This window comes from Arachis hypogaea, chromosome 5 (genome assembly GCF_003086295.3).
Source record: "Arachis hypogaea cultivar Tifrunner chromosome 5, arahy.Tifrunner.gnm2.J5K5, whole genome shotgun sequence".
Classification (NCBI taxonomy): Eukaryota; Viridiplantae; Streptophyta; class Magnoliopsida; order Fabales; family Fabaceae; genus Arachis; species Arachis hypogaea.
Window position 1 is genome coordinate 35,763,770 of NC_092040.1, and position 72,089 is coordinate 35,835,858.

The window sequence follows — 72,089 nt, forward strand, 5'->3', positions numbered from 1 at the left end:
CAAAATTTAATCATTATGTCAATAATTTAAATTAAATAATGAAATAGAGTAAAAAAAATTTAGTAATTATCTTTTAAAAATCAAACACTAATCCACAATAAAAAAAATAAACAAAAATAAAGATGAGAAGGATGTAATGAGAGTTGAAGAAAATGCAGATCTAACAAAAATAAAAGAAAACAGAAAGAGTTGGAATAGATTTGAAAATTTATGGTGAAAAAATCGTGAGACCGTGGCTGTGAAGCAATGAGACCCATCACCACCATGAGACCCATGACAGCGATGGTAGGGCGACGCGATTTGCAATGCTAGGTTGCAAGAGGTGGATGATGATGGCTCTGCAACAGCACAACGATGCGATGACAGTTTTAATGGTGGGCGATAGATCTTGAGGAGTGGCAACAACGGTGGTGGTAGAGGGAGGAGTGATTGAGGGAAGAGGATATAGTTAGAAGCAGAAGAAGATGGAGGAAGGAAGAGGGGATGAAAGAATGAAAGAGAGGAAGAAATGTTATTAAGGTTCAGATGAACAAATTGGTCCCTATCCTTACCACCAACACGACGCCGTTTAAGGGTATAGCGCACAAAACGCATCGTTGAGGTGGCAGAGTGAAAGTCACCGTTTCTCCCTCTCCCTCCTTCTTCGATAGCAAGCAAAAAAACAAACACACCCGCTCTCTGTTTTCTCTCTGTTTATCTAAGCTAGAGACACCTAAACTCAGAGGAAAGAAAAACCCTCTTTCACCTCAATTCGAGGTTGTGTTCAAATAAATTGGACATGGGAGTAATGGCAATGGAGGAAACTGGAAGCAGTAGCATCGATGATGGCAACGGCACCACCATGACCATGATCGATGAGACCTACGAGTCCTCGACGTTGAGGTTCTTCAATTTCATCAATGGGAAAACCAAAGAGGACGAGCGCAAGAGCTCAGCTATGGTTCGATATTGCCATAGAACTGACCGACCACAATCAAAACCCGTATGAAACCCAACCCATCCTGAGACCCACCAACCTCTTCTTCCCCATCAAATTTGCAGACCAAGACACCATTGTCACCAAAGATGACCTTTAGTCACTCGCTACAAAGAGTCAAGACCAAGCCTCATGCTCCGCGCCCATTACCATCATCAGATGCCATGGTTGCTATCACATGGATGTTGACGCGTATGGACGTTGCCGCGCCTCCGCCGGTAACTTTCATCACCACTGCCAAGCGTGTCACCACTGTTGCCACTACCACTGCCAGACCTTGAACCATCGTCGCCACTGCCCCCTGCCATAGACGTGTTTGCAAGGCATTTGCCTCACCTGCGACCCCTTATCGGCAAACCGCACACTGGTTATGCTCTGATGGTGACATCGGACCGAGTGGCGCTACAAGAAAAACACTGAATACTGTCAGATTTAGCAGCAGATTTACCTTTAGATTTGGAAATAAATTCGTCGAATGGTAAATTCGCTGATATTTGGAGAGAAAAAATCGGCACGATCATTATTGTTGAAATTATCAGTGGATTTATCCGCCAGTAAAACTCAACTAATGGAATACTACGTTTTGGTCACGCGCAATGCATTACGGTCGGATTTATCCGCCAGTAAATCCTATGGTAAATTTGTCCTAAATTAAAATCGTGCGCCATCTCCTCATATTTTGAGAGACCCTCTCTCTCTCTCTCTCTCTCTCTCTCTCTCTCTCTCTCTCTCTCTCTCTCTCTCTCTCTCTCTCTCTCTCTCTCAACCCCAAACCACCTCGACAGCCCCCTCTGGCAGCATTGATGCTATCAACAGTCTCCGAAGACTGCATGGACTCCTTATGTCATGTTGGTCGCTCTGTAGCTGCTATTTTCGTTGTTCCTGTTGTTGCTCCCTATGTCGCGGGACCTCCCTCCTTCCTCCCTCCTTCCTCCCTCCAGGTAGGTTGTCATCCTCTCTTTTCCTATTATTTTTATGCAATTGTTTAAAAAATTCCTAATGCAACTTGCCAGTTGGTCACTGCGGTCGTTACTGTGCTGTACGTGCTGTCATTACACCAGAAAATTTCTCTGTGCCACTACTATTTTTAGGTAACTCACTCATCACTAGTTAGTTTAGAGTAGTTAAATTCTACACCTTAATTTATGGTGTATGTTTCTGTTCTTGTTTTATTTTAATTTTGTTCTATTTTTATTAGATTTTAGAATTTGTTCTGATTTTTTTTATTCTTATTTGGATTTTAGGATTTAATTTGAGTTTATTGTTTTATTTTAATTTTGAAATTTCTGATTTTTGAATTCATTATTTTCTGTACGATTTCAATTCTAGTTTGTTCTTAATTTGTTATGTTCCTCATTTTTGTTATATTTTTAATTTGTTCTTGATTTTTGGTTGAGCTTTTTTTTGCAATTTTTCATTGTTCTCCAATTATTGTTTGCTGTTCTTGATTCTTAATTTTAGTTATGTTTTGTTATTGTTAGAATTCTCTGTTGTAATTTTATTTTTTTTATATTTCTGTTGTTTAAGTGTGAGAATGTTAGTGAAAAGATTTGTATTTTGATAAAATGTTGACGAGACATATATAATTATTTATTTAGTTTTAATATGCCTCTATACAATTACCGACAAGATTTATATCGTTAAATTTATTTTGACAGTAGATTATATTATCAACGAATTTTTTTGGTAAATTCACAGGTAAATCAGACGATATTCAACAAATTTCTTGTAGTGTGACCTGAAATATATCCTAAATCTAATATGAAAATAACACTGAATGAAAATAATAAATTTAAACCTGCTAAAATATATCTTAATTCTAGGTCAAATTTTAGATCGAATCGAATTTTGTGTACCCCTAGCTACTATACAAAATACTAGTTAACAAAAGTATTATTGAAAATTAGAACACGATATCTACTATGAAATGAAAAAGAATATTTAAAGATCTGAAATATTTTTAGATATGCCTTTAATAACTAGTTTTTTTTTACTAGAAAATAAAAAACAACCAAACAAAAAAGAAAAATAAAGTCGTAAGGGATTAAGAAGGTGTAGAATAGTTTGGTTGGATACTATTTTTAAACTTCTTTTATGCCAATGGAAGCTCTGCATGTTAAAAATGATATTTCATTTTCATTTTTGTCATGGTATCTGCCACTATATTTGTATTTCTCAAAATCAAATGAATATCAATGCACCATTTTTAAGTCATGATATTTTATAATAAAATTAAAAGTCTTTAGACAATCCATTTCACAAATACATCTCGTTATCCCAGATCTCGAACTAAAAAAATATCTCTAAATAACAAACAATTTTTTAAAAAATATTATTACTCTCAATTATTCTCAAACCATTTTATTATTAATTTCTATTCCAATCTCGGTTAACATAGATAAAACTAATATCCCCATAACCAAAAACAATTTCTTATTTGTAAGTCGGGTTATTCCTTAAACATCGAAAGTCAGATTTGATATTTGGATTCTATACAAATGATTTCTTTCTTTTTACAAAATTACTGAAACCTATTATTTTATATAAAAGTAGGATGTGATTAAAAAATTTATTATTAAATTAGTTATTATATCTTCGTATAAATACATATAATATTAACTTATTTTAATATATATTTTATATATTATTTTAAATTGATTATATTATTTATATATAAAAAATTAATAATCAAATTAATCATTCTTAAAAATATATATATTAAAATAAAAAATAAATTAAAAAATATGTGTATTTTTATAAAATATAAAATAATTTATTTTTAATATGTATATAATATTTTTTATTTTATAAATTTAATAATTAATATTTTATTTTCACTTAATATAATTATAGAGTAAAGTATCGTTTTTGTCCCCAACGTTTGGGGTAAATCCTATTTGTTTCCCTAACGTTTAAATCGTTATATTTGTATCCCTAACATTTGTAAAAGTGATTCAATGTTATCCTGTCGTTAATTACACATCATAAACGCTTTAGTTTGAGTTTTAAAAATCTCTTCTTGAAGTTAGAATACAAATGTCTAGGATAAAATCGATGATCCATTGCGAAAAATAGCTCATCAAAAGTTGAAACTAATTCCTACAACATTTATATAATTCACTTTTCTAGGGACATAATTGAATCTAAATACAAATAATGAGTATAATATTAAAATCAAACACATTCAAGTGAGACCTAACTGAGAATGAATAGATACAAGTGAGAATAATTAAAAAATATAATCTGATTTGTTAGTATAATTGATAGTAGAATAACATTGAATCACTTTTATAAACGTTAGAGATACAAATATGACAATTTAAACGTTAGGGACACAAATAAAACTTACCTCAAACGTTGAAGATAAAAACGATACTTTACTCTTTTTGGCTCAAACTAATCAAACATCCAATTTAACAAAGGACATAAAAAGACAAGAAAAACGGTGCATATATTATTTACTTTTATATATATAAAGAATTTATTATTTCTATTTTTGATTCTATCCATAATTTTTTTGCATCATATATTTGAATGAAAGTAAAACAATTATGTTAATCAATATCAGTATTTATACATATCAAAATATAAAATATATATTAAAATAAATTTAATTATACATATATTTATATATAAATATATAATAATTAATTTGATAATTAATTTTTAAGATACATATACCATTCTTAATTATACATATTGTTATGTAGGTAACTTAAGATAGGTGGATTGGACTTGTAAAATTGGCCCAAGTGTTGCTGGAGGGGGGTCTCCGACATGGTTCGCGTCCGGGAGCTGCCATTCGAGTTGTGTGTATGAAAGAATGAGGGGATGGTACCTGCAAAGACACTCCGATGCCTAAGTCAGCAAGGAGTTAAGCAGGTTTAGAATATATTGGAATTTAGAGATACCTGGGAGGTGTCAGTATTTTTATAGTGGTGATCCAATAACCACCATTGGAGTAGTTCTACCTTTCAAGGTGGATAACCGTCCCTTTATCTTAGGGTAATTGTGATATGGCTCCTGGAAGTGGGTTGAGAGATTTTAGGGGCAGTTACTTATTTGAATAAGTGTTATCTGTCAGCTATCCTTCGAGCCCGACTTTTTTGAAGTGGAATCTGTGTTGAATCCGACCTCTTCTAATAAAATCGGTGGGTGGCAAAGGTCAATCTTTGGATTGGGATTTTTAGTGTATTTGGACTTGGGCTGATGGTTTCAGTGGCTAAGAGAAGGGGGGTTGAATCTTAGCCCCTTTTTTTCTTGATTACACTTTTTGGTCTTTGAGGAGACTTTTCTGTTTTTGTCTCGTCCCTAGCCACGAGACTTTTTATTTTTGTCTCGCCACTTGGCATGAGATATTTTTTATTTTAGCTCCTATACAACAGAAACAGAAATGGAATAGTAGAGAGAGAAGATTACACCCAGATATATCCTGGTTCAGCTGCTAAGTGCAATGCAGCCTACATCCAGTCTCCATCACAATAATGATGGAATTTCACTATAATCATCCAGATTACAAACTGTAAAGTGCTAACCCAACTTACAAGGGGATTCCCACAGAATCATGAAACACAACATAGATGAACAAAGGAACTCTAAGACATATATGGCTTTTTCTTTTAATTCTGCACTCTCTGCCTTTTTCCGCCCTATGGCTTTTTCATACAAACCTCACTGTTTGCCTTTTTCTATGAGACTCAAGACGTGACAAAATTAAACAGAAAAATACTAAACAGAATACATTGAAAGAGAAGAAAATCTGTAAGCTTAGGTAGCTATGAGACTTCTGTGCCTTGCACTCTCACTTTCTTCCCTTGAATCAAACAGTAACTGTTCACCCTTTTTTATAGAGAGGAGAAGCCTTCACAGTTGAAACCAAAACCAAGCTTAACTTCTTTTCCTTCAAAACAGAACCGGTTTGGCCACAGAGAGAGAAAGGCAACTCATGCAAAACTCAACATGCAAATACCTCTAGTTCTTCCTTGGTCATCACTCTTCATCAATCCGAGCGCTCCATCCTTGGCTTGCTCTCCAAGATGGATTTCTGGCCCTTGATACTTCATGATGATGATGGCTTCATCTGCTCCAATCCCTGCCTCTTCCATCACTTCGCCACTCTAGCTACTTCCTATGGTGGTTGAGCAGAATCAGAGACAAGCCATGCCTCCAAAGTTCTCCTACTTGCTGGCCGAATCTCCTTCTTTCTTTTTGAGTATGAGGGACCTAAGATTACCTCACCAAATCTTGCCACTTTTGGTGATAATCTTAGCCACAGCATACTTTTATTGTGTTATGTTTTCTTGCCATCATCATGATGGTCTTGAGACGTGCTCCATCTCCTTTTCGGTGAGTAGGTGTAGCTCCCATGGCTTCCATTGTTTTCTGGTTAATGACCGAAGAGAAGAAAGAGATGAGAGAGAAGAAACAATCTTGGAAGAAAAGCAATTTAATGAAATAAACAAAATTAATTGAGAAGAGATTGCTTTTACTTCCCTTAGGTGGAGTAGCGTGAAGCATAATGATTTCCATCAAATCAAAGTCATATTCTCTCTCATGTTTCCAATGCTTAGCAAATTAAATTTGAAATCCATCCAAAGAGTGAGATTGAATCCGTTGAAAACATTTGAAGCTTTGTTTTCTTTGCTTCATGGTTTCGGACCATGCATGAGGATAATTTTTGGGCTTGTATCAATAATGGATAAAGCTGGCCCAATTAATAAAAATGATTTCAACCATGAGCAAATGATAACATTTGCTTTCCTGATGAATTTTTGGATCAAGCATTAGATTACTAAACATAGTTGGGCTTTGGAGCAATGAAATTTATTCTGGCCCAATAAGTATCACAACAATTCAGCTACACTTATCATAAGCATTAAACCAAAGCTGAATGTAATTGAACTTTCACCAGAATTTTGTTTTCGACCCAATGTTAAAACCTGTAACAAAATTATTAATTAATATATGTTAAGTGAGAATCAAATTAATAATTTTGTATTTAATTATTTAAATAATGTTTAGTCATCACAAATATTAATTTAGAGTTTTCCAAACTCATCACGGGCCATAGTGTTGGGCCAGGGTATGAACAGTGCCCCTACTCGAATCCGATCTCTTTTACTTATGAGTTGGATTCGAGTATTTGAACTCGGGTTTGTAGCCGACGTGATTTAAATTTCTCAACCGTCGTGTCTAATCAAACATCGCGTCCGTTAGAGTTTTCGTATTTACACGTGGGAGCAGTTACATTGGTAACGGCGCATTTCCTTAATGATTGCATCAATTTACCCTTATTCCCCCTGGCATGTTATAAATACTTTTCCCTCTCTTTTCTCTATTTTCTTTCATCTTCTGAAATTTTCCTGCCTACAATCCTTGTTCTTTCCAAAGACAAACTCTTTAACCTTCCTTCTTGGAGTACTTTGTCGCTGTTGTACCTGCTACTCTTGGCTTTTGCGAACAAAGGTTAGTCCTTTTCTTCTCCTCTTCCGTCATTTATGTTGGCGCTTGCTTTGTATATTTAGATGACGTTTGCGTGTTCTTGGTGATGTTTAGTCCCTTAGCGAGTCTGTTCGTTGGTCTAGTGATTCGGTTCTTCATTTTGTTTTGAAGTGAGGCTGCTTTGGTCTTTTAGAAGTCCTGTTTTTTATGTTTTTTCATTTTTCTTTGTAGGTCTTATCGCTTTTTTACCTACTTCTTTTTATCGGAAAGATGTCTTCTCATATCCTTAAGTCTCTATCGAAGTGGGTAGATGATTCTTGAGGAGGAGCTTTTAGTGGATACCGACTACCTTTCTGAACTTCGTGTTCATCATAGGATTCGTAGCTTACAGGCTGATGAGCCTAAGTATGAGTTGTTGGCCCCGGATCCTGGAGACCGGGTTTGCTGTGGGAGGGTCGCTGATTCTGACCCTCACTTTTTCTTCATGTATGACTACTTTTTCTATCTTTTTCACCTGACCAAGCCGTTTAGCGGATAAAGTAATAAGCAGCAATGGATCTCTTTCCGGGCTATTCAAGGTCGGAAAATTTTTTCTATTTTTGACGATTCTTTCCATGACTTTAAAAACTTCTACTTCAAAGTTCAAGCTGTAGAGGGTCACAATCCCTTTTTTCTTGATGAAAACTCCAACTCCCGATTTTCTCTCTATTGGTTAGAGGCCTCTCCTGTAGAGAAATATGACCTGGATGATTTGGATGAGGTAGAGGAGGCTGTGGTGGGATTTTTCCGAGATGCTTAGGGGGGCCCCAATTTGGACACCAAGAAATTTCTCTTGGGCTCTTCGAGTTTTGTGCGGACCCAACTAGGTAGCTTTTTCTTTTTGTAGAATAGCTCCCAACTTATGATACTTTTTTGACTTGTAGATTAATTGCTTGTTTTCTCTTTTTAGAGATGGTGAAGAGTGGATCCAGCGCTTCCTACCAGAAAGTTCAGGATGCCAAGAGAAGGGCCCGGGCCCAGGCTGATGCTGCGAGAGCTGCTGGTGTTCTTCCTCCTCCTTCTCCTCCTCCTCGTGATCTGGGGACCTCTTCTCGTCCCATTATGGTAACTTCTACCTCTGATTCTTCTCTTCCTCCTCCTATCCCTCCAGTCTGACCTCCCTCCGAGCCCGAGAAGAAAAAGCGCAAGACCTTGGAGTCTGGCTCTTCTCCTTTTGGGGAGGCCAATTTTGATGGTCCTAAATTCATTCGGAATCACATCTTCCTCCATACTCAAATTAGTATGGATGATGCTTCGCTTCGAAACCATCTTCAGATTATGGTTCGGGGGAGTGTTCGGACAACTGGTGTCTATACTGCTCTTCTTGATATTTTAGACAAAACTCCTCTTAGTTCTTTGGGTTCTTCCCAAAATGTTGTGGAGGAGCTAGAGGGAAGAATTGTCCTTTATCAAGAGAAAGAGAAGAGGCTTCAGGAGGAGGTTTCCGGGTTGAGGGAGGAGCGGGCTTGACTACAGGAGAGGAAGAATAAGCTGATGGCTCTTTGTGCTATGGCGGAGGGCCTCAAGGAGAAGACAGAGCAAAACTATGTTAAGCTTTTTTCTGAAAATATTGACCATCAGAAGCAATTGGAGTTGAATCGGGAGGCCTATCAGGACTTGGAGGATTCTGTAGCGGAGAGCTCGGAGGAGGCGTGGAGGATATTCGAGGAACAGGTCGGAGTGATTGCCCCTGACTTGGACCTTTTTCCCCTTCATCCTGATAAGATTGTAATTGATGGAGCTCTTGTCTCCCCTCCTCGTCCCAAGACGGATTCCGAGCTGAAGACTCGAGGGCAAAGGCTTATTGATTCTCCTCCCCGTGAGGAGCAACCGAAAGGAACCCTGCCGAGTTCTTCAGAGGTTTCGACTTCTGCTGCTGAAAAGACCGCTCCGACCACTCCTGATGCAGATCTGAGCTCCCTTCCTATTGGTGATTCCCCTCTACCTTTCCAGTGATTTAGCTATGTTAGGGCGCGGCTTGTGGGCCCTTCTTTGAAAAATTTTTACTTCTTGTGTCTGCGATGGTTGCTCCTTGACGTTAGGATTTTTGCTAGTAAAGAATTTTATAAAAATAGTCGCGTTGTAGATATAAATTCTAAACCAACAGAAATCCCTTCGTGCAAACGTTTTGGTTGTCACAAGTAACAAACCCCTAAATAAATTGATAACCGAAGTATTTAAACCTCGGGTCGTCTTCTCAAGGAATTGCAGGGAGGTATGTTCTTATTATTGGTTATGAGTTTGTAAATTGGGGGTTTTAAGAATGAGGGGCAATTATGATAAATGACGAATAAAATAAATGAACGACTGTAAAATAAACTCTTGGCAAGGTATGAGAAATTAAAAGTCCTATCCTAGTTATCCTTATCAATTGTGATGAGAATTGGATTTTTCTCCCACTTTGTTAACCTCTAACTATGAAGGTAAGTTAAGTGGATGAATTAATTCGAATCCTCAAGTCCCAGTCTTTCCTTGGGAAAAGTTAGAGTTATTGGATCTCGAATCAATTCTTGAAGAATTCCAATTTTCAATCAACAATGAGTTTGATAATTCAAGAGTTACCAATTAATCAACCAGAGCCAAAAGGTAGAAAATCTAAATTAAAATCATTTATCTGAAAACTTCTCAGTAATGTATATTAAATAAGAAAATCAATCCTAACATGGAAAGTTCATAAGCCAATTGGGCAACACAATTCAGATACAAATGAAAGCATCAGAGTAAATAAACATAAAAGAGAAAATAAATAAAAAGAACATTGAACCTGAGATAAAGATGAAATATTCCTAATTTCTAAAAATCCTAATCCTAAATCCTAAGAGAGATGATAGAGCTTCTCTCTCTAAAAACTACATCTAAATCCTAAAAAGTGAATTATGAGTCTAATCTGAAGTGTCCCCTTCATTCCTCCACTTTGCAGCTTTAATCTGTGTTTTCTGGGCTTGAAACTGGGCCGGAAATAGCCCAGGATTCGCTGTTTGCGAAATCTGCCACGCTGATTTTCGCAGATGCAACGTGTCTGCGTGGATGACGCATTCACGTCGCCTATCTGTACGGCCACTATGGCAAATTATATATCAAATCGAAGTTTCGGACGTTAGCTTTCCAACGCAAGTGGAACTGTGTCATTTGGACCTCTGTAGCTCAAGTTATGGCCATTTTAGTGTGAGAGGGTCAGGCTGACAGCTTTGCAGTTTCTCCAACTTCTTGTATTCCTTCCACTTTTGCATGCTTCCTTTCCATCCTCCAAGCCATTCCTACCCTATAATATCTGAAAACACTTAACACACATATCAAGGCATCTAATGGAAATAAGAGAGGATTAATAATAAGCAAATATAAGATCAAAGAAGCATGTTTCAATCATAGCACAAAATCAGGAAGAAAAATGTAAAACATGCGAATTATATGAATAAGTGAGTAAAGAGTTGATAAAAACCACTCAATTGAGCATAAGATAAACCATAAAATAGTGGTTTATCAACCTCCCCACACTTAAACAATAGCATGTCCTCATGCTAAGCTCAAGAGAAACTATACAGAGATGAAGAGGAATGATAGAATGTATGAGATGCAACTTATGAATGCAACTAAATGCAAAAATGTTTCTACCTACTTGGTGAAAAAGTAAATAAATCTTTCAAGAATAAATATGAACTTGATTTCACTAATTCAAATCACAAAATACAATACAAATAACTTGCAAGAAGAAGATAGCTCATAAAAGCAGGGAACATAGAATTAAGCACTGAACCCTTACTTGGTAGTGTATATCACTCTAACTCTCAAGTATCTAGGGTCAATTCTCTCAATTTTCTACTAATCTTGCTTTCTCTAGCTTGCTCTTCATTTAACAATCAACAAAAATTTAATGCACCAATACACAAATCAAGAGGTCTTTTAAGGGTTGTAATGGGGTTAGGGTCAAGGTATGATTGTATTTGGCCAAGTGGACTAAAATTTGAATCCTTAATTAACATAAACTTTCCACCTAACTTAAGACAATCCATTCAATTAAAATGCAAAATCTAACTTCCCATTAACTGTGCTTTCCACATGTTTGTGCATCCTAAGATTGAGTTTAGTACATATGCATTAATACCAACACTTACTTTGGGGCATTTTGTCCCCTTTTATTAATTGCTCTTTTCTTTTTCTTTTTTTTTTTATTTTTTTCAATGCATATGATTAAAGTATTGAATGCAATAATATGTGCTCAACTATTATTTTGCACATTTTCACTAAAATATACAACGCCCAATTATTCAAACCAAATAATTTCAAACCCAACTTCCCCACACTTAAATCATGAGCACATTTACTAGTCTAAGCTAACCAAGGATTCAAATTAAGGACATTATTGTTTTTCGCTTAGAGTTAGTAATGAGCTAAAGTAAAGAACAAATGGGTATATTAGGCTCAAATTGGTTTGCAAAGGATAATGAAATGGTAAGGCCATATGGGTATGTAAGCTTAGTGAAACAAATGCCTCAATCATATCAGTGCATGCATACATCAAACAATGGAAATATAGAATTAAGCAAGACAAAAATCACAATTTTAGAGAGAGAAACACACATCAAAAATAAAATATTGGTTGATAGAATGCAACCAATCAAATAGGCTCAAAATCTCACTGGTTTTGTGTGTTCGAGCTCTAAGCTATGTTCCAAAATAATATTTCTTCAAACAAGTTTTTCAAAAAGTTTTATTCAAATTAGTGAAATACTATAAAATTTTCTTGAAAAAGAAAATATTACTTTAACCAAGTGGTAAAATATTCACACAAAAATAAACATGCAATCAAACATGCAAATGCAACAATGAAAAACAAAAATTGGTGTTGAGAAGGGACTAACTAACCCGTGGAGATCGGTATCGACCTCTCCACACTTAAAGATTGCACCGTCCTCGGTGCATGCTGAGATGTGCAGGTGGATGGGGGTTGTAGTTCCTCAGCTAGTGCTCTCTTGTGTTCCTTTCCTTGCCAGTGGTTTGGGAGTAGCTTTCTCTCTTTACCCTTCTTGGTGGCCATCCTGAAAGGGGAAAAAGGAAAGTAACAAGTAAAGCTAGGGGATCCAGCAAGGAAGAGAGCGGGAAAGGTGGTAATCAATGCACAATAAAGAAGAATGATGTTAACACATGGTCATGACTACATGTGAAAAGTCATCAATGGAAATATAGTAAGTGCATGTGATGACAGTTAAATGCAAGATGTTTATTGGCATGCTGGCAAAGGCATGAGTAGCATAGATCAAGCATTCAATATCCAAGTTAGATTACCAAGTCTTTCGAACTAACAATCATGTTTGTAATAACAATTATATTTAATTAATAAAATATAAAAAGGGTTTTGTGAAAAGCAAGCATTTATAGTAATAGATTAAAAGAAATCTTAAAAATAGTGCACAATGCCATACGGGCGTTTTCACAAACACATAGCATGCATGGTAAATAAGCTATTTGAAAGTATTAAATTGAACATGCAAGTATCCCTTTAAAAAGTAATACATAATTGTCAAATAATCCACAAAAATATAGAAAAAACAATGACCCAAATGAAATTCCAACACCAATGAAAATAATGCAATGAATGAAAGTATGCAATTAAGTAAAAGAAAATGAAAGATAAGAGAAATGAGAAGGGAAAGAAGGAAAGAAGAAGTAAGTAAGAAAGGAGGGAGGAAAAATTAGGATTGGGGAAGAAAAGATAAAATATTTTGCCATATTAGGTTAAGGTGTGCGATGCTGGCGACGCGGACGCGTGGGTGATGCGGCCGCGTGGTGCGCAATAAGGTCAGGCGACACGGACGCGTGGGTCACGCGATCGCGTCACTTGATTTGTGCTAGTGGCGCGAGTGCAGCCTCGCATTCGCACAACTCTCTGTTTGAATTGCATTTTGCCAAAAATCTGGGTGACGCGATCGCGTGGATGGCCATTTTTGAAAGATGACGCGGCCGTGTGGGGTACGCGTTCGCATGGGAGGGCTTGGGCTTCTAGCATGAGTCCAGCCCAATTCCAGTACAACTTTCGGCCATGCACCTTTTTGACGTCGATTTTCATGGCACGCGGCCGCGTGGGAGGCCAAAGTTCCACATGACGCGGTCGCGTGAGCGACGCAGTCGCGTGGAGTCAAATTATGCTAATGGCGCACCTCCAGCCACGCTCTAGCGTGACTCTCTGTTCAATTCTTTTCTTTCCAACGCACTAGTGACGCGGACGCGTCAGCGACGTTGCCGCGTCGCGTGCGTATTTTCCTTTTTTTATTATGAAATTATGCAGTATGCAATATGCAGTGTTAATGTAGATGCTATGAAAACTTCCAGGTTCAATGAAAATAAAAAAAAATAAAAAAATAAACAACACGAAATAAGATTGAAAAAGAACGATCATACCATGGTGGGTTATCTCCCACCTATCACTTTTAGTTAAAGTCCTTAAGTTGGACATTTGGTGAGCTCCTTGTCATGGTGGCTTATGCTTGTACTGATCCCAGAATCTCCACCAGTGTTTGTACTTCCAGTAGCCTCCGGGGTCCCAAACTAAGCATGTAAAGCCCTTAAGAAGCTTCAAACAGATTCTTAGGCTCCCGGGGTGACAAATGTCAGAACAGATTCCAGGATTCCAAACCTTACTTTTACACCCGTTTTTGTCTCGATCTGCATTTTTCCAGCCGGGTGAAGGGTGATCTGAATTCTCACTGCAGCGACTAAACAGCTTCCTAGACCCATTCAGTTGAGCTTTACACCAACCTTTGCCTTTAAACTTAAAGCTTCCAACCATAATGAACCTTGCAGGACAATTCTTACCACTGACCATCTTCTTCTTACTTTTAATGCCACAAAGAGCTCTAAGTTGACCATCCGTCTCCAGTAGTCCGTATTCAAGTGGAATTAGAAAGCTAAAGGATATGAATTTTACCCACTTGAATGTTGTGAAGGATGATGGCAACTTAGGGGGAGGTGTTTTTAATGAACGTGCAAGCTCTACTTCCTTGTGCTCTCCTCTGACATCTTCCACCTCTTTGCAAGCTTCTTCAATTTCAACCTCTTCCTCTTGGTAGCTTTCTTCTAATTTAATCTCTTCTTTATTGCGCACCAAGGGCATGGGAGGTTGTGCCTCTTCTTCTTGAATCTCCATCTCTTGATTAACCTCTTCCAAGTCTTCTATTATGACATGCCTTGGAGGTTTTACACCCTCCTCAGCATCAATTTCAAATATCTTGGAAGGAGGCTTTATGACTTGAATTTCCCATGGAGGTTCTGCATCTCCTAAGTCTTCAACCGCTTCTTCCTCTTCAACAAATATGGCTTCTTCTACTTGTTCCAGTACAAAGTCATGCTCCTTACTGTCCACTGGAGTTTCTAGTGTCTCCTTCATGCTATGTTCTTCATTAGATTCTCCACATGAAGCCATTGGGGTTCTTTGAGTGTCCGAACGTCTAGAAGGTAATTGATTTATTGCTTGCTCCAATTGATGAAGGGTTGCATGAATTGATCTACTGTTTCCTTGAGACGATCCCTTGACTCTTGTTCCATTTCAATAGCATAACTGGGATCATCTTGCTCTTGGATTGATGGATGTGGGTGCTCTTCCATGGATGGTGGTGATGGGATGGGTGGTGATGGAATGGGTGGATCATTATATGGTTGAAAAGGAAGTGCACTAGAGCTTGAGAGTTGATTGTTGAAGGTATTCGGTGGTCCGATTTGGGTGACCAGAGCTTGTATAGTAGAGTTTAAATCAGCAAATACTTTCTCCATGGAGGTTTGGGGTGGATAGGAGGATTCATTTTGATAATGATAAGGAGATGGTGTATATTGAGGTGGTGGTTCTATGTATGGTTCATTTGGCTCATAAGGTGGTTGGTATGGTAGATATGGATTAGGGTTATACGGAGGTGTTTGGTGGAAAGGAGCTTGTGAGTATGCTGGTTCAAAATTATATTGAGGAGGAGGGGGTTCATAGGCATATGGTGGGTCTTGTTGGTAGTCAATAGAGTGCTCACCATAGCCATTGCCTTGATACGCATCACAGAACAGTTGTTGATAGTCCATTGGAGGTGGTTTTTGCCATGAGGGTTGATCAAATCCTTGTGGCTCCTCCCATCTTTGATTGTTCCAACCATGGTGCATGTTGTCATTATAATCTCCTCTTCCTGCAACATAATTATAACCAGACTCATAGCCAAAGGGGTGAGAGTTCATAGTAGTGAGAGATAATAAAAACAAAAACTAACAAAAAAGGAAATTTTTTTTGAAAAATATTTACAATAACCAATAATAAGGCACACGTTTGCAATTCCCCGGCAACGGCGCCATTTTGACGTTAGGATTTTTGTTAGTAAAGAATTTTATAGAAATAGTCGCGTTGTAGATATAGATTCTAAACCAACAGAAATCCCTTAGTGCAAACATTTTGGTTGTCACAAGTAACAAACCCCTAAATAAATTGATAACCGAAGTATTTAAACCTCGGGTCGTCTTCTCAAGAAATTGCAGGGAGGTATGTTCTTATTATTGGTTATGAGTTTGTAAATTGGGGGTTTTAAGAATGAGGGGCAATTATGATAAATGACGAATAAAATAAATGAACGACTGTAAAATAAACTCATGGCAAGGTATGAGAAATTAGAAGTTCTATCCTTGTTATCCTTATCAATTGTGATGAGAATTGGATTTTTCTCCCACTTTGTTAACCTCTAACTATGAAGGTAAGTTAAGTGGATGAATTAATTCGAATCCTCAAGTCCCAGTCTTTCCTTGGGAAAAGTTAGAGTTATTGGATCTCGAATCAATTCTTGAAGAATTCCAATTTTCAATCAACAATGAGTTTGATAATTTAAGAGTTACCAATTAATCAATCAGAGCCAAAAGGTAGAAAATCTAAATTAAAATCATTTATCTGAAAATATCTCAATAATGTATATTAAATAAGAAAATCAATCCTAACATGGAAAGTTCATAAGCCAATTGGGCAACACAATTCAGATACAAATGAAAGCATCAGAGTAAATAAACATAAAAGAGAAAATAAATAAAAAGAATATTGAACCTGAGATGAAGATGAAATATTCCTAATTTCTAAAAATCGTAATCCTAAATCCTAAGAGAGATGAGAGAGCCTCTCTCTCTAAAAACTACATCTAAATCCTAAAAAGTGAATTATGAGTCTAATCTGAAGTGTCCCCTTCATTCCTCCACTTTGCAGCCTTTAATCTGTGTTTTCTGGGCTTGAAACTGGGCCGGAAATAGCCCAGGATTCGCTGTTTGTGAAATCTGCCATGCTAATTTTCGCAGATGCGACGTGTCCGCGTGGATGACGCGTTCGTGTCATCTTTCTGTACGGACACTATGACAAATTATATATCAAATTGAATCCCCGGACGTTAGCTTTCCAACGCAAGTGGAACCGCATCATTTGGACCTCTGTAACTCAAGTTATGGTCGTTTTAGTGCGAGAGGATCAGGTTGACAGCTTTGCAGTTTCTCCAACTTCTTGTATTCCTTCCACTTTTGCATGCTTCCTTTCCATCCTCCAAGACATTCTTGTATGGCCCTTTCCAATTAGCAGCGAGCTTTCCTTCCCCTGACTTGTTGACGCCGATGTCATTTCTGATCAAAACCAAGTCGTCGGGGATGAAGCTTCTTTGAATGACTTTCTTATTGTATCTATTTGTCATCCTTTGCTTCAATACTGCTTCCCTTATCTGGGCTTGTTCTTGGACTTCAGGGAGTAGCTCGAGTTCCTCTTTCTGTGGCTGAATGTTGCTAACCTCGTCGTAGAATCTCACCCTTGGACTTTGCTCACTGATTTCAACTGATATCATGGCTTCTATGCCATAAGCAAGTTGGAAGGGTGTTTCTCCTGTGGCAGACTGAGGTGTGGTCCGATATGCCCATAGTACTTGAGGGAGTTCTTCAGCCCAGACTCCCTTTGTATCTTGCAACCTTTTCTTCAACCCAGCCAGTATAAACTTGTTAGCTGTCTCAGTTTTCCTATTTGCTTGTGGGTGCTCTACCGAGGTGAACTGATGCTTGATCTTCATACTGACTACCAGGTTTCTGAAGGTAGAGTCAGTGAACTGAGTTCCATTATCAATGGTGATGGAGTGGGGGAGTCCATACCTTGTGATAATATTTTTGTATAGTAACTTCCGACTTCTCTGGGCTGTGATGGTGGCTAACGGTTCTGCTTCGATCCACTTCGTGAAGTAGTCTACTCCCGCTATTAAATATTTCACTTGTCCAAGCGGCTGGCGGAAGGGTCCTAATATGTTTAATCCCAATTTTTCAAAATGCCATGGAGAAGTTATGCTAATGAGCTCCTCAGGGGAAGCGACGTGGAAGTTTACATGCATTTGGCATGATTGACACTTCTTTACGAACTCGGTGGCATCTTTCTGCATAGTCGACCAGTAGAACCCGGCTCGTATGACTTTCCTAGCCAAAGACCTTGCTCCAAGATGATTCCTGTAGATTTTATTGTGCACCTCTTCTAAGATCTCCGTCGTCCTTGAGGTCAGGACGCACTTCAATAATAGTGTGGATATTCCTCTTTTGTAGAGGATATTTTTCACCAAGGTGTAGCTATGTGCTTTCCTCCAGATTTTCTTGGCCTCTTTTTCCTCTTCGAGTAGGATGTTGAATTTCATGTATTCGATTAGTGGGTTCATCCATCTGAGGTCCAATCCGAATACCTCAAGGACATCTATTCTTGGAGAGTTTCTTGGATTAGGCTTCTATTATTCCCTCCTGGCTTGGTACTTGCTAGCTTGGAGAGGGCATCTGCTTTGCTATTGAGATCCTGAGTTATGTGTTTGGCCTCGGTCTCTGTGAACCACCTAAGATACTCAAAGATTTTGTCTAAGTACCTCTTCATGTTAGGATCTTTAGCCTAGTACTCTCCATTGATTTGGGAGGTCACCACCTGAGAGTCGCTGAAGACGACTACTTTGGTTGCACCGACTTCCTCTACCAGCTTTAGCCTGGCAATCAAGGCTTCATATTCTGCCTGATTGTTAGAAGCTGGGAATTCAAATTTGAGAAAAACTTCTATTTGAGTTCCCTCTTGGTTGACCAATATTATGCCTGCACTGCTTCCAACCTTGTTGGAAGATCCGTCCACGTATATCTCCCATGTCGTGGCGGCTTCTTCTTGATCTCCTGCACATTCTGCTATGAAGTCGGTGAGGCCTTGAGCTTTAATTGCCGTCCGAGTTTCATACCTGAGGTCAAACTCGGACAGCTCTATGGCCCATTAAACCATTCTGCCCGCAATGTCTGTTTTTTGAAGTATTTGCTTCATGGGTTGGTTCATTCGGACTTTTAACGTATAGGCTTGAAAATAAGGCTGTAGCCTTCGAGAGGCCATTATTAAGGCATACGCAATCTTCTGGAGTTTTTGATACCTTAATTCGGGGCCCTGTAAGACTTTACTGGTGAAGTACACAGGATGCTGCCCAACCTCATCTTCCTGTATTAAAGCTGATGCTACAACTTTGTTAGCTACGGACAAATACAGGACGAGTTCTTCCCCAACTTTAGGTCGGGTCAGAATCGGAGGTTGGCTTAAAAACCTTTTGAAATCCTGGAATACTTCTTCGCATTCTGGAGTCCATTTGAACAGGCATCCTTTTCTTAGTAAGGAGAAAAGTGGCAAGGATCTTAATGCTGATCCCGCCAAGAACCTAGAGAGGGCTGCAAGTCAGCCATTTAGCTGTTGGACCTCCCTTAAGCAAGTTGGGCTTTTCTTTTCTAGGACTGCTCTACACTTGTCAGGGTTGGCTTCAATTCCCCTTTGTGTTAGAATAAATCCCAAAAATTTTCCAGCTTCTACTGCGAAGGTGCACTTTGCGGGATTCAACCTCATCCCGTGCATCCTAATGGTGTTGAAGACTTGCGAGAGGTTAGTCAGTAGGTCGGCCTCATCCTTGGTTTTTACTTACATGTCGTCTATGTATACTTCCATTAGATTCCCAAGGTGAGGTGCAAACACCTTATTCATCAGCCTTTGATATGTGGCTCCTGCATTTTTTAGTCCAAAAAGCATAACCACATAGCAATAATTTGCTCTGGGCGTATTGAAGGATGTTTCTTCTTGATCCAGCTTGTACATCGGGATTTGGTTATATCCCGAGTATGCGTCCATGAACGACAAGTATTGATACCCCGAGTTGGAGTCTACTAAGGTATCATTATTTGGAAGTGGATATGGGTCCTTTGGACACGCTTTGTTCAAGTGGGTGTAGTTGATGCACATCCTCCACTTGGCATTCTATTTCTTGACTAGCACCATATTTGCCAACCAAGCCAGATATTTAACCTCTCTGACAAAGTCGGCCTCTAGGAGGACTTGCACTTGTTCTTCCACCATTTGAGCTTGATCAGGTCCGAACTTCCGTCTTCTTTGCTGAACAGGTCGTGATCTAGGGTACACTAAAAACTTATGTGACATGAGCTTGGAATTTATCCCTGGCATATCGAATGCCTTCCAGGCGAAGAGGTCGGAATTCTCTTGTAGGAACCTTATAAGATTCTGCTTCAAATCTTCTTTTAGGTTGACTCCTATGTTAGTCCTTTCCTTCCTACTTCCCGATCTGTACCTCTTCAGTTTTTCTCTCGAGCTGTGGTCACAACTCTTCTTTAGCTCGAACTCCTCCGAGCTCAATGGTGTGAACCTCCTTGCCTTTTTCTCTCAGGTTTAGGCTCTCATTGTAGCACTATATAGGCCGAACCCACATCGACGACTATGAAGTCAATACTCAGAGTTTTGGATTTCATCCCCTTTCCAAAAGTTGTGTGTAGGGGTATAAATCCTAATGGTTTTATTGGTGTATTCCCCAGCCCATATAGGGTATCTGGGTAAGCTCTTAATTCTTTTTCATCCAATCCCAGCTTATCAAATGCTGGTTTGAACAGGATGTCGGCCGAGCTCCCTTGATCCACCAGGGTTCTGTGTAGATGGGCGTTGGCAAGGATCATAGTAATCACTACCGGATCATCGTGTCTGGGAACGATGCCTTTCCCATCTTCTTTAGTGAAAGAGATGGTTGGCAGGTCGGGAACTTCGCCCTTGACCTGGTAGACTTCTTTCAGGTGCCTCTTGTGAGATGACTTTGTGAGACCACCTCCGGTAAACCCCCCTGAGATCATGTGTATGTGTCTTTCCGGGATCTGTGGTGGTGGGTCTCTTCGATCTTCCTCATCTCGCTTCCTCTTGCCATGATGGTCCGACCCTTCCATGAGATATCTGTCAAGCCGACCTTCTCTTGTCAGCTTTTCTATCACATTTTTCAAGTCGTAACAATCATTTGTTGAGTGCCCATATAGTTTATGGTACTCGCAGTACTCGCTATGACTCTCCCATTTCTTGTTCTTGATGGGTCTAGGGGGTGGTAGCCTCTCGGTGTGGCAAATTTCCCTGTAAACGTCCACTAGGAAAACTCGTTGAGGAGTATAAGAGTGATATCTCCTGGGCCTTTCAGGCCCGACTTCTTCTTTCTTCTTGGGCTTTCTCTCCTTCTCCTTTGATGAGTGGGAGTGCCCAGGTCGCCAGCTTGGCTCTCGTAGCCTAGCGTTTTCTTCCATGTTGATGTACTTTTCAACTCTTTCTTGTAAATCACTCAAAGAAGTCGGATGTCCTTTCGGGATGGACTGGGAGAATGGGCCCTCTCGCAGTCCATTTACTAGGCCCATGATCACTGCCTTGTAGGTAGATCTTGAATTTCTAGGCACACTTTGTTGAACCTTTCCATGTAGTCCCTCAAAGGTTCTCCGACCTCCTGTTTTACTCCCAGGAGACTCGGCGCGTGCTTCACTTTGTCTTTTTGGATTGAAAATCGCATAAGGAACTTACGTGATAGATCGTTGAAACTGGAGACCGACCTTGGAGGGAGGCTATTGAATCACTTCATCGCTGCTTTTGTAAGAGTTGTCGGAAAGGTTTTGCAGTGAGTAGCATCAGAGGTGTTGGCTAGGTACATCCGACTTTTAAAATTGCTCAAGTAATGCTTTGGATCGGTAGTCCCGTCGTAGAGGTCCATATCGAGGCTTTTAAAGTTTTTGGAGACTTTTGCCCTCATTATGTCCTCACTGAACGGATCTTTCCCTCCCAAGGAAGAGTCTTCTCGGTCACTGCGAGAGTTTCGACCTCAGAGAGTGGATTCTAGCCTCAAGAGCTTTTCTTCAAGCTCTTTTCGTCGCTCGACCTCCCTTTTCAAGTTTCTCTCCGTCTCTCGCTGTCGCTCCAGTTCTTGTTCTAGCTGTTCCAACCGTCCCTGATGGCTGTGGAACAATCCCATTAGTTCAACTGCATGGGGTTGTCCCTCTTTTTTGGGTTTATGCACCTCGGAGGAGTTTCCATTTGGATCCTTTACCCCTGAGGTGCCTTCTCTGTGCTGATTAGTCGCTCCTTGGTGAGTGACCACTCAGTCATTGTTGCCAGCGTCTTGGTTCTCTTGCTTAGAATCAGACGCTGTGTTTCCATCCTCGTTCAGATCGTCCACCATCATGGGTTGATCTCTCAGGTCCCCGGCAACGGCGCCAATGTTATGTAGGTAACCTGAGATAGGTGGATTGGGCTTGTAAAATTGGCCCAAGTGTTGCTGGAGGGTGGTCTCCGACTTGGTTCGCGTCTGGGAGCCACCGTCCGAGTTGTGTGTATGAAAGAATGAGGGGGTGGTACCTACAAAGACACTCCGATACCTTAGTCAGCAAGGGGTTAAGCAGGTTTAGAATGTATTGGAACTTAGAGATACTTGAGGAGTATCAATGTATTTATAGTGGTGATTCAATAACCACCATTGGAGTAGTTCTACCTTTCAAGGTGGATAACCGTCTCTTTATCTTAGGATAGTTGTGATATGACTCCTAGAAATGGGTTGAAAGATTTTAGAGGCAGTTACTTATTTGAATAAATGTTATCTGCCAGCTATCCTTCGAATCCAACTTCTTTGGGTGGAGTCTGTGTTGAATCCGACCTCTTCTAACAAGGTCGGTGGGTCACGAAGGCCAATTTTTAGATTGGACTTTTTGATGTATTTGGACTTGGATCATTGTATTGGATAAGAATATGAACATCTATTTTAATGTCATAAATATATACTATAATTAATTATTATAAATATATGTTATTTAATTTATTTTTAATATATATTTTTATTTTAATATATATTTTATACTAATCGATTGATTTTGATTATTAATTTTAATATATATATATATATATATATATATATATATATATATATATGTCACTCACCGACTCACTGTCTTGGCCATACACAAAATCGCATCTCTCGCACTCGCGCACGGAGACACTCTGCAACCTGAATATTCCTCCCACAAAATCTGCACACAACTCTCTTTCTCTCTCTCTCTGACACTTGATTCACTCTCGGCTCAAGAATATTACATCGAAACAAGATAAAAGCATTTTTTTAGAGGCCAAAACACAAGAATCTCTCTGCTCTTATGAAGTTGCAAATTTCATTTCCGCGTGGATCGGGGATTCATTCCGAAGGCAAATAGACGCGAGATCATAACGAGGACAAAAGGAACCGATTTTTAATTAGGGTTTTGTTGGGGATTGCAGACATGAGGTTGAACGGAGAAATCTCTCACCGAGAGGGAGAAGGAGAAGGGGAGGAGGAAGCAGAGAACGAAGTAGGTTCGTCGCAGAAAGTTGTGGTCGGGTACGCCTTGACGTCCAAGAAGAAGAAGAGTTTTCTGCAGCCAAAGTTTCTTAGCTTTGCAAGGTACCCACTTTTCCTCAACATTGTTGCGTTGCCATCTGCTGCAACAGTTCCACGTTCATCTTCACGTGCCTCTTATGCATTGTTTAATTTCATCATTTCCAGAGAAATGGGGTTTCATCGTTAGTTTTCTATTTTTTTTTTTTTTTTGTTCTGCTATTTTTGAAACACCCTGGCTGTCACTTTCGTGTATCAGTCAACATTTGTTACATTGATTGATTGGTTGGTTTTGCTCCTTCTTCTTCTTCTCTTCTTAATGTTAGAGGTCTACGGTCTTGCTCATGAGAATATTCCACCATGTATGCTCCGTCATCTCTTCCTTTCGATTTGTCAACGATGAGAATTCAAGGTCAAATAGTTATTAGTAGAACCTTGTTCTTTCGTCTGTATTTAAATATTTAACCAACTTGGTCCCTGGTTAGTTTACTCAGCTGCTTAAGCATCCGATCAAATTCGGTCTTGTAGATGCATGCAATAACTCATTAGCCAGCATCTTCAAATGGATTCTATGACGAATTAGTCTTTAACTTGCGAACAACCAAAAAAATTACTTATCTTTGTTCCCAATGGGTCGTATCTTTAATGATAATGTAATCTACATAACAGCGAATATATTTTTATTTTTTGCCAATATTTTATTGGTAACAATTTGTATCTATATTTACAAGAATTTTGCACATAGGAAACATATAATTTATATTTATATTTATCAGAATTTACACACATGAATCAATATAGTTTGTACTCATATTTTTTAGAGTTTCTACACATAAATTCATAAAATTTATTTATTAAAAATAATTTAATATTTATACTAGTTAAATAATAAAAAATACTAAAAAATTACTGACTTCAGTTTCTCTTTACATAATTGTCCATTATTTTTTATTCTGACTCCAATTCTCACAGGATTGCTGCCAACTGCAGTGATAATTACTGTAGCAAACAGTGCAGCTGTTTCTTTTTTGTGTGTTTTTAATTTGTTTTATTATTATTTAAAATTTAATATATCGTGAATTATAATTTTTCTATAAATCGCTACTCAAGAAATTTATATTGAATATATGCTATCTGAGAAGAATGTGTTGCTAATTTTGTCACCCTCAATACTAATCCTTGAATGCTGCTACATTTAATGAAGGAATAAGGGGATATTCTTTGTTGCCATTGATCTAAACAAGCCACTGTTAGAACAAGGTCCTTTTGATGTTGTCTTGCATAAGGTTTGTGAAAGTTTTCATATTCTCTTTCATTTTTTTTTCAAGCCTGGATTTATAGTTTTTGCTTTTGCCACATCTTTGCCTGTCAAACATCATTTTCACTATGTTAATAATTGTTATTGTTTTGTGTTCTGTGTATCATAATCTGACCACTATTCATGCTTTACAGTTGTCAGGAAAAGAGTGGCGTGAGGTTATTGAGGTTTGTGAACTCCACATACTTCTACCCAGTTTCACATTGTACTAGCAATCTTGTGTTGTTATGGTCGTTGAATATATCCATTTGTGGCATTGCATGAAATCATTAGCATCTGATAATGCTGTTAAAGTGTGAAATGGTGATGATTGGCCGGACAACCTAATCTTCGACATTCCTAAAAACTCCTTATTGTCTGACATAACTTGCAGAGTTCTTGCTCTCCTCATAATGAATCATGATCAGAGAGTTGAAATCAGTCCCTCAAGTATTGGAACAAGTGAGGATTTACTCTTATGATTAATCTAAATAACTTGATTAGGCATTGATGGATTTGTTCCCAACATAAAGAATTCTTATTTCCCTAGACGAGTATTATGTGTTCCATAGATTGAATACATTCCTAATCTCACTATGAAAGAAATAAAATTTTTCTGATAAAACTTTATATGCTTCCTCTATTCAACAATCAGAAGGCTGGGCGTTTATTAATTGTCAATTCTGTGCTTGTATATTAATTGTATTGACTAGCTGTATTAAAATGAGAATACTATTTCCTTTAAAGGGACGAAATGTGAATTTGGCTGTTTGATTAGGTTTTTCATTTTGGCCATCCTTTTCTCGCATGTCCTACATCGATCATAACTTGGTTCCCTGGAATCTTTGCCAGTTCTTTCATTATTGAGAGTTGAGACCATAGAATGTCTTTGTCTTAGTGTGTTAAACCTTTGGTTATGTTCATGGCTGAGTGGAAGTATAGATTGGTGATTATGTCATACTTTCTGATTATTGTGTGAAATTTGCATTATGATGAGACTTACCTTTCTTCTTGTTTTATTTTTAAAGGAATACAGTGAAAAACATCCTGAAGTAACCATCCTTGATCCTCCTGATGCAATTCAACATTTACACAACCGGCAATCCATGCTACAAGATGTGGCAGATCTAAACTTATCTGATTGCTATGGTAACTTGTTTACAAAAATTTACCTTGCCGATACTCTGATACATGATTACACAAGCACTTGGTGCTTGCTTGTTTGGCTGTCATTATTTCAATCAATTTTCTTCTAATAAAAAAGAAGATATTTTTTATTTATTTATTTTTTTACTATGATTTGGATATAGTCTTAGTAAAACTAGACTCATTAGTAAAATAAAACAATGTCTTATTTGATTAGCTATTGTTTCCATCTTCTAAAAAAATGATCTTTTGTAATATAAAAAATATATTCAAGGATAAAAGATCTTAATATTTTACATCCAAATATAAATTAATTTAGGTTTTTTAAAAGATCCAAATGTAAAATAGGTTTAATTTTTCAAAAGATATTTTAACCAAGATCAATTGAACCCTTGATCTTATAGTTTCGGGATTGTTATTGTCTATTCATACCTCCATGCTAATAATTAGTATTAACTATTAAGTCATTTTAGCTAATATAACAAGAAGTTATTTTCTTGCAATGTTTTAGAGTGAAACTGTTTCTATTATGGTAAATTGGATTAGTGGTTGAACTACTCCTTAACTTTTGACTTTAGGCAAGGTTGGAGTTCCCCGGCAATTGTTTGTAATAAAAAATCCATCTACTATCCCTTATGAAATCACCAAGGCTGGGATGAAGTTACCATTAGGTACTTATCTTTATTTTCTCACTGAGGTCTGTACTTCTTTTGATTAGGGTGTGTATCGATTGGATGATTATTTAGAACGTGATGTTTTATTAACTGAGATATATGTAGCATTTCAGAAACAAGCCAATCAACCAGGGTAAACAGAATCTATACATAGACATTTTTTTATTGCTGTTATGCTCCCATATAATTCTCGTATAGTATAATATCTCTTGTATTACAGAATTTACTGTGGTGTATCTTAAATATTTACTGTATTATTCATGTAATATTGTCTTCATTTCAGTTGCTAAACCACTAGTTGTGGATGGGACTGCAAAGTCACATGAACTGTTTCTTGCATATGATGAATTCTCTCTTTCAGAGCTTGAACCTCCACTTGTTCTGCAAGAGTTTGTCAATCATGGTTTGTGAATTGATCTGAACACCATAACCTTTTCTGCTTGATCTTCAGTTCTCTAATTTCCATTCCGCCCCCCCCCCCCCTTTTTCTTTGTTTGGGGTTGGGTTGTAACTTGTAACATCGCAGGTGGACTTCTCTTCAAGATTTATATTGTTGGGGAAACCATTAAGGTTGTGAGGCGTTTTTCTCTGCCTAATATCAGTGAACATGAGCTATCTAAAGTGGATGGTTTATTCCGATTTCCAAGAGTTTCATGTGCAGCCGCGTCTGCTGATGAAGCTTATCTTGATCCTACTATTGCTGGTAAGACTTGTAAAGTAGTCTTTAAAACATTTATATACACTCTCACACAAAAGCCTCTTCTATACTTGAATGCTATCATTATTTTGAATTTGCATTTTCATAAAATGGGGAAAACGGATCAAACACTAAACCTATTTGTGATTGATAGAATCAATTCTTCTAATAGCTTAAGTTGTTGGGTAGGAGGGAAATGAATGGTGTTATATCCATCCATGTATGCTAAAGTCAAAAATTTATTTCATTATGAACTCGTGTTTTATGAGTCTATTGATATGAACGGCCATTTTTTTAAGCCTTATAAATGAGTACTGTATGATTGAGAAGTATCTGCTTCCAACTGTGTTGTTGAAACTAAAGCGTCTCTGAACTTACTGTTACAACTTCTTGCAGAGCATCCACCAAGATCTTTATTAGAGAGGCTTGCAGGGGAGCTTCGACGTCGTTTGGTATTATCTGTAACTATCTATTTTGTTATGTTCATACTTTTCATTCGGTGACAATGTACTAAAACAGAACTGCATTTTCGGTTCTAGGGACTCCACTTGTTCAACATAGATATGATACGGGAATATGGGACGAAGAATGTGTTTTATGTCATTGATATCAATTACTTTCCTGGCAAGTATCAAAAGCACATGATGATGATGATGATGATAATGATGCATATATTTATCGTACCTCTGACCATGGTTGCATATGCTGTGTGTGCAGGATATGGAAAAATGCCAGACTATGAGCACGTATTTACAGACTTCCTACTAAGCTTAGTCCAGAACAAGTTTAAGAAGAAACCTGACACCTGAGGAATGACTGTTCTATCCTTGCCAATTGCATTCTGCTTTTAACGTGTTTATTTACGAACAATCAATCCTATATACATACATTAACACTTAATCCTCGTGAAAAATGTTCGAATAGGGGTATCATAATCTTGCCCCGCTAATATCTCTCGCTCTCTCTCTCTCCAGGCTTCACCAATAAGCTTTCTCTCGTATATAACATTGTGATTAGTGTTATTCGGGTTCGTAAATTGTTTAATTCATGTTATTTGCCTTTCAAACCTATTCCCGTTGATATTTAAATTTTTGGAACATGAATGATCGATATGCTCCAGTAACTGTTGATTGCGTGTGATGACTACAGCTTGCGAATATAATCTAATCTTTATCAACCCGCCACAATATATTCCACCGCATCAACTCAAGTATTCACCTAAATTTACATTAAAGCGCAAGGAAAAGAACAAATTTGGACGCAGCAGAACTGTCCTACTATATAACATATTAACATAAAAATGCAAGTACTGTGCTCCAAGAAACAAATGCATTCATACACCGTAGTTGCAGAAGTACGATCGCAAACCCTATTTCGCATGTGTGCAGTTGCATGCTATGACAAACAAACCATATATTTAATTTTCAAAACAAAGAAAACAGACCTGGGCTAGCAGAACTAAGCTTCCTAATCCTCTGTAGAAAGTTCTATATTTCACGTTAATGTAGTCTTTGGTTCATCTTATTTACAATCATACCGTAACAGAGCTATAAAGCGAATAATTGCTGTTTATCCATTGTTCGTGGTTTGATGTTTTCATCTAAGAATAAGAAGCCCAACAGCCAACATAATGTTAAAAAATGACCATGACTACAATCCCGTAGTTCCAAAAAATATTTACAGAGACCCGGTCGAAACGGGGTCCAACTAGTACAGGGACTGAACAAGTTGCTGTGTATATCATACATAAATACGAGGGAGGAACCGGATCTCGCAATATCCACGGGGAGTCTTCACTATATACAGGTTATATACAATATTTACTGCTCCCATGAGATTCACCAGAAAGGGCACCACCTGAAAACATTGAGAAAAACATTAAAATTTATAAGCTACTATTCACTGAAACCATCAAAATTATTTCATTATGAACTTACATTATCACATCACCAACAGGTTAAAAATATTTTTCTCCTATCTAGAACTAATAATAATAATAATAATGATAAAGGAGAGGAAAATGAATGTGCAGCCAATTGATCACAACCCAACGGCGATCCAAATTTACGATTGAAGAGGAGCACTCATTCTTAAATTTCTCATAACTGGCCCATACACCATAGCGGTTGCTAAATTTCGGACACATTAAAAGTTTGCCTTGTATTAGTAGTATATTTATACAGTGAAAATTAAAGGAGTCAGAGATCATACCCAACATAATTTTGGCACAAATTTTCATGTGAGGTAGCCTGCACAATTAACTTTTGAACTTGCAATTTCACGGATAAAGCATGATCTACTTCACGTGTGTCCCCTGAAATTAAGCTGCTATGTTCCATGGCATGTTGAAGAGAGCTGTTCAATACCGCTGAACTGGTTGAAAAATCGCGTCCTGTAAGCTTATTGCTCATGCGAGCCATCACAACCACAGCACGCTCATTCAGAACCTCATTGGCATCTCCAAGTTGATTAACAGCCTATAAGTGTACGTACATGTAATAAGCAACATTAATCAAGAAGCAACAAAATAAATCTTTGCGGAGTCTTAAGTTACCTGAAGAAGTTCCCTTTCCCGTGCACCACGCTGAGGATGGGCAAGCTCTCTAGTTGGGGCAGATTCTTCAGCATTTACAACAGGAGGCACATGATTGCTTGTAAGCATGGACATTTGTGGAACTTCATTGAAGTTGAAAAGACGCCAATTTATGAGAGGATCGTGTACAAAGGCCTGAATGCAGGAAGAGCAAATCATCAACTTTATGATCTTTCACGTAAAACTCAAAGCCTTAATTGATCACTCATCACTATGGGCCAACACATGAATGCTCCACAAATTTCCTTATGTTTTCCATCCAAACAAATTTTACTATATTATGTTAGTAAATTAACAACCTAGAACAGTAAAACCCACATAAGCATAAAAGATGCCAACACTTGTACTCCAGAACGTGGCAGCTTGAACCAGTACTTACCAAGTACCATCGCCCAAGTCGTCAAATATGTTTTAATTTTTTTAAAAATAAGTTGTGAAGATACAAGTAATTGCTCATCCAAGTATCCATACCTCCATCATGGCCATAACACTATCCTTATTTGTTCGCAAAACTTGCATCACATTTTCACAAGTTGAGCGGAAGTTTCCCTCAATACCGCTGACTTCCATGGCTTTCACAAGCATCCTTGTCAAACGAAAAGGAACCTGCACATAAATTTAAAAAGTTAAGGGAGGAAAAAATCCACAGTCCCTATGATCCACAGTTCATAAGTTGTTCTTGAATCCACCTTCTCTGGGAACTTCTCACGGTTCATTGAAGCTTCAAAGCAATCTCCAAAATCTATGTGTAAAATCTTCCCACTGCAGAATATCATAAACATGAGATACATGAAAATTTTTTACTAATCATGTCAATCTAACTAACTTTCTTAATCACAGATTACCTAAACCGATGCAACATAAGATTGCTGGGGTGGCGATCGCCTAAGCCAAGAAGGTAACCAACCTGACCAAAAAAACCCTTAGTTTGGCCCAGAAAACAATGAGAACAACTGGGAAATTTTAATTACAGACGGTAAATCTTAGAGATGGAAATAACTAAACCACAAAACAATATGCTATATCTAATAAAAACAAATGACAAAAGCTCACAACTAATTAAGAGTTGATAAAAAAAATAAATAGCATAGCATGTTAGATTTACAGCTTAGTCTTATTGACAAAAGAAAATGGATCAATTTGCACTACTAAAGGTTCATAATAGTGGTTATGAGCCAGTTTAAAACTGGGAAGCCTGGGAAGGACATAAAGTGATGGGAAGAATTTTTACTTGCATCTATTCCAACTGGTTAAGTTCAGCTAATCAACAGGACTAACAAATGCTTTCAAAATAAAATAAAATCCTTATTGAATAACACCCCCCCCCCCCCCCCCAAACCACCACCACAAAAAAAAGCACTTCTCTCATCATTAAAAAAAAAAAAAAGCTTAAAAGCACAAATTCTCCAGTCAAATCTGTACAGTGTATATTGAAATTTCATTATGATACAAGTACTTATAAGGCAGACAGACATGATCACAAGTTCCACTCATGCATATTAATCACACACCATGCTCATAACTGCCAAGCTCCTAGTGTAATTTGTCCTCCTCTCCAGCCACACTTCAGATGTACGGCTCTTCAACCAAAGCACCTAGGGGAATAGGAACATTGCAAAACTCAAATGAGTATGTCATAGAAGACCATATAACACATCTATAAAGCATCACATACCCTTGCCAGGTCATTTCCTTCAGTATTGTTCAAAGCATATTCAAACACCTCCACTTTAGCTATTAGTGGCAAATGATCGTAATCAGGTGCAAAACTGAGCATGTATTTGTGTTCCTGATTCAAGGTAATCTACAAAAGAGAGTACACAGAAATTCAAGAAAATATAAATTGGAAACTACCATAGCTACAAGTGAAGAAATAACTACTTTATTAAAACCTGGTTTATCCAAAACTAAGTGAAAACAAGAGAGAGAATGGGAGCAACAGATAGAAGAAACCACCAAGGGCATTCTGACCACACCTTTCTGGTATCCCTGTATTCTCGAATGAGATGATGCAAGGTGTCACAATTTGGGACCCATTCAATTAAACCACTGTTTGGTGATAAAGGAATCACAGCATATCGCTCAATAGACAGATCTTTCTCTGCTGTCTTTGGAGAATTCTCAAGCAGAGTATTCACCAAACCAAAAAGCTGTCAAAGAACAACAAAGTTCTTATCAAGTAGGAAGCAAGAAATAATCTAGAGAAATTGACCAGGTGCCACTATACAAGAACCATGCTCATAACCAGAAGAGAAAAGATACCTGCATGACTCTTTCATCCTGGCGTAAATCCTCATGTCCCTTCAATAAGAAGGTATAATCTTCACCATCACTTCCATGAATTGTCAACTTTCTTGGTCGTTGCTTAGAAGTTATGACAACAAGCTGGCGCGCAAATGATGCAATTGTAACAACAGGTGCATCTGAAATAAAGATGTAGGCATCCTGATATGCTTAATGTACAAAATAATTTAATGCTGGAAGATGGAAAGAAAAAACTAATTTACCAGCACGATATGTCCCAGGAACAGCAAGCTCCAAATTGCGACATTCTAGTAATTCAGGAGAAACAGCCTAGAAAACATGCACAAAAGTACGGGGGCATAACTATCAAAAAATAATGCTAATAATAATTAAAAAAGAGAATCAACGATTAAGCATTACTCTTACCTCCAAGTCTAATGTTGTAAGGCTTTGAAGTTGTTTATCTATCTTTCTGAATACGTGATAATAGATGTCCCATGCCTAATGAAGAAATAATCAGGAAAGAGGGGGAAAGTAAATTCACAGGAAGGAAAAAAGGCAGAAGCAGACTGCAACTATTATCTCTTTCATATATATTTCCTTCCCATATATTTAATTCTCCCCTCCATTTCAAAATAATTGTTCCATTTGCATTTTTGAAGGTTTCAAAATATTTGTTCCATTTACAATATCTAGGTAGCATTTATTTCTTTTTCCATTTTTGTCAATACTAAAAATGTAGCTTTTAGAAAGAGAATACATGTATTAAATAACGGATAAATAAAGTGTTTTTTTCATAGGGATAATTCTATCTATCCATATAATTTTCTAAAATTACTAAGACATTTTTTTGTTTCATTTGATGTCTGTTTTTGACATTTTGGTTTTGGGGAAGTTATCATGAAACAAAGGGAGTAAATTTTATGTCATTGCCAATAGAGAATAGAATGTACAGACAACAATGGATCAAACAACATAGCAAACAATTAATAGATTTTTTAATTTAATTATTTGAATCCCAGCATTTGTATGCTACTCAGGATTGCAATATTTCTTGGTACTTCAATACTTCAGAAACATGGATATTATAAAAAAGATTAGCATTTTTTTTCTGCTCAACTATTTTCTGTTGTCACATAGCAGGTCTAGGCTCTAGCTTCTCCAGACATGTAACCCCTACTTCCAATTTCTAACCCAATCCCACCACAGTCCAAATTCTTCATGCAGTAGTAATCTTATCATAAAGATCTATAGGTAAATTAATGTTGTCCTTCCAATTTTAACTCCGCATCAGATAAAGTCAGAAACTCTGAATCCTTCTTGCAGCTGTGCTTAGTACTATTGTATATATTTGTCAAAAATTCTTATCCTACTCAGCACTCACTGTCCATGTTGATTAGTCTGCAAATCACTCTTTCCAGGATAAATTGAGCTAAACTTCACAGGCTTCAATAGGAATAAGGTTGCCGAAATTTAATGGATGTGACAAAGTGCTGCATTATGTGTATCCTTTTAGCTGTAAGAGATCTAGTGGGATCATGATATTTTGGTTGAACTTATCTAGGGTTCCCCCTTTGTGGAGACCGGGAGAGAAGTTTTCTACCATGAATAGGGATAAGATTTAGAACAATGTCTGTGCCAAAATATTATAGCATCCAATATCCAGGACCTTCATTCATAACAAGTAACATTTTCAATTCCAAATGTCATACCTGAGTAAGCTCAGCATCTTTCCCAGTTCTCTTATAATTCACACAGCATTCATAAGCCTCTAATAATTCCTGTCGATAGGCCTGACAATAAAAAGAAAGCACTGAAGGATTTAAAATAAAAACTTTAAAGTGATAACCCTGTGGAAATATAATATGGTTTTAGTGAAGCTATGCCAACATTTATGATAATGATATGGATAAAGAACAAAATGGAAAATCACCGTATGACCTCAATAAATATTCTCTCCTTTAAGGTAACATTGTTTTCCATTGCTCCTTTTTCAAGCATTTCATGTAATGGTTCCAAAACCTTTAGCATCCCTTCGATGTTATGTTCACCAAAATACAATCGGCTAGCTTCTTCCAGTGCTTCATGCCACAACTCATGCCAAAGAATAGCAACCCTGATAAGTTCTTTGGATACAAGTTGTGCCTGCAAATAAAACCCACTTAAGGTTAAAACTGCACGAGTTCTACACAATAAACAGTAAGCGTTAAGAAAGTAAAATAGTAAGAGATGAATAGAAGATGTTATCTAAACTTGTATGTCTATTTAAACAGCATTGATCATACGTATATATATATAAAAGAAGAATTTTGTTAAAATGAGAAGAATATTACAAATAGATGCTATAAAGCCTAGCTTTCCAATCTTTCTGAGTCGAGCTTTACACCAAATAGATGCTAGGCATCTAATCCTATCCCTAATGGGTTTGTCTAGATGGCAAGGGGTTGTGTTGGATGATTGAAAACTGGAAGCGGATGTTAGGGACTTGGGTATTATGGGGTGCCCAAAGTGCCACATTGGGTAGTATGGATGCTTGATGATGTATTTAAGGAGAGTAGTTCTTCCCCCTTAATAACTAGCTTTTAAGAGAGAAAAATCAAGGAGGCCTAAGAATCAAAATTTTAGAGGATTCCCTATCATTTAGGTTACAAAAGATGTGGCCCTAGGAGTAAGAAGAACCCTATGAAGTGCAAAAGGAGCGAATAAGGATATTGTGCAAGGAAGATAGATGATACAGACGAGATAAGGCTAAGTTAAAAGAGGTATCTACTATCCAATGGTCTTCCCAAAAGTTAAAATGAGATCCCATCACCTACCGTAAAGGAAATAATAGATTTCAAAATAGTGTAACCTTGAGAAATGAACTTCCTAGGGCTAAAATGAGTAGCATGGTTAGCAGAACTAGTATTCTTGCCATTCTTATCCATACCATCTTTACTTTTGATAACTTGATGCTATAGAGAGTGAGATTCTAAAGGAAAGCACCATTTTTGGTACTGAAGCAACATTCTTGGACACAATATTGCCAAGACCCAAGCTTCCTTCCTTTATAGGATGAAAACAAACTACCCAATTCCCCAAGTAATCCTAGTTTGTATCCAAAGCACCAGACCAAATGACTATAACAAGTATTTATGAGCAGGCGTTATTTTCAAAAGTACTCTATCGTCATTTCCAAGGTAGGGACTAACAACAGATAGATCATTGTATCAAACATGCAAACCTGATCTACAAGTACACCACTATGCTGCCGAACTTTGTCAACAACTTCTTGTGCTGCTGCTTTACGTAAGTTGCTTATTGATTTACAGGCCACAAGCAATGGATACATGAGAGCCTACAGAACAAATCAAATGCAAACAGCTGATCAGTTAATAACAAATTTGGCATCCAAAGCATTATAAGTTGACGTGGGCAACAATACAACATGAAACATTAAATAAGCTTAACACATAACACTCTACACATAACACTCTGGTTTTTCCCTCAAGAATAAATTGTCATTTGTTAAATAGGATGCTTCAATAAAAGAAAAAGAAAAAACCACCAAGGTTAAAACCAAATAGGAAGGTTGAAAAATTGTACTCAATTTTCAATAAATTCATTCATTTCGAGGCAGCAACAATAAGTGAAAATTCCAAAAAACAACACTTCGCAGCTTCCATGTGTGAAACAGCAATCAAACACTTAAAGGGTGCAACTAACAATTGTAAATAACTGTGTGGGCACGGCCCCATGCTCAAGCCACATACCTGAGGGTGATTTTGCCCAATCCGAACCAAAAGTGATTGTATCAACTCTCTCACAGCATGATTGTTAGAATGTATCCTGGCAATTATTTGAGGAAGAACGACTAGCCAAGTATTGATATTAACTAGAGAGAATCCTCTCGTCAGGGCCATTTGAACTTCTGCCGTGGCTCCATGGTTAAACCATAGTGTCAGAAGGCGAAGGATATCCTGCCACCGACAGCAAAGTTTTATAAATCAAATGATTGAATAAGGTGAAATGTAATATGCCAGAAGCTAATTGTGGAAGGCAATCTGTGAAGCAGGCCAAAATCCAAGGAAGCACAATAGTAAATTGTCGCGTCGCTTGTTCATAATAAATATTATGTGGAAAAATTAGGAACACAGAATAGAAACCAGCATGAGCACGAGGCCCCAGCAGATTGTTTAGAGACGCCAATTTGAATCCTAGAGATTACAGCACCATTGAATACAACGGAAGATAAAAATGGTCAAAACACAATGCCGTGGTAACAACAGAAGATAATAGTAGGAATAATGGAATCACTAAGAAATTTGTAGACAAACATGTAAAGGTGGAACTAAAATTATGATACTATCAAATAACCACGAGATTTTCTCATCCTTTAAATCCACTAATTAATTCTAAGATGATTAGTGCTTGGGTCATGACATCTAATAGTACCAGCAAAAAATTACGTTATTGTCATTATACTGCAAAATCAAAATTGATGGAAACACGTTTTGGATCATACTATAAGAAATTGTATCTTACCTGTAAACTGTCATCAACACCTTTAGCATTTGCTGCACATGCTATCGAATGGAAGTATCCAGTGACAGCTGCAACAACATACCGAGCGGCGAAATCTGGAAAACCTCGTAAAGTGTAATGAGACATCACTGCTGTATTGAAAAGTGCCCATTTATGCCAAGCTTTGCCCCATTTATTTGCATGATGAGTGGCTTTTTCAAATGCACCAAGTATATCTAAACATAAAAGGGGAGAAAAGTAAAAGAAAAAAAATGGAAAAGATCAATATAGTATTATAGTTGTATCTTTAATGTTCAAACTATGACATCTAAGAACCTGTTATGGAATCATCATCCAGCCCAGGAGAAAGCGACCACTGCCAGGATCCAAGTATTAGGTAAACACGAGCAAGGAGGGGAACAGTCGGACTTAAACCACTAGTGAAGCCCGAAGATGAAACAGGTTGGATGCTCAGCGCACTTGAGAGCTCCATAGCCAAATTCTAGGCCAAAAGTAAAGCAGGCATGCATATCATTGGTGTTAAATATTTGAACTCCAGTAAGTGTTCAACATAAAATCAAATACCACTTGTAGATATTTTACCTGCAGCCTAATAAATGCTTCCCTGCGCTTTGAATCCTCCCCAAGTGACCACTGGTACTTCAAGTATGCCAACATTACTTGAGGATGGCCATGGTATCGTACATTTTCGGCAGATATTTCGGGGTCATACTGAGGAAAAGAAGGTAGGGGAGTAGATGACTGTCAGGTACAGGGTAATGAGAAATGGCACAAAACAGAAACTTTTTCAAAGCAGGTAACAACCCAAACCTGCAAAAGCTTTACTAAAGTCGATCTTGCTTGGCTAATTCGACCACTTTTTCTGCAAAGTGAAGCAAATTTAAGCCAAGTTTCAACATCTTCCACAGGAGGCAGCACAAGTGCTCTAATAGCCAAAAGTGCCTGCCAGACCTGCACACACAAGTATCAGAAAATTAAAGGGAAAAAATAGATCACAAACAGGGAAGGGAATCAAGGCCCAACTTTAAACAATGTTACCTAGATAAAATTCTGGCCGCATGAGCTCATTTAATCCCAATAAACCCATAAACAAATGATGTACATAACAAAAATTTAGATACCCACATCTTGAGACAGAACAAAAACTCTGAAGTAACCCACTCATAGCATTGAATAGTAAAGGTTTAATTACTCTAGAAGTCTTATATTTCACTTAATTTTCAATTAGGTCTCAATATTTAAAAGTTTGTCTTATTGGTTGACTTACAATTCAAATTTATAACCGCAGTTATGGCCTCATGTAGCAACAAGGGTTGTGACACTACTTATCTCTAATTCCATTCATTTTCAAAGAAATAGTGATGAACTCCATGCATACAGTCAGAAGACTGTTTAATTGCAAGAATCCCTAAAATTCTTATGTTTAAGCATATTTGCTTTTAGGAAAATCTGTTTACCTCAACATTACTTTTAGCTCCTTGTATACGCTGAGTCCACATATTGCGAATAAGAGCCCGTCGCTCCTCAGCAACCCTGTCTGCTATAGGAAGTGTGCGGTAATCAATAACCTGTCGAGAAAAGCATTACCATGTTACGCTACAATTATAACATCAAATAACGGGTAGTAACTGAAGGCAAGAATTCTGGACATATTAGAACAAACCTCTTCCAGTTCCGATAGTTGTTGAACCCGAACCATGTTGCTATATGCACGTTCATAGCTCTCCAAAACCTGAAAATGAAATAAAATAATACAATTTAGGAGTATTCAAAACCGAACAAAACTGACGAACTGAACCAAAAAAACTGAAAATTGAACAAATCGGAAACCGAAAAATTGAATTAAACCTTAAAACTGAAGAACAGAAAATTTCTTCACACACAACTACAGGGTTAAGGTGAGGAGAAGGACCGTACAAATTGGGGGATAAGGGATCCCCGATACAAAAACAAAACAAAAACCAAAAGATTTTATCTATAAAGCATAGCTTTCCAATCTCTAACATGTCTGAGAGGGAAAGTCCCCTATAAAGATCATGAGTGTTACACCAACTGGATCCAAGGCATTCAATTCTATCCCATAAAACATGCTTGTTGGAAAATCAGTCATTGAAGGTGTGTTCATTATGCTATCAAACCGACCAAACCTTGTCAAAAGAAATTGGTCTAGGGTTAAGGACATATCTTTGTCAGGGTTAGGAGACAGAAAAATTATGGAGACCTAAGAGAATCAAAAGTTCAGCGGATTCCATATCATAAAGGTTACGAAAGAAGTGGAAGTCCCAAGAGAAAGAGAAACCTTGTGTAATGCAAAAGGGCTTAATAACTGAATAAGAGAATTATGCAAAGAAGATAGATGATAAAGAGGAGGAAAGGCTAGGTTGAAAGAGTATCCCTTATTCAATGGTTTTCCCAAAGAATTGCATCATATAATACGTGGACAGTACAAGGTTATTGCACTAGGCAATAAAAATAGTCCAAAGCTAGTATGTATAAAAAGCTTATCAACCAACATTTGATGGGAATCAGTGCATAAAGCAATATTACTCAAATAATGATCATAATCAGCACAAGATTCAACCATGAAAGTCAAATTGTAGAAAGCTTATGACCATTAAGTGAAAGATCAACTCAGCAAAACACAATTCACAATTGCTTAGAAAGATCTAGTATCGTTTTTATGAACACTGTGACATTCAAGATTTCAAGTCATCTAATGCATCCCCAACCTGAGATCAAATTAATAATAGAGCTTGCGAAAACAACTTAAACATGGTATGAGAACTTCTTGTGAATGCCGGCCCAGCACACACATCCTTTGATTGTTCAAAAAACAAATATAAACACACTTTTCGTGTTTATCTTTCATTCAACATGACCATTACCAGAAATAGAATATAGTACAACACAAGTACAGCATGAAAAAGTACTTTAAAACTTCCCCACCCTGTTTCCAGAGTGACACTGATCAATTAGTATCTGGAGAGTGATTGTAGTGCCAATGATAACTCACAAACACTATGTAACCAACTAAATATTAGTGAAATTCAAGTTAACCAATGCTGAAGGACAAAACCAAATAAGGAAAGTTTATGAAGCATACTAACCAGAGCAGCAAGCTCTGTTGCCAGACATTTTCTAGCTCTTTCAACATATTCACGTGCTTCATCATACTGCCAATAGAATTAGATCACAACATAAGCAAACTACAGAAAATGGTAAGAAAGGTCAGATACCCCAAGTAAACAAATACCTTTCCTCTATGAACTAAAAGAACAGCCCTGAAAAAAGTACCGCTGCTACTTCCATCACCATTGGAAGCAGTATTCCCCAGGCCCCGCAGTTTTGTTTCGTCACCATCATCTAATCGAGATACATATTCTGCCATTTGATCCCATTCTCCCATGTTCCAAGCAGCACTTGCAGCCTAACATAACAATCAGCATAAGCACAGGCAGGTGAAAAAATCTTACACGGAAGGAAAGGCTATGAAACCAACCATTGATGCCATTTCAAGGCGAGCAGCTGGCTCAGCTGGGGTCCAGTATTCTTTACATAGGTTATTCAATTCTTCCCATCGAGCCAATGCAGCAAGGCATCTCATCCTACCTGCAAAGCCAGCTCCAATCACACATTTTCCAAGATGGAAAAGAAGTTCCAACGTGAAAAGCTAAGCTAGTAACAAATTTAAACGTACAATTGCAAGAAAATGTTATCAATATTTAGTGTATACTGAGAAGGAAAAACTGGAGAATGAACAAGAAACTGTTGAGGCCAATCAAGCCACTTCTGCTTGGGGCATCATCTATAAATTGCCAATATTTGTATTCATCTCATGGCCAACATGGGCATCACCCTTTACATAGGATAAGATTGTTTCACTAACCAGGAAGCAGTGGCACAACATCATTAGCTATACCTCACTGTCAGAGACAAAAATGTGGAAACTTGTGTGCATTGCATCAAGCTTTGTATTTTATTATTTTTAATTGTTGATTAATTCTTTTACCTTGGTAGCTGGCCCATATAGCAGAAACATCAATCTTTAAAGCATCCAAACCAGACTTTGTACATACAACAGTTGCATAATTCTTTTGTCTTGATATTATTTTGAGTTTTGAATTTTTGAAATTTAGTTCAGCATAATATAGATACACCTATAGTGTAACACAGCCATGCCAAACTAGGGCAATATAGACGCGAATTCAAATAATTCAAAATAAGGGACTAATAAAGGATGTTAAATGCATCAATAGTTCATTACAGACCTAAAGTAGCATCCAATATAACATGTGGACTTGTTGCTTGAGTGGCCTTTGCAGTATAAGCCTTGAGGGCATCATCCCATCGCTGCAGTTTCTCATACCTACACAATACATACTATAAGACTTCAATGTCCTGAAGAGTTTGTCAGAAATACAAGCTCAATAAACCAAGATCAATGATATAGATAAAAAGCAAAAGTTACCATGACTCCTTAAGTTGAAAATCCAGATTCTGTTGTGCATATGTCAATATACCAACTGCAGCCTACAATATATGTTAAATTGAAATGGACGGGAAGAAAGTCAACATAGAGGGCAGCAGCCAAATTATAAACTCGATGAGAAATCATATCAATTCAAACTAACCTCATGTTGGTGTAATTGATTGTTGATATGTATAAGAGCTTCAACTACTGCAACAGGATTGGCATCCATCTTCTTAGAACGTGCTCCTTCAAATTCCATTTCTTTATAGTGTAGGGCTTTAGCAAATGCACGACACTGCAACATAGGAAAATAACAGCATGAAAAAAGTTCATAGAAATCTGGGAAAATTATCCAATAAAACGTCGTTAAAAGTTGTTAAAAGAGCAAAATGTGTTGAACAGTGGAGACGTAATACACACACCCAAAGACATAAAGGGAAAGAGAGGAGACCTTCTCAGCAAGAGCACCAAGTAGCCGAATGTCTATAGGAAGAGGCTTCTCATCATGTTCCATGAACTCAGCCTGCAAGAGCATAAAGTTCAACAGGAGCAAAATGCAAAAGATTCACCTCACCAAATCTTCAAACTATGTATCGTTAATATTAAAATATGAACAGTGTCTAAAACTAAACTTCAACAAAAGTCAAGCATGCTATACAAAATTTCCAACACAACAGTAAAGTCTCTGAAAATTCAAGTGATAAGGGATCTCTCATGAACAAAACTACTAAAAACATCAAATTGTATTTATTTTGAACAAGGAAAATAGTATGATTGGTAATTTGGCTGACGGAATTCAAGAGGCAATTCATTCTTCAGTTTAAAATCCATTTAATGAGCCTACAGCAGTAAATTTCTCTATGGAGCCACACCATTTTACCATTATAGTCCTATTTGGGAAATAAAAATTAACATTTATAAGTACATCACTTCAGCCTTCTTCAAGCAAAAGTATATGTTCAAAAAAAAAAAAAAAAGACAGTAGAAATAAATGATGATAGAATGTATTTTTCTCAGAAATCCAAAAATATTAGTGGGAAAAAGAGGGGGTACATTATAAGGTTTGCAACACAGCTTAAAAACAAGAATAGATTTCCATCACAATTATCTAAATTCCTCACTGTCCTACTACATTATATCCACTGATCTACATATTATCAACTAAAGTCTCACCCATGACCCTTTCTAAGATGCTGTTACTATTCAATAATCTTTAGGAAGCAAATATAAAGATATCATAGTTTCCTCTCACAGATTCTATAGAGTTAACAAGACAAAAGACATACCAGGTTAAGAAGTGTAGCCAAGATTTCCGGAGGAATATTTGGTGAAGAAAAGGCCATCTCTAGATTTCGAACCAACTGTTTCTGGCTGGTCTCATTCAGATGTGCCCAACAGCTGACAAATCCAGCTGCAAACAGTTCTCGTCCAACAAAAGGCTGTCAAAGGCAAGAAGTGAATATTGGATAGGGGACACTAATTCCACAATGAACAATATCAACAGGCAATTATACCTGCAATTGTGCCAGCCTAGCACAGGTTCGTAAGGCTGGAGAAGGAGATTCCTTTAGAAGTTGAATGCTAAAATGCCTCATCCATTCTGCCCAGTCCTCTTTAGTGCTTCTCTGGGAAGCCTCCCCAGCTGTCCGCAATCGGCCATCATTAACCTGTATGGAGAAATTTGCTTAAACTCTAAAAATGAACATCACAAAACCTAGATACCTATGAAGTGGATTCCTATGTCATATATCCAAATTCAAGTTCAAGAGTCCCAATACACCAATCTTTATAGTAGAAGTTCCCATCTAATGTGTGTGTAGGGATTCCACTAGCACAATGTGTAATGACAAGATTAAGACAATCAACAAATTATTTATTGGAAGGTTCATAGATTATACAAACCAATTGATCCCAAATGAATAATCTCATGTTAAATCAGTTATAATTAAGTGTTGTTAATAGGGTGGTATCAGATGTAACATTAAGAAAAACTATTGTCTTGGTTTCATATGCAATACATAAATGTAACTAAGGAAAACTATTGTCTGCTTTCAGGTGCAATATATAAAACCTGAACAAGACTTAACCCAACTAAACATCTTACAAATGCAATCTTAAAATATTTGCCTTTCTCCTTTACTTCCATTTTTCCCCCTGCCTCAGCATTACTTCAATTATACCAACTTGCACTTATACTTTCCTTTCCCAGTTTAAAGTTTTCATTCAGTACTCAGACTTCACTGCTTCTTCTGTAAATCCTATCTTCCTGTCACTTGCTCTCCCCCCCCCCCCCCAAAAAAAAAAAAAAAAAAAAAACACACGAAAATATAAATATATAAAAGGAAAAAAAGGGAACCCCTCTGCCAATTGTTTATCTCTACAACCAGTACTTAATCAATACAGCAACAACAGAAGCCTTAAGATTTTCATCTTCAGTGGTTAACCCTCGGGTTTCCAATTTGTAGTAGACATGTTTTAAAAAAAGCCAACATATTTCGACTCATCACAAGAGGATACCTGATGGCCTTTGAGTTTATGGGCATCAGATCCATCTTCATAAGGATCGATCTCCACATCATCTAAAGGATCACTAACAACCTCAACAGGAAGCCTTCGGCTCAGTCTTTGAGAAGTTGTGGTCCCAAGGATAAGTGGTTCACGTTTCTGTAGACGCCCTTCAATTTCCTCAAATTCCTTGTGCTGCAGTAATATATTACTTAACAAAATTTCAAGGGAAAGATATGTTAATGTGACATAAAAATCCACACAGAATTGGAAAAACTCAGACCCGCAGGCGATATTTCAGCAGAAGTTTGTGTATTGATGGAATAAAAATTGTAAAATCCTCGCCAAGGGCATGAGCCAGACAACAAAGTGCATCTACGGCATCCTTCCGGAGCTCATCATTCTTTCTGTCAATTTGAAGCAAAACTGTAAGAACTACCAGACCAGATAACTAACATGAATGTCTAAAAGATTATATGAACTAAAAATGGAGAAAACTGAGCTACTAAGAGATATAAAATTTATGGGAGGTCAACAGACTTTTAATTTCTGTTTTTAATTTCTGCTTTCATCTCCATGTTTTCTGTTTTCAAATGTTTGTAAAGCAAATACTAAAAACAGTAAAAAAGATAAAATCATTTCCAGTTTTCGTATCATGTTTTCACGATTTCCTTCACAAAATCTAGAAAACAAAATATGAGAACAGAACCAAACAGGCCCTTAAACTCTAATTATAGATAACAAATCCCAAATTCCTCAATAACAAACCAAAATTCTGACTTACAATTACTTCATACTTCAGAAAGTATTTAGTACAATTATTATCTCCTCATAGTGCACTATAACCCCTTTGCTAGAAAAAGAGCCAAGGGTTGTAGCAAAGTAGCAATCTTCTAGGAATAATTTTCGACACTGTTAAAATCCTAAGATCAAATAGTGGGAGAGGAATGGCAACAAAATTCCAAATTTCCAATAATAATTCTGAATGAACTTCTGTGTAAGGATGCAATGGATTTGCAAATTAATTATACACACCTTACAATTTAAAGCTCCTTATGATCATTGTTCACATTTAAAACAAAGATCTCCTTAAGTGTTACCTTTAATTATTAACTATTATGTCAAACAAAGGGGAAAGGACAATGGGTTCCACTACAATATGAAATTCTAGAATTTGCATACTCACCCATCCAATACTAGTTTCAGGTGATGCACAAGAGAGGATATATGACCCGTGACCTGCAGATAAAGGGAGAAAAACCAATAGAATAACCAAAAAGAAAAAATAAAAGTGTCATGTTATATCAGTATAAACAAGCCCACTATAAATATATGCGTATGGATCCTCATAAACCAACCTGCACACGAGGGATCAATCTTGTCAAAGTTTTGATTGCGGCACGTCTTATGTCTACGGAGGCATCCACTTTAAACAAGCGTATAAGAGCAGGAAGAAGTAGATGCATGTGTTCATCTAAGGTGCCTAAATTATCAAGAATAAGGTCGTCATGGTTAACCATTTTCTGGCCAAGACAATCACATATGTTATAAATTCCTTTTGTACAGTAAATCTGATATAGAACTCATGAAATCAAAGGCATAAAACCTATTTTTACTAGTAGCGAACCTCACGCTTTTCTTTCTGCTGAATTTCATGTTATTTCCAAGAAAATTTGCATTTCAAATTCAAATAACCATTCAAAAGGAATAGTAGCAATATGGGGTATGATATACAGTTATACACAATCATAAATGTTGGGTTGACTGGTTCAAGAATAAATAACAAGTTGTAAGTTGCAATGACAAATGACACAAGTTGAAGGAATCCTGTGTGATTTAGCACGAGTAAAAATTTTCCAAAAACAAAAAAGGGAACAATATACTATGTAAAGACTACTAACCACCAAACACTTCAAGAGTGTGGAGAATATCAAGCACATATGTGTAGTCATTACACCGTTCTGCATCACTAATAACCTGAATGCAACCTGGCAGAATAACTGGAAGATATGTTCTAAATTCATCATTGAGAGCCAAGCAAAGCTGTTCCACCAAGTGAAGAACCTGTGACATTCAAGCAAATAATCAAACAAAAAAAATGAAAAACCACAAGAGAAAATCTCTAGGATAATCTACATAAATTGGAAAAGCAGCACTACTAACAGGATATCCAAGAGCTGGACGCGCTGGGGCTGGAAGTGTGAATGATGACCACAGTTCAGATATTAGAGAAAGCAAATCTTGCAAATATTTACGAATGTGCTGCAAATTCAGAACCAAACATGTGAGCAGAAAAGAAAACAATGATCAATTTGATTACGCACGCACACACACATATATATGTACCTGGCGCACAATAGAAACAAGAGTTCCAAGCTTCCATGTAATGAAGTCTTTTAGACTATCTTCACATGTACGAACAGTATGAAAGAGATCAGGCAAAACCTACAATAAAGCAAGGGACAAAGCCCAAAGTTTTAGGTCACAAAATGAATTTAAATGCCATAGACAAGTACTATGGCACCAAGCCAAATACAACAATAACAATAAACATGGACTAAAAAACCATAAGAAAAAGTATGGCTGGGCAAAGATGTAAGATGGAGAACTAACCTTTGGCAAGTACGGAACACAGCCAAGACCCATTGACTGACCTCACAAACAACAAAAACAATCATACCAGCAATGAGTATCAATAATGTAGATGCATGGAAGCATAAATGCAATTTAACATCCAAGTGGTGAAAGAGGACACTTCAATATCACTTCAGTTACAAAAATTCTATCAAGATACCAAAATCAAAATACTTGGTTGCTTAAATAATATTCTTTTACAGTGTATTTCATAAATCAAATATTAGTAACACAACTACATCAGCCCAATAAAAAAATCCATGCTCTGAGGTTAAAACTCTTGTATTTAACAACACTTCCTTCACAAAATCTGCTATATCAAGAAATTCTAGCAGGAGGATTCCACAAAGAGGATAGCAAACTATGCAACACTCAGTTGAAATTAACCATCCTGGTAAGACTTGCCATCAACTTGGTGTGTTCTTTCAATTAATCAACCACTTGGTTCAGGACATGAATTTCATAGGAGAGATATAGAAATACTAAAGATACATGCAAACTAAAAAATTTACAAAATATGAAGTGATTCAAAAAATAGAGTGTAGAATAAAAAGGATAAGCAAAAAGGGGGTCTCTCCTGCTCCAATAAAATTCCTCCCCCCCCCCCCCCTCCCTCTCTAAAAAAGAAAGGAAAGTAAGTAGAAAATGAAGGGCATAAATATATAGCAGAATCAAGTTCTATGTCAGTTTAATCATTCAGCAATACTTATAACATCAAAAGTGTAATTGTATTTGAATTAAATTAAATTTTTCTTGCATTAATATAAAATAAGGAAATTTTATAGCATTTATGAGGAGAAAAAATTATGGTAACCAGACAAGGACAATGGCCCATTATTATTTCTTTATTTTGCAATTCTATGTCAACTATTTTAGAAATGTTGTATTCTGTATTTCAGTTTCAGGTGCATCTCCTCAAATTAATTCATTTATCAGATACAGGGACAGAAGTGAGCTGATCATAACAAGACAACACTTTGTTCCTGTTTACTTTTATAGAAGAACTTACTAAGAAAAAGGAGACCAGGAGAATACAAACCAAGAAAATTAGAAATTACAGGATACACAGAAAATAATAGAGGGGGAAGCACAAGACACAGGCCTGTTGCATGCTGGCATACCTTGAATATGAACATGAGAGAACCAACCACTTTCAAATGGTAACTAGCAAGAGATGGATCCCTCAATATACGCATCAGAGAATTAATTGCAACCTGAAATCATAAAAATCAACACAAGTTGGGTGAAAAATAAAGGTACAGAAGTTTTGTGTTAATGTGCTACCGTGGAATAATAATCATCTGATGAAGCAAATGAAGGCCACAGGTCAACAGGAAATTCATCCATGCACTGAATCTGCTGACTTGAATCACTAGCCGGGCGGGTAACTTCTCCATGAGACCCTGGCAAGGCTTTCTGATTCCGTTTATGCACATGAGGATCCAGAGCACCCATAATCCCAAGAACCTGGAAGAACCCAAGTACAATTTAAGGACAAAAGCATGCCTATATCAAAAGATATCATTTTTTTTAGTTTTTACTATTACCTTCAATACTTCCCGTCTGGTGGACCACACCAGTTCACCATTCAGTAATTTTAAGAGTAAGCCAAGTAACTGTGGGTACTCATTATATGGAGTTATAACATACCTATCAAAATTGTAAACAAATTTGATCACATTAATATAGAAAAATTGAGCATTAGACTTCAATGCCCTCTTCAAACTATTTTATTCATAAGTACATCTCGATAAAAAAAAAGGTAATGTAAGAATTTGAACATGGGTACTAGTTTTTAAAGAACATCCCGGTATACAAGCATCATGCACTAACACAAAGTCCGAGGAATGGTCACACCCAAAGGATGCAATGTAGAGAGTCTAACCTAATAAATGCATCAGTGGCTTATTCCACGGCTTAAACCTGTAACTGAGGTCACACAGAAACAACTCGCCCATTGCCCTAAAGCTCCCCTTTCGTGGGTACTAGTTTTAAATTTCAAATTTTTTGTTGACGAAAACACATCTGGATAAATTACATCAAGATGCACAAGAAAACACTTTTTTGGGATAAAAGAAGAAATATCATTTGAACAAAGAGAACATTACACGAAGTTGGAAGATAAGATATCCTGAATTATTTTATAATTTATATACTAGCAAAGAACTTCTTTAACAATCATCCTCAATAAATTTTCAATGTTAAAAAATTAGGAGAGAAAAAAAAGAACATTATGTAAACAATATTTGTAAAAGATAATATAGCCATATTATATCAATTTGCTAGTTCTAAAATAATATTGCCAAACAAGTTTCAAGTTTTATTAATTTTTGAATACTTGTAAAAAAAATTAAAAAGAGATTTAAGCATAAATGATGAGTTCAGATTGCATCATTTGATCCATGTAACTAACTGCACCTATTGAGATGGGGCTTTATCCTTGTTGTTCCAAAAAAAACAAACATTTCAAATAGATTTTATTCTTAGCCATTAAGATACTATTTTGAGAACACTGTTACAAATTAGTTTTTTGTTCTTTGATTCATCTATTTTTTTTAAAGAAGTTGAATTTAAAGTAAACCTGATTTTAAAACTGTTTTAGAAAACTATAAAAAAATTTCTAAACAGGCACAAATACAAACATGTTCTTTACCCTGTGCTTTGTACAACTTGACCAAGTGTAGCAACAGCCACTTCCCGTTTAGAGACGGCTGCTCCATCCACTAAAGCATCCACTATTAAAGGCATAAGTTCAGGAATGTATTGCCTCATGGCAAAGCCACCCTACACAGAACCATCCAAGTTAGTTTGCTACTTACCAAAATTAAAAAATAACAAATAAACGCCCTACAAGACTTAATTCACTAACCACTCTGGCAAGGTCCCCGACAGTCACAAGGACTCCACTAATGATTCCACTATTCGCACTAGCATCAACAAGTCTGGCCACAAGAGCCTGAAATAATGAGAAAACTCGTTAAGTTACAAAATAAACTTAATATAAGAATGTATCTCTAACACCAGAACTAGTAAAACCTTATGCACTGGAGCAATGTATGGAAGTATAAGCCTTTCACAATTCCTTATCAAACACCCAAGTAACTTCGCACTTTCTTCTTTGCATTTACTATCTGCACTGCTGACATGGCAAAACATAATGGAAATAGAACAGAATAGTTCTGTTACCAATGCATCCAATAAAAATAATGAATCTTGGTATACATAATACATGAAGATGATCCACTAAATATTATAAACAATTCAAATTCACCTCTGCTCTAAGTATGTTAACAACTGTATAAGATGGCGACGAAGAGCTGGGAGAACATATGCAGGATTTTTCTCTGATAACCTTCCAGCCAATGAAATAGCATACTCCCGAACGTCAAAATCCTGCAGAAATAGACTCTTAAATATCAACAGTATTCAACAAAATGAAGCTCCAATAAAAATTACGGGAAATATAATCCTATGCAAGTGTACAGCATTATACAACACTTAAATCACAGCCATAATTCGGTCTAGAGAAGATATTAGAGGTCTGATCTGTCGATTTTTCTCCAATGAATCTGAAACAAAATTTGTCGGGAAAAAAAAAACATGTAGATTGGAATTACCAGTTAAATACTAAAAGTACAAGTACATAATACCATCAAAGTTGTCTATCGATATAATATGTGAAAAACATTTTTCTGAATTATATAAGATAAATGTGAATGTGATTCCCCAAGATATCTAGCTACCACAGTTGCAACTAAACTTAACATCCTGCAAACTACTCTATAAGAATCAGCCAATAAACAACAGCAAATCACAACATATCTAGCTTTGTCAGACCTCATCATTTAAAGCAGCAAATACTGCACTCAGATTGTCAGCCTGAGCCAAATACTCATCAAAACCTCTATCTCCATGGAGAGAAGTGAAGATAGAGTGGCGAACAGTAACATCAGCATCTGCAACAGCAGAAATGAGAAGCTTCTCCACAAGCTGCAAAAGGTCCAAAATCATTTAGTGACAAGCACATCATATATAAGTGTGCATCATTACACAATTAAAATACCAAGATTCACTAAAGATAGCATAAGGAGTAAGGACTAAAGACTAGAGCATAGGCACCGTATTATAAACATATGCAACTTGTATTAAAAAATGTTCCTGACAAAATTTAACCGCGAAACATGAAAAATCTGACGAAGGTGCAATTGTCTAAATTTCATAGTTCAAAAAAGAAAATTATTAGATTAATTTTTCACAAAATTACTTTTCCCTTGTCAACCATCTGACAGTTCTACAGAGTAATTATCAAGTCAGGACTAAATCAATCACTAATCATTAAAATTCTATTTTGGGGTTTTCCAATTGAAACCGAATATTTTATTACCTTCATAATTAAGTTCTTATAGTCCCAAAATTTTCAACATAGATCCCTACTGTTAAAGCACCATTATAAACTATGGGAATCAGGGGCCCAATTAAAAGGATTTTGAAACAGGAGTTACAAAAATTCATGTGTCACATGTTCAGCCTAGCCTACTATTAGAGAGTTAAAATGATGCTTCAATAATAGGACCCAAAAACAAGTCAAACTACAGTCCCCAATTACAAACTTCTATGCAGAAACCAAATTGGACATCCTCAAAAAGAATAGAGGCCGACATAAAATCTTCAGATGGTACTTCAGCAAGGAAACTTTCTTTGTTTTTTTTTCCCCTACAGCGCACATCACAAAGAAAAGAGGGGTGGGGGAGTATCTACTAGTAAGAGCAAAAAGGACCAATAACTCCAACAAATCTAAGAGCAGAAACTTCTTCAAACTCCAACCAAACCATTCATTCCAACCAGATTTTCTGCATAACTGGACTGCAATTAGTCCACCGTAACAAGTCCGCCTTTTAAAAGTCTAACCCTTGCTAAACTTTGCATAAAATAGTTCACTGTAACGGAATTGACCTTGGCTCATTATACACAATAAAATGCTATCTGAAAGAGTCTAATTATTTCCTAAATTAAAAAAGGACTTCTTATCTTGGATTCTAGAAAAAGGAAAGTTTCAAAAAATTGGGGGGAAGAATTAGAAATGCACAGTCAAAAGTGAACAAGACAAAAGATATGAAGTATACAAAAAATAAATAACTAAAAAATTTGTAAACACCAAACCTCTTCCACAAGTCGGCGACGCTTTCCACCCGATCGATTTGACCTGCTAGAACCAAAATGAGCACATGCTACGCCAGAGAAAGAACTAGCGACCAATTTGCAACAACAAAGAGCAGCATCTTTTCGGGTAACTCCATCCTCATCATCCAAATATACAACAACTGATTCTCTAGCAAATTCAAGTAGGTCATGACCCTATATCAAGCAGGATAAACAGGGTTATAACATCTACCATTTTCCAATGTTTCTAAAAAAATGATCAAAACAATATATAAGGACTTTATTGAACATGACAACAGTTCATTATATTTATTGAAAATGAGCTTTGAGAACCTTGAAGTTAAAACGAGCAAGAGTTTGCAGAGCAAGCTGTATAAGACCAGGACCACTAAGCTCAGAAACCTGCTGCGGAACATTCATCACTGTTCCTCTACCAATGGAAGCTGCAGGCCTCCCAGGATGGTAATGGGATTTAGAAAGAACCATAGATATGCTGTCTAGCAACCGCTCTTGAATGGTAGGCAGAAGTGATGGAATGCTGAAGTAATGACAAACAACACAAATGAAACATTTTAAAAAATTAATCACTAAAATCACTAAAAAGGTGGAAAATTTGTTGCAAACAAAACCTATACCTAGCACATATTTGCTCAAGAGCCTCCACAAGCACAGTTGAAAGACCCGTAGAAAACATAATATCCAAAAGCCCACGTACATGAGGTTCCATGGTTGGCCCCATTGCTTTCGCAATACTTCCAACACAAGCCAATGCTTCAAGCGAAGGCTTACTCCTACGAGGAGCAATCTACATCAATAGAATGGATATACTGTCAAATGATATCCTCAATTCCTCATCACGTATTATAGAGCAAAATACAACCAAGCATGAATCCTAATAGCAAATGCATCATGGAACAAGATGAATAGTGACATCAAACAACAGTTTCTGCAACATACCGCCTCGCGTAAGTGGGTAGTTATTGTCGGCAAATAATGAATGAGTTCCCCATCAAGTGCTCCAGCCATCTCTCCAAGGGCAATGAACCCACTATCACGATCTTGAGGTACTTTCAACACGGAAAGAATATGATTCATGCATATCTGCAAGGGATTTCATCTCCCATAGGAACTCATATAAGTATATCATTAAGTTACTTGAAAGTCTCCGTTCTGAATACTCTTCCTCCCAGTTTAATAAATGCAATCAACTAACAGGGAAAAGCTAACATACTGTTAAATAGTTGGTAACGAAACGATCACGTAGAAAATGTGCGATTCGAGGAAGCAATGAAGTTATGCTTAGGCGAACAAGCCGGTCTCGGTGCTCCAGGTATCTGAGAACAATTTCCGCAACTTCTCGGTATCTGGACATCATGAACTCACCAGTATTCCTTCACAGAAATAATTACATATAAACTAATTTCAGAATAATAAGATTAACTAGTAACCAACCCGAGTTTCATAATAACACATAGAAAAGTAGCGAGCAGATAATGTGATTATCAAACCCAGTCTCTTAGTATTGTCCATGTAGAATTTTTCCAGTAATATTATTAGGCACAACTGGCACTTGACTATTTTATTTTTACTTTCTATAAATTAGTTATTTAACTTTCCTGTTGCCATATAGAGTGGCAGCATTAAGCCGCGTAAGTTTACAACCTCCATTCCATTTTCATATTTATTTAGTATATGAATCTGTTAAAACATAGTTTTCCCCAAGCATGCTTCATAAAGGACAGAACACTAGCAACATACTGGGTTGACTGGATAAAGTGTTTAATAAATAATTTTCAAGCTTAAAATGATTCTGAACTTTTAATTTATGCAGGAAAATCTGAAAATATTAGAAGAAGCGTAGAAAAATGCTCACTAAAAATGTAAACAATTTGTTAAGAATGCTAGCTTGAAAAAATTACAAAACTTTCATGGATCAGTGCAAAATGTTCAAACTTATAGCAACCTCAGAAGTTCTCCAACAGCAAGCAGCGAACCGTGTATGCTGTGCACTGGGGCATTTCTACCCAATCCATCTTGTGTTGCCTCAAACATTCGATAGTACCTGATACCAAATAAAAGGTAATGAACCTGACCTGATCTTTAACAGGGGTATATTATGCAGTAGAAGATTAAAACCATCAAAATAAGCATGATGTGAGAAAACACAGATGAATGGAAGGTGATGACACTCTTATTCTAGCTAGAACCTCCAAAATGCACTGCTCTGGCATCAACTTTTACTACCACCATGGAGGATATCAAAGAAAGTAAACAACTGAATGAAATAATGCTGGATTTGGTGCCATATATTACTGTAAAACCAAGTTTCATGATGGGTACATGCTGATGGGCACTCCTTGCTTTGACAAGGATGCCCAACAGTAGATCAACAGCCTCAAGTAGAGACAATGATCATGAAATGCAGTCCATATTTGTTAATACTTCTGCTTTAGTGAAAAGTTCAGAGTCTATTCCATAGTTAGTTCAGGTGTTCTACCATGTTGGATGTGTAATATAGGTGTGAATCCGCCTGTCCTTCAGATAAACAACTCATTCAGCTGGTAGACAGTTGAACGGTCACACTTCTACACAATCAACCTCGAATTGCTCTAACTCTTACATGAAACATAGCTTCACTAATTATATGTCATTTAGTTGGAATACATCCACTAGTACCAAAGGCAACCAAAAAGAAACCTACTACCATCTTCACAAATGTTAAAAACATAAAGCCTAAAAAAAGTAAGAACTTACCACTGAACACGCCAGCGTGTTTCACGCTTTTCTATAACACGAAGGCAAGCACGCAATGCCTCCACTGCCCGCTCACGAACAGGCAACGCTGGATCCCTCAAAGCGACCCAGATAGCATCAACAAATTCTGGCACATGGACATTGAACACGGTTGAAGCATTTTCTGCCATTTCCTGCAATGACCAAAAGGAAAATGATAGTGCATAAATATTCCAAACTTGCTAAAGAGAACAAAAAAATTATCAGCCTTACTCAATCAAACGATAACTTCAAAAACTAAAATGATCTTCTTCAACTGGAAAAGGGAATAAAGCTTCTATCAATTCTGACAAAATAACAACTATAGTGGCACTTACTTTCAGGATGAGGACAGCAGCAAATCGCCGATATTCCACTCTGTTCCCTCGAAGCCAGTCTAGAGCAATTTTCACCTACGAGATAAGAAAAATCAACGCACTCAGAACTCATGTCAAACAGAGCATGTTACAATGCTAAAGGTAAGATTGAAAGTAGACGGGAGGGAAACCTGGCGCTCGACTTCATCGGCAGTCATAGCCCCACCAGCCCTGGCAAGATGGCCGAGAACCCTACTGGCATGAACCAAAATCTCAGGGTCACGCTTGGCCTCAAAGACTGTCCTCATGTAACTGGAGAATCTGGAGACCTTGGAAGCGTTCTCCCCAAGAGCCACATCTATGAGCTCGTCAATGGCCCTCAGAGCTCCCAAATTCTCAGCCACGTCACTGCTCTCGAGGAGGCTGGAGATCCTGTCGTATAGCTGATCCATGAAGCGAGAGAAGGCCTCGCCACTTAGGTCACGTGCTTCCTCCTCCAGATGCTTCTTGAATGCCAGCGTAGCACCCTCCTGCGTCACCAGAATGAACTAGTAAGTGAGTGAGAGTGAAAGAAAGTGAAAATTGAAGTGGAGGAGGAGGAGCAGAAGCAGAAGCAGTGAGAGAGTATGAGGTAGAAACCTTGGGGTGGCCGCGGGTGCAGAGGTCTGCAAGGATGCGGTTGAGCGAGTCGAAGGAGGTTCCGGGGACAGGCGGTGGCCCAATGTAACGGTGGGACTGAGAGGGTGTTGCCATTGCCATCCTTGATTTTGGTGTGATGTTCCTAATCCCTAACTAAACTAAACTAAATCAGATTAAATTATTAGTGTTATTATTGAATTGAAATTTAGGAACGATGGATTGGAGAATCAGACATAGCATCCCGCCATGCCTGAGAATAGAAAGAAAAGACAGTGTGAGTGTGAGTGGGGCACCTCGAGATGAGGTTTATTAACTAGTTTCTGGGTGCTCCCAAGCGTGACCAAACTCACCCTGGTGGTGGCGTGAGGTTGATGAGGAGACGAGAACTGGAGCGACTCGAGAACGCACCACACCCGCCACACGCACCCAACATACTCCAGTCCGACCCGTTACAATATTCCGCCCCGACATAATAATAAACAAGTCTAGACACTAAACTTTAGTGCTACGTTTGTTTATAGAGACAGGACACTGAGACAGAGACAAGACACTGAAATAAAGACAGGACACTGAGACAAGGACACAGAAATACAAAATCGTATTTGACAGAAGAAACATGAACAAATATAATATGTCTAGAGACACTGAATTAGTATATTTTGTGTCCATGACGGAGACACTAACAAGGAACACAACTTATTTTTTATTTTTTCTTTCATTATTCTTGTTAATTTTTTTATAATTATATTTTTTATTATTATATTTTTCATCTCAAATTTTTTGAATGAAAAAATGAGAATAAATTGAGTTTTCATAATTTGTTCTAGTTTATCACTAAATAAAATACAAAAACACAAAATTTTGTGTCTCTGTACATCAGTATCTTGTTCTATCCTATTCTCAATGTCTTATCATGTTCTGTTTTCGAAAACAAACGCAGTCCTGTGCAAATTGACCCCTAAACTCTCTTAAATGATGAATTGACATTTTAATACCATAAACTTTGAAAAATGTGTTATTTTATTCGATTGGTGAAACTTTTAGTTTAAAGAGCTCATTTGCATTTTTGATTTATTCATTCATTTTCTAAATTAGAATCTTATGCTAGACATTGAGAATAGAATAACATAAGATACTGAGAGACAGAAATATAAAATTTTATATTCTTGTATTTTTCTGATGATAAATTAAAATAAATTATAAAAATTTAATTTATTTTTATTTTTTTATTCAAAAAATTTGAGATGAAAAATATAATAATAAAAAATTAACAAGAATAATAAAAAAATAAAAAATAAGTTGTATCTCTTGTTAGTGTCTCTATGTCCTTCCTGTCAGGATGAACCAAAATACACTAATTCAGTGTCTCTAAAATCTAAACACATTGTGTTTGTGCTGTCCATGACTTCTCTGCCAAACACAATTTTATGTCTTTGTATTTCTGTCTCAGTGTCCTATCTCTATAAACAAACGTAGCCTTAAGCATATATAGTATATAAATTGAAGACAAATGTAAGATTTGTTATAATAAATTAAAAAATACATTATTTTCATAAGGGAAAAGCTCTGCATACAAGTCATTAGGGCTTGTATGCTTTACAAGTTCATTAAACAATAAAATCAAATTACGCGATGCTCCACGTACGACGCGCTACATCCCTTCTTCTTCTCCTTCTTTTTCGATCGTTCTTTTCTCCTCCTTTCTCACTGGTTTGTTCTTCGTCGTTGACGTTAGTTTCTCCACATACTGTTACGGCACGTTTTCATTGCACCTTCTTCTTCTTCTTGCTGCACGTTCTTCTTCTTCTTCCTCTTCTTCTTCTTCTTTTTTTTTGTTTCTTGCCTTCTCTTTCTCCTTCTTCATTTACGTGCTTTTCTCTCTGTTTTCTTTCTTCGTTATTCTCGATTTCTATTATTTTTTGACATCAAGCTCTGAAATCGTTTTTTAAGAAGAAGAAGTAGCAGAAGACGAGGAGGAGAAAGAGAAAGAGTTCTGAATTATGCATGATTTTGGGTGTATTTCTTTAAATCCTTTGGGTGTATTTTCTGTAATCTTTTGGGTGTATTTCTATAATCGTTTGGGTGAATTCCTGTAACCGTTTGGATGTATTTCTGTAATCTCTTGGGTGTATTTTATGTAATCGTTTGGGTGTATTTTCTGTTTATGTAATTGTTTGGGTGTATTTCTGTAATGCTTGCCATTTTTTCTGAAATGAAAAATACACCCATAGATATCAGTAAGATACACCCATAGATATGAGTCAGATACACCCATACATATCAGTCAGATATCACTCAAATACACCCAAAGGGTTACAGAAAATACACCCAAAGGATTTAAGAAAATACACCCAAAATTCGTTGAAGTACATCTTATGCATAATTCAGAACTCTTTCTCTTTCTCCTCCTCATTTTCTGCTGCTTCTTCTTCTTCAAAAACAATTTTACCATGAAAAATCGAAAAAAAAAAAAAGAGAAAACAGAGAGAAAAGACGTAAATGAAGAAGAAGAAGAAAAAGAAGAGAAAAACGAGGAAGAAGAACGTGCAGAAACGAAAGAAAAGGAGAAGAAGAAGAAGAGTAAGAGGAAGAAGAACGTGCAGCAAGAAGAATAAGAAGAATTTCAGAAACCATGAAAATCGAAAAAAAAAAACGAAGAAGAAGAAGAAGAAGAAGAGGAAGAGGAAGAGGAAGAGGAAGAGGAAGAGGAAGAAGAGAAGAAGAAGAAGAAGACGAAGAGGAACTGTTTGAGTGGGGCGCGTGTAGTTACGCTCCATTCAAAATGAATTAATGCGCGTGTTAATGAAGTTTGGGCTGATAACTTGTAAAACTTGTACGGCCTTTTTGAAATGCAGTTCGTCTACTATAAGAATAAGAAGATTTTCAGAAACCATGAAAATCGAAAAAAAAAACGAAAAAGAAGAAGAAGAAGAAGAGGAAGAGGAAGAGGAAGAGGAAGAGGAAGAAGAGAAGAAGAAGAAGAAGACGAAGAGGAACCGTTTGAGTGGGGCGTGTGTAGTTACGCTCCATTCAAAATGAATTAATGCGCGTGTTAATGAAGTTTGGGCTGATAACTTGTAAAACTTGTACGGCCTTTTTACTTGTATGTGTAGCAGCCCCTATAAACAAAATAAAAGAGCATTATTTATAAAGATTTATTTGTTTTTGGTTTGAAATGCAGTTCGTCTACTTTATAAATTGAAGACAAATGTAAGATTTTTTATAATAAATTAAAAAATACATTATTTTCATAAACAAAATAAAAGAGCATTATTTATAAAGATTTATTTGTTTTTGGTTTGAAATGCAGTTTGTCTAATATTTCAGCGGACTGCATAAATTTTTTTAAATCGCTTAGTAATACGACAATTTATATGTCGATAATGTAGTTCGTCCAATTATAAAAAGCATTCATTTTCCTCCATATTTTTTGCTTTTTCTCAAATTTTCTCTCCAGGTCTTTCTCAATTTCCTTTCTCCTCCTCTCTCCATTATAATCTCCTTCATTATTCATCTTTTATCAGGTTAGTTTTTTCTTCTTTGCTCTTGTTTTTGTTTATTTTTCATATTATATTTATTTAAGTATTTAGTTTAAATAATATTAATTATAGTATTATATGAATAGTTAGATTATCATTATGTAGAAGTAGCTGTTAATTGTTATAGGAATAAATATTTTAGGGTAGTTTATGATTTTAGGTTCATAATAATATATAGAATGGTTTTTAATTATTATAAGAATAAATATTTTAGAGTAAATTACAATATATAGAAATAGAGTAGTTTATAATTTTAATTTGAATTTAAAATATATTTAAAGTAGTATAATATAATTTATATTATAGCATTATGTGGGTGTTCTTTATTATTAGTCTAATATGATAATAAATTATAAATTAAGTATAAAAATAAATTATTAATTGTAGCATATTAAATAAAAATATATAAAAATAAATTATAAAATAAGTAGGATTACGATGATATTCTCTATTATTGGATTAATATGATTTAATTTTTATGCGAATTTTATTTTCGATTTAATATGTCTTGATTATTTTTATATTTTTAAAATTTTATATAGATTGTACGAATAGAGCAGAATTTATTAAGAGAGTACGAGAAGAACTTGTATAGGCTAGATACGGATGATCATATTACTAGAAGACTTGGATAAATAGTATAAAATTTAAATTATGCATTCAATGTGTATGAAATTTATATTTTTTGTAATCTAAATTTTATCTTCTTTTTTTTTTTGCAATTTTTAAGATCGTATCAGAATTCATTGACAAACAAGATCAGAGTAAATGGGTCATCAATCTAGTATAGTTCCAAGAGAATGTGTCAAGAGTTGGATGAACACTCTACAAAAGAGCGATGCATACAGTACACCCGAAAATATATCATGCATATCATAGGAATAACTTGTTTTCGGATGCGTCTGACTCCCGAGTCCACATGAAGTGGCTTCGACGATAGGAAGCGACTATGCTTGATTGACAACCACTCTAAACTGAGTGCACTAGACTGAATACTTGAAATAGTCACTTTTTAATATCTTATATTCCATGGTCTTTGTGATGATATACATCTTAATTGTCATAAAAATTTCTTTCTTTTCAAATTGTTATCCAACTACGAATTCATTGGTCAGATTATCATCAAAGCCTCCCTGACCAAAAGACCAATCTTAATTCATTATATCAAAATTCAAAGTGAAAAAGTAAAGAGAATGATTATATGACTGGAAAATAGCAGGTTGAGTCAGTGCAAGTTATAAGTCTGTGAAAAAGCTCATCTCTACATCCTCCTCCTCCTCATCGTTATCAAGTATATCTACTGATTTAACTTCTACTTTCTCGTTATCAGATATGGCTTAACTTGATACGGATTGGTCATGGAGTCTCAAATTGCAGAATCCTCGTGGATTTCAATATCTACTTGCCACGTGCCCTTTAGGGTATATCCGGATCTTCATGAATTGAGTCTTCATTGCTATTCTTCGATGGCATATTTAGATTAACTAACAATCTTTTAATATTTCTTCATGAATTATATTTGATAAAATAGATGAAAACAATTTAAAAAATATGCATTACCCCTTCATTCAAGCGAGATTTACTATCCTCTTCTTTACTCCCTAATATTCTCTTTTATCAATTCCTTCAATTTCTAGTAAAAAATCAAAAGAATTAAATTCATAAAAAATCAAATAAAAAATAAATATTACCAGATTAAAAAGATAAAAAAGAGATTCATTATTACCAAATTAGTATTAATATTTTCTTTCTTTCTTTTTTGCAACACCATGTTCTATTCAAAAACCAAATGAAACAAAAAAAATTAAATTTGGAGACAATAAGAAGAAAAAGAAAAAGATGAAAGAGTACGAAGAAGGAAGAAGATTAAGGATATTAAGGCACGAGAGGAGAAGGATTTAGAGGCACTAGAGGAGGAAGAGTATAATAAAGAAGGAAGGAAAAAAAGGTAAATGAAAAAGAAGTAAGGTGTCACAAAAGAAGATAATGAAAAAAGATAAAAGAGACATGGTGTTAATGAGTAGGATAATTTGGAATTTTAAAAAAATCATAAGGCTAAAATTATCTAAAAATATAATTTAATCTGTGTCTTAATATTTTAGAAAGACACAAAATACATATTTCTTATGGGTAACTATGTATAAATGTATTTTAAAAAAAAATTGTGTCTCAACAAAGAACGAAAAGTGTTATACAATTTTTTTCTTTTAAAAATAGAATCTTGCATTGTGCGAGAAAGAATGAAAATGAAAAAATATATAATATTCTTTTTAACAAGTCTACTTTGTCTGTTTTAGCCTTCTTTTTATATCTTTGTGGTGGAAATGAAAAGTATCACCATATTACACAAAATTTATATATGTTGAGTGTTAAATCCTTTTAAACTGAGAGTACTTCAATTAGTTTTTGGCAGTAATGTTTCACAGAAGGAACAAAATACCAGCTATGTTTATGCCCATATGCCATGACATCACACTCATTTATAGCTTTAATATTCTTCCATAAATCTCTTATTCACCGGAAACACAGATTACAAAAACCACCAAAATCAAATCCTGTGTTTCCTTGAATAAAAACAAAGAATGATAAACTTCTTCTCCAAATCCACAATTTGATCATTTGAAAATATTAGAGCTCGTGTTATTTTTCAAAAGAGCAATCCTTTGTCATCCGTTGAATCTCACAACATAAAGATTTTTGAGTCTATTGGAGCAACCCACCTCATTCGTCCTTCCACCGTTACCACCAATGTTGTCGCTTCCATTGCATCCTTTGCCAATGCAAGATTCCCCTGACACCACCACCACGGTGACCACCGGCACAAGCTCAAGGACCTCTTCGTCACCTCTCCATGACTGTCGATAACAGATAATGCCACTCCCCAAAAAGAACTATCGAGACTTAGAACAACAATAGTAATAACTCCACCACCATGAGTGGGATTCGGTTGGACACGTGTCGACAACCCACCTTCTCGCAGATTGTGTAAAGCCTAAGTCAGAAGCTCATACTTAACGAGAGGCAGAGATGGACCACGTTGAAGTTAATCACTACCAACCCTCACAACCATGAATTACACCTATATTCAACCCATTTTAAAATTAAAATCTGGTTATTTATTCATTACTGAATGGTAAAAGGATAAAAAAGGAGTGAACATGTTCGTAACTTTTGATGTAATTACGAGCTTACAAGATTCTAAGACCCTAATTTGAGCTGTGTCAACACCATGCTTGGAGAACAACCTACAAATGCACTCTTATACTTAAGTTAGTAGTGCATTTAGTATGATTGTAATGAATTATCTCTTCCCTCGTGAGTTTCCTTTTTCTCTATATTATACCTTTTTCGAGGTAACTGCTAGGCATTTATAGCCTTAAATGAACGTTTCGATGTCATGATCTAACACTTTTTCAAGATAATAATTTTATTTATTTTAATGACATATCCATTATCCATTAATAGAGCTGGTAATGTACTATTCTCATTTAGTCATAATCTCACCATATTATTCTTGTCCAAAATAATATCTCAACTTGGGTTTCTTGACTTACGATTATTTTTTTTGTACCCATTATATTTTAAGCACCAAAAAACCATTAAGAAACTTTTTCAGTTTCCTTCGAAAAAACTCCACTTCAATCTTTACTTACCATTTTCAACTTCTTCTTGAAAAATCTCATCTCTCTTTCGAAGAAAACTTTTAAGTTCTTTCACTTCTCCAGCGCCACTAGGTGTGCAAAGCGGATTTACTAGCCATCCATCCACAAATTCCCATAACAGCTATCTCTTATCCATGTAAAAAAACTTATATTTCACATTTTCTATTCCTAAATCATGCTTTTTGTTTTATTTTAAGGATGAGATATGCAAAAATTTCTTCTTCTTAATGCCTCTGCCTTGATCTTTGGCAGTATTGTCAGTGGCGGAGCTTGAAACAAAATTTTGGGAGAGCCAGATAGAAGATAATTGTCAAGATGCTTTTCATATGAATCTGATTTAAGATAAACTCGTCTAACCTCATCTCTCTGATTCAGGTGATATTACCAAATTTGAAGTCGTTTTCTAGGGTTTCGTTCCAAAGAATTAAGGTCAAACTCATCAGATGCAACTCTTTGAACTTTTGAAGGTTGTATCTCACTTTTTTCGTGATTCATTAAAGTAGAAGAACTATCTATAGGTATTGATATTGTAAAAGTTATATGTTCTCCTTTTTTAATATTAGCATTCCTCTTAAAAAATACATCAATTCTTTAATTTTTCATGATTATTTTATATAAAAATTTGAATATATATATCTGGTAAAATATGTAAAAAAGAAGTTAGAAGGACAAATATTAAAATTTATAGTATTTATTAAATTTTTTATCAATCTATACAAATACAATAATATCAATACTTATTGAATATTCTAATATTTTTTATCATATAAAAAATTAAATTAAATTAACAGTAAAATATAAAACAATATTAAATTACATAAATAAAAAATACCTAATTTCTTATATTTGAACTTAAAGGTAGAGGGAGTGTTGCTTATTGAATAGATGAGTTGTGAAATGCATACACTCAATTCATTCCAAATCCAACATGTTTGAATGTTTAAAAATAAAAACTAATGTGCAATAAAAGCAAGAAATGAAGATTGAACTTTGGTATTTTAAGTCATAGTAAAGTATTTGAGTCAACTGAACTATTTTTTATTTTTTGAAGAAGTATTACTAATTTTTTTAACAAAAGTTTGGGAGGCCATGGCCCCCCTTGTCTTAACTAAGCTCCGCCCCTGATTATTGTAGACATGCATTTTCCTAATTTCGACTGAACCACCAATGACTTTGCTTTGCATTTTTGAATAATTATAGTTTAGTAGGGGTCCCACTATTTAGCTTTCTCCTACTTTGAATATTAGTTTTTTAGTTATTTCTTGTCCTTTTTGGAAATTTGTAGGATTTTCACTGGATTCCTTTAGTATTCTTCTCAAAGTTTTCTTTTTTGTAACATAGTGATGGTATCCCTATAGGTTTTTTTTGAGATGCTAAGACAAATGGTCATCCCCACACGTGAATGTGTTGGAACATCTAAACCTGCTTCTCGGCCCAACCCAACTCACTAGGTGGATCCCTACTCTTGGGTTTCCAAAGAAATGAAATCCACCACATCTACCATCTCCCAAGATGAGTTAGATGAATTACAAGATGTCGGAGTCATCTTTAACTCAGATGTAGGAATTTTATACATCCTTTCTACCCCAAACCAAAACAATCATATTTACCATTTTAACCACCATGCGGGCTCCCAACCTGACTGGTTATGGATGTATAAGACGTTATTCACGTGTTTTGGTGTCTGACTTCCTTTCACAGTTTTTCAGTAAGACATTCTAAGATATACAGGATGTGCCCCTTCACAGCTTCATTCTAATAGCTGAGACATTATTCGAAGCTTCAATCTTCTATGTTATTTTTTAGAATTAGATGCCTCTTATAGAGTTTTTTTATTTCTTTAATTTACATATGCCCTTCAGTTCTCAATGTCGTGGGTTTATTTCCTTCCAATGTAACTCAGATAGAAGAATTTTCAACCTTTTCTATGAATCCTATCAGAAATTTAAGTAAAGATTTTTAAAATTGAAAGAGTAGAAGGCACAACACTGTTTTTCATGACTTTGAAAGATGAAAAAATGTTTAACTTGCATTGGAATTTTAACGTCTCATCGCCAAAGATCCAGCTACAAAGTATTAATGCTTTTGAGCTTGCTAGAATTCACATGTTTCTAGAATTGTGGTGCGACCAACCTTTAAGTTTGAGGGACATTTTGGCTGACGAGCATGTTGCTTGGAATGCCATTTGTAAATTATGTTACTAGCTTAATGCATTATTTTTCCTTTACTAATTCTTATATCACTATTTCTAACTTCATTATTTTATAGCTTCTCCCTCTTCCTTTCTTGGCAGTTGACATGTCTGGAGGCTTAGAAGCTATTATCGCCATGAAAAGGAGGTTAGCAGCTTCTCAGGCTAACGCGGTGATCAACTCAGGTGGTGGGGATAAGGTTTCTTCCTCAGCCACATTGAGTAACATTCTCATGCCACCAAGATTCAACGTAGGAGCTGACTCTGAGGTTCATGACTTAGATAACCCCTCTCCCACTAATTTTCCTAAAAATAAGAAACAGAAGAAAGGGAAAGGTCGTGTTGAGGCAACTGGAACTTTTTCCTAACTTCTTTTGGTTGTATTTTGTAGAAGGAATTTCAGGCTCTCGAGTTTATTGACGAATACCTCATGATCGATGAGATTAAGTCAGGAATGGCTAAACTACCCCTCAAGGAGACCCTGCCCCATGTTCAGAGGATGTTACTTCGCTCAGCCATCTATATTAGGGATGCTGAGAAAGAAGTTGTTAACTTTCACTCTAAATATTTAGGGCAAGAAAAAGAACTAAAGAAGGCGAAGGCACAGGTTTAGAGTTTAAATGAATCCTTGGCAACTCTTAAAGAAGAGAAGCAAACCCTTCAAACTAAAGTTGAATCAATGGAGGAGACAAAAAATACTTCTGACGCGAGGGAAGAGAAACTTAAAAAGAAGGTTTTTGAGCTCATGAAGCAAATCGAGAAGCTCACTTCATTAGTTAAGAACTCTTAGCGCGCTACGGGGGATGGGGTGATGAGTGGATATTTTATACGCTTTTTGACATCATTTTCATATAGTTTTTAGTTATTTTTGTTTAGTTTTTATTGAGTTTTTATAGGTTTTAGTGTTAAATTCACATTTTTAGATTCTACTATGAGTTTTTATATTTTTGTACAATTTCAGGTAATTTCTGGCCGAAATTGAGGAGCTGGAGCAGAAGTCTGATTCAGAGACAGAGAAAGCACTACAGATGCTATTTGGATCTGACCCCCTTGCATTCGGAAGAAATTTTCTAGAGATACAAAAGTCCAAATGGAGCGCTCTCTATGGCTATGGAAAGCTGACTTCCAGACCTTTCCAGTAATATATAATAGTCCATACTTTGCTTCGGATTAGAAGGCCCAAAACTGGCATCCAACTCCAGGTTCCTGCCCCCTTCCTAGCGTCCAGCACCCAAAGAGCAGAGCCCAGCGTCCAAAGGCCCAGAGAGGACCTTCTAGCTGGCATTCCATGCCTAAGAGGCCTCATAGCACATGGATCTCATCAAGGCTCAGCCCAAACACTCACTAAGTGGGCCCCAGAAGTGGATTTTAGAACTAAATAGACTGTTTTACCCTTACTAGTAATCTGTTTAGTATTTAAGGGTTTATGTTTATGTAAATCACACCTCTTTTACACTCTTTGATTCAGGAGAGCATCATACACATTTTTCTCATTATTTTACTTTCAGTATGAGTTTCTAAACCTCCTAGGTTGAGGGGATGAGCCCTGTTGAGTCCTATAAATTAATAAAAGTATTACTGTTTTTCTTCGATCTGTGTTTGATTAATTCTAAGATGTATATTCATACTTCATCATGGTGAATAGGATGATCTAACTAATTAGCTATGTTCATCACATTAAGATGAACATGCCTGATAAACACCCGCATCTACTTGGGTCAGAATGTGTCTTTCACCGAACAAGGACGACCAATAGCTTGAATATACATCTTTCAAACGGCTAATTCACGACTTCATTGAGGACTTCTCGTGACATCAGTTCAGCCAATTTCTGGGGAGATTAGGGTCTCTGTGGCAAAGGCTAGAACCCAAAGATGCAGCATTCTCTGATTTGAAAGATCCGACCTTGTATGTGGCGTTTTGAGTAGGATCATTAAGGAGAATAACCTGCAGGAACTTCACCCTCAAGTAGATATGGATCCATACTAACCCTGGGGTTCAGATCTGGAGGAGTATTGGCAGCTGCTCAAACCAGTGTCAATCACATATAGCCTGCCATTGAAAAAATCACTCACAAGCAAGAAGACAGTAGTACCAGAGTTAATTCATAAAGATAAAGCAACTCTGACTCTCAACTTTATTCCCATCATATAGTTCCTATTATTTTATCCAAGCATTTATGACATATAATCATTCAAGGTTTACATAATATTCCAACTCCTTCTGATTCTGCCTGACTAAGACCTTCAAGACAACCATAGCTTGCTTCAAGCCACAATCCTCGTGGGATCGATCATGACTCGCTCAGGTATTACTTGAACAACCCAGTGCACTTGCTGGTATTGCCCGTACGGAAGTGTGGGGTTTGCATACGCGCACCATGGTGTATTTATGTTGAACACAATATGCTCGAGCAAATTAAATTCTTAGCACCCGACCTGGACGTCTCCAAAGTCGGTGTTTTCAAAAAAGTAATACATGCGAAAATAGTTGACATAGTGTAATTCCCCTTTGTGAGATTTCCTAAGTTATTATACTTAGTATTTTGATTTGCCTTCATAGACAAGTTACTCTTCATTTTGTCAAACGATTTTTAACTGTTTGAAATTTTGTCAAAGACTTTATTAGTCTATTATTTAAATTTAATCACCTTTAAATGTGCTTTTTATTTTACCATTTTCTCGATATTAAATCGCACATTTATTGTCATATTGATATTAATGCTAAAGGCGCTTTTATTTACTTGTTAAGCCGTTGTTCTCAACTTTATCATTTATGCGAATTAAATAGGCCATAAAGCATGAAATAATTTCTAATTATTAAAGCATCAAATAACTTGCATTACTAATGACGTTGAATACACATTTCAAAAATAAAAAGGCCTCATTAAAAACCTAAGTTAATAGGAAAAGTGTGCCCTTATTCTAATATCAGAACCTTCCTAAGAATAATACCTTTTGTGATGAACAATATTTCATGACCTCGGAATCTCAGAACCATCAAGGTTTTTTAATTTGTATGCCATTTTACCTAGACTTCCCTTAACTCTTAAAGATCCTTTTCAAGTCAGAACTAATTTTCTCTAATATGTCGAGGATCCAGCGTTGGCTTGTCTTAACACTAGATCACCTTCTTATAAGTTCTTTGGCTTGACTTTAGCGTTATACATTTTTGCAACCCTTTGTTTCAATGCCTACTCGGTTAGTGTTCGAGAGTTACCTGAAACTGTAGGTCGATCTCGGAAGAGATCTTCTGTACTGGTCGGAGCTGTTGTGTCCGACTTGATGATGGTGGCCGGTTCTGATCCTTCGTCATCGGAGGGTGGTGGTACCTGCAAGGGACTCCGATGCTTAAGTTAGCAAGGGTATTAAGTAGGTTTTTAGTAGAATCAGAGTATGAGTTATACCTGGGTGCTCTAGTGTATTTATAATGGTGTAGAGCGACCTTCTTAGATAAGATAAGTTAGTTATCTTATCTTATCTTTATCTTTCAAGTAAGGTCATCTTATCTTCAAGGGAACCGCCCTTCTTTTTATAGGTTTGGGCTACCTTAGGTTTTGGGGCACGGTCCTCCATTTGGGCCCTTTTTGGGCTTTTCTGGTGATTTGGCCAAGCTCTTTGAGAAGAGGTCGGATAGTCTGACCTGAAGAGGTCGGTTGCCTTGTCGCTAATCATCCCGGGTCGGTTAGCTCGACCCAGGGTATGAACAGTGCCCCTGCTCGAGCTCTATTTTTTTCTTTTGAGGTCGAGTCTTAGTTTTAGGACTTCAATCCATCTCTGGTGAAGCCGAACTCGAGCATTTTGTCGATTTCTCCTTTGTAGAGTTTCTCCTTTGAATGCGGAGCGTTTTCTTTTAAATTTTATTCTTTGAAAACGTGCATCTCCTTGCTTTGGGAATGCGCGAGGTTTTTAATAACCTCATTAATTCTTTTAATGCTCCGTTTCTTTGTTTATTTTGAACTTTTCACAAAAACGGTTTCTCTTCTCTGTTTCGTAACTTTCCCTTTTCTTTCTCACTTTCTATTTTCGTCTGAAATTTGCATTTTCGCATTTCTTTCTGCGACGTTGTTTGGTGATCGTTGGTGCTTTCTTTGCTCTGAAAGGCGATTCCAGTTTCTATTTTTTCGTCCTCAGTTTCCTTCAAAGCTTCCTTTTTCCAGGTTGGTTCTTCTTTCTGCTTCTTCTTTTTTTTGCTTGTAAACTATTGTATTTTTTTTTAGAGATGGAAAAAAATAATGACTCGATGAAGGCCTTTAAGAAGGCGAGGAAGACTACTGCGGCTCATAGCATCTCGGCCAGGGTGGCTGGGGAGGGATCTTCCCATGCTTTGTCCAAGCCATCGGTACCGAGATCTCCCAGACCGAGGAGGATGATCCCTACCCCTCGGGTCCACGTGCTCGATCCTCCTCAGGCTTCTGCTACTATTTCTTCTCCTACGGCCGCTCCTCCTCCAAAAAGACCTCGGACAGTCGAGCCTTTTAATCTAGATGCTCCTGATTTTGATGCGGTAGGGTTTGTTGATCAACAAATTGGTCCTTACGGTGTCATGCCTACTGATGATGTATCCATTCTTTGTCACTTGGATTTTATCACTCGAAGTGGCATTAAACTGGCACACATGAGAGCAACTTTATACCGGACCGCTCAAGATCTTCCTATGCATGCTACAAAGGCCTTTATGGAGGAGGCCAAGTCGAAATTTGATCGGATTAAGGGCTTGAAGGAGGAGCTCGAGGTGAAAGTGGCCAAGTTGGAGAAGGAATTACAGGGGGAGAAGACTCGGGCTGTTGCTTTGGCGGCTTCTGCCAAGTTGTCTGAGGATACGGCTTTGAAGCATAAGGTAGTTATGTTACCACTTATCGGGAGATGATGGGTCTGAGGGAGGAGTTGGAATCTGTCCGAGCTGATTATGCCGAGCTCCATGGTCATCTGGTGGGTAGTGTAAATGCTGCTTATGAGAACCTGAAGGAGCAGGTTCGGGTTCTTGCACCCGAGCTCGACCTTACTCTCTTCAGTTTGGACAACATCGTAAGAGACGGTAAAATTGTTCCTGATGACCCTGATGATGATGTCGACCCTCCTTCAATGCCTGCCACCAAAACCTCTGTTGCGCCGACCTCTTTAACTCCTTCAGCTGAGGTTGGTCATCCTAAGTTAGAACCTGATTGTCAAATCTTAAACCGGGATGATGGGACAGTGGATTTGATGCCTCTTCAGACTCGTCCTCCTTCACTCCGTGTTGATGCCGCTGAGAAGTCTTTGGATTCTTAATGATTATTCTGGATGTTTGTGTAGATAGCCCGACTTGTGGGCTTTTGAACTCTTTATATTTTGTAAATGGTGGTTTTGACTTTTTGCTACTTTCTCAGTTGCTTATTTAGCAACTTTATTTTGAAAAACAAAGTTGTTTTCAAGCTCTTGGGGCTGATTTTGGTGGCCTCTTGAGTTTGTTATTATTATAACTTGTATTTTTTATGACATGTTTGCCTGCATCTGTCTAGTACCTTTTTAGGTTTTTTGGGAGTGTTGGAGCCTTATTGTCTGACCTTTTTGGATTGCCTTTGTATTTTCATACTTGTGGCTTGATTCTTTTTGAGGTTGTAGATGTTTGGGTTCAACTTGTATGTCAACTTCCTCACTTCGGTCTGACGTTATCTCTAGTAATCCATTTTGTGTGGACCTTTGTTAGGTCTCTGTTAGGAATTACTTTTTATAACTCATTTTTGGGAGGCCGACTTCATCATGTCGGTCCCTTCTAAGTTATTTTTAGTAATCCTCTTTCTTGGACCTTTGTCAGGTCTCTTTCAAGGATTACTTTCTATAACTTTTTGATTTTGGGGTCGACTTCTTTGCGTCGGTCCCTTCTAAGTTATTTTTAGTAATCCTCTTTCTTGGACCTTTGTCAGGTCTCTTTCAGGGATTACTTTTTATAACTTTGATTTTGGGGCCGACTTCTTTGCGTCGGTCCTTCTAAGTTATTTTTAGTAATCATCTTCCTTGGACCTTTGTCAGGTCTCTTTCAGGGATTTCTTTTTATAACTTTTTGATTTTGGGGCCGACTTCTTTGCGTCGGTCCCTTCTAAGTTATTTTTAGTAATCATCTTTATTAAGGCTCGCCAGGCCTCTTTCCAGGGATTGACTTTTTATAACTTTGGTTATTGTGATCGACTGGTCTGACTTCTCTATGTCGGCATGTCTTTTAAGTTATTTTTAGCAACCCATTTTATTAAGACCTCGTCATGTCCTTTCTATGGGTCACTTTCGATAACTTCTTGCATTATTCTGTTTTGTCGCTTTTTCATCTTTGCCGATTTTGTCGAAGTCAGGTTTGATCCTTGTTTGGTTGACCTTTTGATGAATTTGGTTTTCATCTTTTTTTATCTTTATTGTGGTCAAATAGTGAATTTGATATTCACTTTCTACCGATCTTGTAGCTTTATAATCGGGCGATGAATTTGATATTCACTTTCTAATGCGTCTTGAGAATTTGTAGAAAATCTAAAAAAAACTTTATTCAGAAGAAAATGATATATATACATGTGGGAGTTTTATCCCTCTAGGTCGGGCAATTTTGTAGATCTTGGCTTGGCACCTCGTTAAAAAACCTTTTCAGGAAAAAGAGTGTACCTTATCCTAAGATCTTTATTACCTCTAACTGTAGTATCTTCTTAGGTTGCAGGCGTGCCATGACCTGGGAAGTTCTCGCCCTTCGAGTTCGGACAGTCTGTAGTAGCCCTTTCCAAGTACTTCTATGACTCGGTAGGGTCCTTTCCAGTTTGCTGCGAGCTTTCCTTCTCCAGGTCGAGTTGTTCCGATATCATTTCGGATTAGGATGAGGTCGTTCTAGGCAAATCCTCGCGATACTATCTTTTGATTGTATCTTGAAGCCATTCGACGTTTTAATGCCTCTTCCCTGATTCGAGCTTTTTCTCAAATTTCTGGAAGTAGATCAAGTTCTTCTTTTTGAAGTTGGGAATTGGCCTCTTCACTATAATGGATCACTCCGGGTGATCCTTCTTCGATCTCCACTGGGATCATTGCCTCCAATCCGTAAGCTAATCGGAAAGGTGATTCCTTTGTGGTAGAGTGTGGAGTTGTCCGATATGCCCATAGGACTTGCGGGAGCTCCTCCGCCCAGGCTCCCTTTGCGTCCTGTAATCTCTGTTATAACCCGGCTAATATGACTTTGTTAGCAGCTTCTACTTGTCCGTTGGCCTGAGGGTGTTCTACGGATGTGAATTGATGTTTTATGTTCAGGTCAGCTATCAACTTCCTGAAACCTGTTTCCATGAATTAAGTGCCATTATCTGTGGTGATGGAGTAAAGAACCCCACACCTTGTAACAATGTTTCTGTACAAGAATTTCTGACTTTTTTGAGCAATGGCATTAGCTAGGGGTTCAGCCTCAATCCATTTTGTGAAGTAATCTACCCCTACAATGAGGAACTTGACTTTGTCCCGATCCTTAGAGAAAGGACCGAGGAGGTCCAGTCCCCATTTTGCGAATGGCCAGGGTGAGGTTACGCTAATAAGCTCCTCTGGTGGGGCGATGTGAAAGTTGGCATATTTCTGGCATGGTGGACATGTCTTTACAAATTCTATTGCTTCTTTTTGTAGAGTCGGTCAATAGAATCTGGCCCGAAGTACTTTTTTGGTAAGAGCTTGTGCTCCGAGATGGTTGCCACAGATGCCGCTGTGTACTTCTTCTAAGACTTCCTTTGTATTGGAAGTTGGCACACATTTTAACAATGGTGTTGAAATCCCTCTCTTGTATAGAGTATTGTTTATGATTGTGTAGTGTTGTGCCTCCCGTTTTAACCTCTTTGCTTCTTTCTTATCTGTGGGGAGTGTCTCTATTTTGAGGTAGTTAATTATAG

General features: G+C 36.8%; 2 protein-coding genes across 11 annotated transcripts; one reads left to right on the plus strand and one right to left on the minus strand.

Moving 5' to 3' along the window:
* The first annotated feature begins 22,707 nt into the window (after positions 1-22,707).
* On the plus strand, positions 22,708-28,028 carry LOC112801209 (inositol-tetrakisphosphate 1-kinase 4). 6 transcript variants are annotated; one of them, XM_025843817.2, is made up of 11 exons: positions 22,708-23,214; positions 24,353-24,434; positions 24,601-24,633; positions 24,840-24,907; positions 25,474-25,594; positions 26,170-26,262; positions 26,549-26,668; positions 26,792-26,968; positions 27,359-27,414; positions 27,502-27,586; positions 27,680-28,028. In XM_025843817.2, the coding sequence occupies exons 4-11, from the start codon at positions 24,866-24,868 to the stop codon at positions 27,769-27,771; spliced, it is 786 nt and encodes a 261-aa protein (XP_025699602.1). In that variant the 5' UTR covers positions 22,708-23,214; positions 24,353-24,434; positions 24,601-24,633; positions 24,840-24,865; the 3' UTR covers positions 27,772-28,028. The 6 variants fall into 6 exon arrangements, with proteins under 6 accessions (XP_025699602.1, XP_025699598.1, XP_025699600.1 ...); XM_025843813.2 differs by lacking the exon at positions 24,840-24,907 and having other exon boundaries at positions 22,713-23,214; XM_072237101.1 differs by lacking the exon at positions 24,601-24,633 and having other exon boundaries at positions 22,728-23,214.
* A 393-nt stretch (positions 28,029-28,421) lies between these two features.
* Positions 28,422-55,269, minus strand: LOC112801208 (serine/threonine-protein kinase TOR). 5 transcript variants are annotated; one of them, XR_003818544.2, is made up of 57 exons: positions 54,822-55,264; positions 54,374-54,712; positions 54,204-54,278; positions 53,848-54,020; positions 53,057-53,155; positions 52,325-52,484; positions 52,051-52,194; positions 51,729-51,898; positions 51,427-51,631; positions 51,094-51,288; positions 49,771-49,923; positions 49,205-49,326; positions 48,970-49,072; positions 48,803-48,889; positions 48,587-48,717; positions 47,481-47,583; positions 47,218-47,400; positions 47,055-47,147; positions 45,913-45,948; positions 45,646-45,744; positions 45,463-45,561; positions 45,201-45,363; positions 44,658-44,782; positions 44,486-44,538; positions 43,583-43,706; positions 43,312-43,494; positions 42,309-42,461; positions 42,081-42,233; positions 41,246-41,317; positions 40,955-41,089; positions 40,792-40,853; positions 40,592-40,689; positions 39,823-39,932; positions 39,577-39,750; positions 39,431-39,496; positions 37,987-38,055; positions 37,781-37,891; positions 37,134-37,274; positions 36,906-37,034; positions 36,639-36,804; positions 36,324-36,538; positions 35,552-35,758; positions 35,023-35,136; positions 33,733-33,944; positions 33,512-33,592; positions 32,226-32,300; positions 32,063-32,129; positions 31,818-31,978; positions 31,532-31,705; positions 31,231-31,359; positions 31,067-31,150; positions 30,401-30,462; positions 30,245-30,317; positions 30,027-30,161; positions 29,517-29,690; positions 29,174-29,439; positions 28,422-28,819 (listed from the first exon to the last, which is right to left on the minus strand). XR_003818544.2 is itself a non-coding variant. In XM_025843811.3 (57 exons), exons 1-57 carry the CDS (start codon positions 54,939-54,941, stop codon positions 28,801-28,803), a joined length of 7,413 nt encoding a protein of 2,470 aa, XP_025699596.1. In that variant the 5' UTR covers positions 54,942-55,269; the 3' UTR covers positions 28,422-28,800. The 5 variants fall into 5 exon arrangements, 4 of the variants coding, with proteins under 4 accessions (XP_025699596.1, XP_025699595.1, XP_072093199.1 ...); XM_025843811.3 differs by having other exon boundaries at positions 33,741-33,944; positions 48,970-49,069; positions 54,822-55,269; XM_025843810.3 differs by having other exon boundaries at positions 33,741-33,944.
* Between the last annotated feature and the right edge of the window lie 16,820 nt (positions 55,270-72,089).

What these genes read in the sequence shown, in the direction of transcription:
- LOC112801208 (XM_025843810.3), bottom strand. Translation starts at nt 54,941, where the DNA reads ATGGCAATGGCAACACCCTCTCAGTCCCACCGTTACATTGGGCCACCG. An exon ending in GTCCAGCTCTTGGATATCCT is followed by an intron (nt 45,364 to 45,462) that starts GTTAGTAGTGCT and finishes TGAATGTCACAG; the next exon opens with GTTCTTCACTTGGTGGAACA. An exon ending in GCCTTGAAATGGCATCAATG is followed by an intron (nt 39,751 to 39,822) that starts GTTGGTTTCATA and finishes TTGTTATGTTAG; the next exon opens with GCTGCAAGTGCTGCTTGGAA.
- LOC112801209 (XM_025843813.2), top strand. Translation starts at nt 23,054, where the DNA reads ATGAGGTTGAACGGAGAAATCTCTCACCGAGAGGGAGAAGGAGAAGGG. An exon ending in AGTGGCGTGAGGTTATTGAG is followed by an intron (nt 24,634 to 25,473) that starts GTTTGTGAACTC and finishes TTATTTTTAAAG; the next exon opens with GAATACAGTGAAAAACATCC. An exon ending in AAACTTATCTGATTGCTATG is followed by an intron (nt 25,595 to 26,169) that starts GTAACTTGTTTA and finishes TTTTGACTTTAG; the next exon opens with GCAAGGTTGGAGTTCCCCGG.